We start from the raw sequence: 60,948 nt of genomic DNA, 5'->3' as shown, positions 1-60,948 counted from the left end.
GATTTTACTGTGTCGAAAAGGGACAACAATCCCATCTAGTCTATCCCCTCCCCTCAACAAGCCCTTGTTATTCTGGAGGTGCTTTCCTTGAGCATGATATGCCGGCGTAGGGGTGGAGGGGCAAGACCATGCAGGATCTTAAGACAAGGCTTGCATCTACATAATTCTAACAGCTATCCAGACTAAATAAATGATGTTTGTAAAGGATATGACAATGGTGGTTACTGTTTGGTTTGTTATCAAAAATCTTGTGTTTGTAGAGTGATTCAATTGGAATCAGAATAGTAGCTCCTGCTTGTGACCAGCATGTGAGGCAATATCTCAGATGTCAGAAGATCATAGCATGCCTATATAGTTTGGCGGCCTCCAGAGGAAGGAAAGGTCTTGTAAACCTAAAGTTGGATAATCCAAATTTAACCGTGTTAACCACCTTCGCATGTTTCTTAAATGTCAAGTTGGAGTCCAAAATGACATCAAGATATCTGAAGTTAGACACAACTTTTAGATTCTCCCCATTAACAAGAACAGCTCGTTGGGAAGAATCATTGGGTTTCTTAGAGAAGTACATAGTCTTATTTAAATGCAGGAAAGAATTAGTCATCCATTTAGAAACATGTACCATAGCTTCAGTTAACTTGTTTACAACTAGTTGTCTATTTTTTGAGTGTACATACAGTACTGTATCGTCTGCATACATCTGCATGTTAACTTGTGGGCAAGCAAGTAGGAGATCATTTATATAGATGGTAAACAGAAGGGGGACCCCAAAGTCCTTGTGGGACCCCAATGTTATAGTAAAGAGAGTCTGACTGAGTGTCCCCCAAACGAACCCTTTGACTTCTGTTTGTCAGATAGGAATACATCCAGCTCTTGACTTCAGTGGACACATTAAGGGAGGATAGTTTGGATAGGAGGACCCCATGATTCACAGTATCAAAGGCCTTTTTAAGATCCAAAAAGACTGACTTCACCGCCTATGTCCAGTTTAGATTTAATGCATTTTAATACATAGTTCTGAATCCAAATTGCATTTGATGTATGGAGTTGCCCTGAATGAGGTGATCAGCCAGATGATCAGCCACCCATCTTTCAGCTACTTTTGATAGCACTGGAAGAATGCTTATAGGTCGGACATTTTCCACTAGTGTTGGGTCACCAGATTTTAAAACAGGTATGACTGCAGCAGACTTTCAAGCATTGGGGAAGAGCCCATATTTGATGGACAGACTAACTAGATGTACAATAGGGGCAATCAGAGAATATTTGTGTCTCTTCAGGAATACAGTGTCTAGACCAAATATTTTGTTCTAGAGCTGTTGAAGAAGCTAGTAATACACAGCTGATGCTGAGATTTCAGGAATTCTGAATATTGGTTTATTATTATCTATGGGAGTGAGAACTGTTGACTTGGTTGAAAATATTTGAGCCAGTTCTTTGACAATCAGCAAAAAAATTGTTTAAGGTGGTGGATATGAAATCGGAGTCTTGAATTAGAATCCCATTAACCTTTAATTCAGGATGTTTTTTCTCTCCCTGTTGGTTTGTTGAGATTTTCCCAAACCACTTTGTCATTTCGTTTTGCTTCATTGATCACTCTAAGAAAGAATTATGCGTTTGCTTTTTAAAAATATTCCTTACCACTTTATTTCTCTTCAGTGCTTTTTTTCAAGGAAAGATCCCGTTCTCTCATCTGCCTCCAGAGGTCCTCGTTGAGCCATGGTAGAGAGGTTTTCTGTCTTGGCTAACGTTTAAATTTCCTAGTAAAAGAGGTATCCACTTTGTCAATAGCTTACAGAAATGTTCTGTATCCAGACTCTGGCTCATCATTGCTTAACAGATCAGAACAGTCAATTTGACTTATAGCTGCATCTTAGTTACTCTGCTCACTTTTCAGTTTTTTTTTTAATCGTACTTTTGCACATTAATATGTTTCCTAAATCTCTTTTTAGTGAGCTTTCTAACCACCAATGTAACATTGTGGTCAGATATACCAACCAGTTAGTCAGTTAGTGGACTTAATTATTTGATCAGGTCTGTTAGTAAACACCAGATCAATTTGAGTCTGGGATGACTGTTACTCTGGTTGGACCTTGTATTATTTGAGTCCGGTTGAAATAGTCTGTGATCTCAGAGTTTTTTCCTGCAAGTTTTGTTTCCCCAGTTTATATTGAAATCGCCTTATGATCACATTCTTTAAGCATGGCATTTAAATGGTCATAAAACAAGATATCAGATGTCGGTGGTCGATATTATCCAATAATAGTGAGAGACATGAGGGGAGAGGAATACATTCAGCTCCATACATTCAAGGTCATTGGCATGTTTCCATATGATACAATTGCATTTAAAGTTATCTTTCATGTGCATAAGCAATCCATACCCTCTGCCCTGTCCCCCGTCCCTTCTGAATATGGAATATCCAGGGAGGGACATTAAAGGCGTAAAAATATTTTTTTCAGACATTCTCAGAGAAACAGAAAAAAATTTGATTTGAGTCATTCGATAAATGTCCTACCTGTTCACGTTTAGAAATAATGCTCTGAATATTCAGATGACCTCCCAATATTCCTCTAGGCTTGGAACGAGTGTCCCAGAGCATGTTAGCCTGATTAACAGTTTGAAAAAGTTTCATGGTTTTCTAATACCTGGGTTAAGGGAACTGAGTTTCCGTCTCAAAGGGGGGTTTTGTTTGGGACATGTATCAAGAGTTGACATTACATTATCTGCAGATTGCTCATTCTCTTGAAAAGCCATGTTGGTGACAGAGGTTATGCTCACATACACAGATGTCCTTCTCTGAACCAGATAATAAAGGCTACTTAAATATAGATTATTTCAATCATTCATGTTCCACCATTCATCAATGATTTCTGTCTGGATGGCTAATTAGGGGGACTTTTCTCAAACTTCTCCCAGAATTACATCCTCCGTATCAGACTTTTTTTCTGCAGGTGACCCATCTCCAGACTCTGATGGGGATCTTGGTACCCTGAGCCCCTGGGTGTTGGTTGATTCCGGTCTGTTTGAATGAAGGCTAGCATTGATGTTTGGCTGCCTTTGGTATTCCACAGAGAGTTGCACCACCTTTGGGGTCCCTTATTAACCTCCGTTTTCTATTGGATTATGATTGTCACTACTCTCAGCCACTTTCCCAGCTTCATTATTCTTCTTGGAATGAGACGTCATTGTTGTAGACTCTGGCTCACCAGGTACCAACTCCAATGTTTCATTCACTCCGTCTTTGTCCGTGGGAGCCGAGGAATTATCCTTTTCAACCTCAGTCTCACGTTGTCATATGTGATACGTTCTGCCCTACTCATGGGGACAGGATTGTTGTCCTGCACAGTGTGAAAGTTTCCTCTATGCACCTTATGTTGTCCAGTGTGGTCGGGCTGTACTCAACCATCTCCTGACCCCTTCTGGCGTTAGATTGTGTCAGGCAGTCCTTTCTACGCACAGGACCTTGTCCATCATAAAATATTTTGATCCAGTAAGGGCCCATCTCTATAGGCCTACTGCTGGCCAATCACATAGCTCAGATCACTGTCTGCACAGTTTCGTCGCGCCATAGACTGTAAAAAGAAACCTCAAACTCACAGAAAAGTTGAGATTTCTAAACTTTAAAACCATGACTAGAGACTCAAGGAATACAGCAAAGAGCTGCTTACTTTTGATGAGTAAGTTTGTTATTCATTACTGTCAACACTTTTATGAGCCATAAAATGCACACTCCCAACTTCCACTCACGTTACAACCAGCACTGCAGCTGCAATGAATGAGTATAGCAACGTGTTCTGATAAGCTTGTTATTTGCAACTTGTCTTTTTAATATTAAGGAATATTTAACTCATAGGAGTAAGAACATGAATTGGTGCATGAGGCAGAAATAATGCAATGAGACTTGAGTTTCGCCATCAGCTGGAAGACTGTGTCCCCTTTTCTCAGTGGAGGGATGTTGAGTCGGATGAGGCAGCCTCACCGCTGCTCCCACCCTCCCTCCCCTCAGACTGACCATCAGATGCAGACCATTAGTCTAGTAATACTTTTTTTATTATACTCACTCAGCTGTGCCTCACAAGTAATACAACAAATGATCTCTTACCAGTGTGATCATATACCTACATATTTTCAAATATAATTGGCAGGGAAATTCAAGCCTAGCCCATAGAGTACCACAGAATGAGTCATAACTATAAGTCAAGGTGTCTGAATACTTTCCGAATGCACTGTGGGATTTCCTTTATTTAGTACTTTGTTGATGCACCTTTGTTAGAGATTACAGCCTCGAGTCTTCTTGGGTATGACGCTACAAGCTTGGCACAAGTGTATTTGGGGAGTTTCTCCCATTCTTCTCCGCAGATCCTCTCAAGCTCTGTCAGGTTGGATGGGGAGTGTCGCTGCACAGCTATTTTCAGGTCTCTCCAGAGAGGTTTGATCGGGTTCAAGCCTGGGCTCTGGCTGGGCCACACAAGGACATTCAGAGACTTGTCCCGAAGCCTCTCCTGCGTTGTCCTGTTGGAAGGTGAACATTCGCCCCTAGTCTGAGGTCCTGAGGTCTCTGGAGCAGGTTTTAATCAAGAATCTCTCTGTACTTTGCACCATTCATCTTTCCGTCGATCCTTACTAGTCTCCCCATTCCTGCCGCTGAAAAACATCCCCACAGCATGCTGCCACTATGCTTCAGGCCAAAGAGTTCAATCTTGGTTTCATCAGACCAGAGTATCTTGTTTCTCATGGTCTGAGAGTCCTTTAGGGGCCTTTTGGCAAACTCCAAGTGGACTGTCATGTGGCTTCCGTCTGGCCACTATACCATAAAGGCCTGATTGGTGGCATGCTGCAGAGATCGTTGTCCTTCTGGAAGGTTCTCCCATCTGCACAGAGGAGCTCCGTCAGAGCTTATAAATAAAACAGGTGTGTGCCTTTCCAAAGCATGCCCAATCAACTGAATTTACCACAGGTGGACTCCAATCAAGTTATAGAAAGATCTCAAAGATGATCAATGGAAACATGAAAGGGGGATGATGCATCAGAGCTCAATTTTGAGTCTCATAGCAAAGGGTCTGAATACTAAATAAGGTATGCTTTTATTCTTTCTAAAAACCTGTTCGCTTTGTCATTATGGGATATTGTGTGTAAATTGATGAGGGGGATTTTTTCTTTTAGCACTTAAGGCTGTAACGTAGCAAAATGAATAAGTCAATACTGTACCTTTTGAATGTACTGTAGTCTATAATACCTTAATAAGCAGTTGTCACTGACTAGTTGGATATTCATTTCCCAGAGAACAACTTCTGTAGTTACAGCATTCATATAACTCCACATGTCAATAAAACTCATGAATGTAACTTTGTCAAATTGTTGTGGTCTCCTTGTAGCCGCCCTGGTTGTGCTGAAATAAAATTGTATAACACTTAATTGTGAGGCTAAATACAAGGGCTTGACATGCAGACAAATGAAAAGCAGATTTTTGCTGGGGTCTTGGGACTGAGGGTTAAAATAGAGATCTCTAGCTAGTAGCAAATGTATCAAGTTGGGAAATAGAAGATGATCCTCAATGCTCAAATCAAAACCACTGGCAACCCACAGGATCTTTTCATGCATTTTATTGCCAAGTCTTATTCATCCCCTACTGTCTGTTGTGAATTCAAAAGGTCACCGAATGAAGAAAGAAACGAAAGAGCATGTAAAATGTGAACACACCATTTCAGGAGGCACTGACATGACAGACAATTCCATGCTAGTCTTCATATTAGCACCAATTGATACATTGCCTACTCATCTCACTTTGCCTTTTCAAGTGGACAATCCAGACCCTTTGTCGGAGGACTGCCATTTTGGTATTAAATGATAAAGTTGACAAAGGGGGAAATTTCCCTCAAATGTTTGAGATGATTAATATCAACTCCTAGGAAGTCATTTCTCACACAGCAAGGAATACATATTTATTTTGCTTTTATAAATCAGTTGTGCGTGTCTGTGCTCTTTCCCCAACACACCTGGACCCAAACAATACCCCTCGGCCCAATGAAAGGCAAGCCCACCAGCTCTACAGTATAGACCTTAAGTTGTGAACAACATTGACGTATGTCAATGACAACAAGAAGTGATAAATAATAGAAATGGGTGACAATTAAGGCTGGAGACCCTTAATATACATTTAGTCTCTATCCCTGAATATTCAGTAAAGAACAATATTCCATTTTGTGTTGTAACCTTTACACTTCCTTTCAGTTTAAAGACACCACGAGAAGGAAAGGTGGGTTATGACAGTTAACCTCAGAATGAATGCACTTTATTGACGTAAAATGCCTTTGCAGACAGAGTACAGCTGGAATATTATACAACAAACTGTTTTCAAAAATATCTGGAGGCAAACTATTTTTAGAGACCATTTTTCTCCCCCTTTGTAATCAACCCTGATTGTTTTCCTTAGATCATGTCCAGTTCATCATTGTAAAGAAAAGACACAGGGGAACTTCTCCAGAAATGTTTCCCTTCAAGAACTATCAGCATCATAAAAAGGAGGGATGAGCACTTGGCCAAAATGGCACTATTCCATTTATAGTGCACTGCTTTTGACCAGCCCTATTGCTCTGGTCAAAAGTAGTGCACTATATAGGGAATACTGTGCCATTTCAGACGCACATTAAAAATTGTTGAGAATAATGCACCAAGAGCGGCCGATAAGCATATGGGTTATACATCTGGGACCCATTGTAAAACACCCAATAATAATCATTCATAAATATATACATGATGGGGTCAAAATAAACTTTTTTTTACCAAACTGAAGATAAATGCATTCAAGTCATAGATACTCGTGCTGCTTGCCAATCTTCACTTTGTTTTTGATACAGGACTCTGTAGCACTACGTACAATGTAAACACAACCGGGCTCAGAACAAACTTACTCCAATCAAACCCGATACAGACAAAACCCTTTCCCTCTCTGACCCGGAGACTGATACAGTTGAGTTGGGATATAAACTCCACATCCCAAACGGCACCCTATGGGCCCTGGTCAAAAGTAGTGCACTACATAGGGAATAGGGTGCCATTTGGGACAGGATATGGATGGGGTCGATTCACATTTTGCATAAACCGGGGACCTGCAGCAATGTATGTATCCACTTAGATAACACCACATTAACACTTTGTAAATCACACTTGTGGGTGGGGTATACTGCATAACGTTGATAGGCTTACCTTGACTAAAATAGCTATCCCAACGTATTGGTTAATGCATAAGCAAGGAGACATGGCTGTGGGCAAGGAGACACATTAAGCATCAACACTGAAGAGAAATCTGAAACAAAGCTTCTCTCCTCAACACACTCTGGTCAGAAGCAGATGTTTTAACCCAACACGTTGAAGTAAATAGAATACCCTGTCAGAATCCTTTGAAGATAGAGAATTATGACCAGGGTTAAAGTGCTGACCATCTCAGAGGACGTGAGGAGGGGTTAGAGGTCAGTGGTTAGGGGTAAAGGAAGAGATCCAGTGATTCCTCATCAGTACCAGCAACCTGGTTGCGGTCAGACACTCCCCACAAATAAATGCACATGCGCATACGACAACACAGACACGCACACAAAGCCTTCATTGGCAAAATAAAGCACACAGAAGTCAAGTCACTTTCTCCAATTGTCTACTCCACTACTCCTCAGTGACCGCCCTGGGTTTCTTATAGATTGGCATGTTGATACTATGGAAGGCGGGCACCCAGCGGTTGTCATGGAGACCGACGTTGCAGCCAGGCGTGTCTTTGTGGGAGCCATGGCAACACATCCAGTACCCGGGGCCGTAGGGCAGCGCCTGGCAGTAGGGCTTGTGGTGCCAGCGGCAGAGGGACACATCCCCGCGCCCATACCGTCTTTTACACTGCTTGCAGGGATCGTCTTTGTAGCGGGGGTCGCACACCCAGCGGGAGTCTGCGGGTCGAACGCCGTAGCTCTCAATGAGGAACTTGAAGTAGTGGCAGGTGCACTTAAGCGCTGCCAAGTTCTCTGTGGGCAGCAGGCAGAAGATCTTGATGATGATGTGGTGGGGCAGGAAGGCCATGTACTGCTGAGGTTCCAGGAGCAGCTGGATCTTAAAGCGCATCTCCAGGAACTCGTGAGACACCAGGCGGCGCAGGGGGAAAGGCACGGTCTCGCACTGGCTAAAAGCACTCCCCTCTCCCTCACTCAACGCCTTCTCATCCTCCCTCTCATCCTCCTCCTCTTTGGCCCAGTTCTCACTGTGCGATATGGTTTCAGGGAGGAGGGAGGTGATAGCAGGGTCGCAGGGCTGAGTCTTGGAGGGTTCCGCTAAGTCTCTGGTGAGTTGAGGGCTGGACTCAGTGTCCTGGGTGCGAGTACTGTCTGGGTGTAGGAGTGTGTGTTGTTCTAGCGCCGGCTGTGAGGGCAGAGGGTGTGAGAAGAACAGCATGCCTGGGAGGGGCTCCTCACTCTGTAGACTGCTGCTGGCCCGCTCTGACTGGAGCTGGAAGTACAGATCCTGCTCAGCCTCAATGACCCTGCTCCCCTCCTGCTGTCCCTGGGACTCACACATCTCCTCTGGCTCTCTGACAGCGTGGACGGAGGCTCCACACCCAGAGTCCACACTGTGAGACGGAGAAGCTGGGTCAGAGGAACGGGAAGCTTCATGGCAGCTGCTGGGAACTAGTTTGTCCGTGTGGATGGTGCTAACAGAGGGACGGCCCTCAGAGGGACTAGCGTGGAGGTGCTGCACCCCCGTGGTCTCCTCTAGTCCGTGCTGGGGCCCGGTGGGAGACGGAGGTGGCTGGTCTGAGATGGAGCAGGCGTCTGCTCCTGCCAGTAACACCCGGCCCACCCTCCTCCGCAGGCTGTTGTTGCGGGACAGCTCTCCCCCAGTTCCGGACCCTTCCCTTGGAACACTCCGGCGCTTCAGGCACTCTGACTCCAGCTTGGCCACCATGTCCGACACCTTTACACACTCTGCCTCCTCATCGGTCCCCTGGGGGCTCTGGTCTGGGGCTTTGGGCTGCTGGGGCTCTTGGGTCAGCGACAGCCCCCTGGATAAGGTAATGCTAGTGGAGCTCCGCAGAGAGACAGGCTTAGAGTCCCCTTGCTTGTCGCTGGCTCTCTGCTCCAAGGCGGCTACCAACTCCACCACAGAGAGAGCCTTGCCCGTCCCAGTCTCACTCCCCTCCTCGCCCTCTACCCTACATACCTGCTCCCCACCCACCCCTACAACCCCACACTCAGGCACTCTAGGGCTCTCGCCAAGGGTCACCTCTTCAGGGCTGTTCTTGTTGAGACTCAGTGGGCTCTGTCTCTCTAGGGGTCTGGGTGACTGTCGGTCTCTGTCCTGGTGGTGGCCCCGATGCCCTGACCTCCTCCTGCGCTTGGCCACAGAGCCACCCTCGTCCTCCCAACAGCTTTTCATCTTCACAGACACCGGCCTCACTGAGATGCTGCTCACCAAGTCTCCCTCACGCGCCTCCCTGACCGGCTCTCCTCCACAGTCACCATTCACGAGGCCGCCGCGGCACTGGGGCGAGGCGAAGATGGCGATTTTCTCCTTGGTGTTGCCGGGCTTGATGACAGCCCAGATGTCCAGCGGTCCATCTCCGTCCTCCCCCTGGTAGGAGACGCCAAGGGAGGCCTCCTGGTTCTCAGATCCCCCCGAGCCTGTAGAGGTGGGGAGGAGCAGCAGGGACGAGGTGGTGGTGTAGGAGGTTTTCCTCCGAGCCCAGGTTGTACTACTGTGGAATACATTTCCCCCAGACACACTCAGCCTTGAGGTCTGCAGCCCACTATCACTGTTGCCGTGGGTACTATTACTGTTGTCACTGCAGCACAGGGTGTTGGTGGATATGACACTAAGGGGGGACCGGGCTGTGCCCGGGCCGAGCCCGCTGCTAGACGAGCCCACCAGGGCTGGACGGACCCCCCACTCTGTTCTCAGAGACAGGGCCCCCTGCTGGCTCATATGGTGAAGGCCTCTCTGGCTGTCCTGACTGGACTCCAGGTGGAACTCTTTCTTCTGCAGTTTGGGGTATGGCTTGAGGTGCATGGCTGCAGCCCTGGAACAGAAGAAAGGAGTCTAAGCGTTATTGTGGTGCATGTGATATGACAGCCTAAACAGGGGCCTGTTCAGGAGGATGCAAGGTTAGAGAACATTCATAGAAGGCAGAATAGCAAATTAAGTTAGAAATAGAATAACTAGAGCTATCTGACACGTCCTGAATATTTTGCCAACGCAGCAAATATATTATCAACAAACGCTGTTGGGAGTGCGACAGCCAGAACTATAACCCTCTATGCTCGGACTACTGGGCCTCAGGTCAGCTACAGAAGAAGAACAAGAGGTGCATTCCAAATGGCACAATATGTAGGGTATAGGGTACTTATTGCAACACAGAGCAGGGGTTCCCAAATTTTTTGGACCCGGGAGGGGACTAATGACGCGCTGGTCAGCTGTTTGTTCACCCGCACCCAGTTGCTAATAACCCATCCGCAACCACCCTTTTTTCTCCTCTTGAACATTTATTGAACAATGACGTTTTTCTTAAACATTTATTCATTGGGTATTTAGGCCTATTGAACATTATGTGACAGTGTGAGCTCTAGTCACGTTGAACCACTGTTCACCATTCCCCATGCACGCCAAGTACCCTTACAAACATTTCCACTTCATTAGGCCTACTGCCATTGCATTAAACTTATGAGACCACCATTCGTTTGTGCTAATAGTGGTAACACACATTTGGTATCAGAAAGAACATTTTGTAGTTTAAGCTAATTCCCACTCAAACAATTGTAATACAAGAGGTATTGTGTTGAAAATGTGATAATTGGTAGAGAACTGTGGATACCAATATCCCTGTGAGTCTCCCAGGCCCATGTTACAAATGGTTAAGAACATACGTTGTAGATTAATAATATTAAATGGTATTGTATTATCCCGCAACTTATTCTACAAATTCCTATGCCAAAATGCAAGTAATCTGTTCGCAATATTCATAAACTCAAATGTCTCAGGGAACCCTTGAAATAGAAACTGAAGAACAGGTTTCTGCACTTGGCATGGAGAGGCAGACGGCCAGAAGGGGAAGATTCGCCCTGCCTGTACCAGCCAACATACACCAAGTGTACAAAACATTAGAAACACCTTCCTAATATTGAGTTGCACCCCCTTTTGCCCTCAGAACAGCCTCAATTCGTTGGGGCATGGACTACAAGGTGTTGAAACGTTCCACAGGGATACTGGCCCGTGTTGACTCCAATGCTTCCCACAGTTGTGTCAAGTTGGCTGGATGTCCTTTGGGTGGTGGACCATTCATGATACACACGGGAAACTGTTGAGCGAGAAAAACCCAGCTGCGTTGCAGTTCTTGCCACTCAAACCGGTGCATCTGGCACCTACCACCATACCCTGTTCAAAAGGCACTGAAATATTTTGAATTGCCCATTCACCCTCTGCATGGCACACAATGTTTTGTACACTCAGTGTATATTCCTCTGGCAAAACCTTCCTTGCGAAAACACTAACAGTGGAAAAGCGCTGAGCTTGCCTTAAACTACATAGCTTACTTTACACTGGAGTAGGGTTTTGTGTCGATTGTGCACTGGGTACTTTTGGTGCTTATCTATGAGATCGCTTTCATCCTATTGATCAGGCAGGCAGGGAGAGGCAGCACTCGATCCTTGCCTTGGATGGAGTGGTTCAAACCCAAGTGATCCCATTTGTTCACACTGCATAAACAGTCTGCTTCCCAAATGGCACCATATTCCCTACATCAAATAAATAAATAATAAATATATTTGTCACATTCGCCAAATACAACAGGTGTAGACCTTAGTGAAATGCTTAACTAACAGTGCAGTTAAGAAAAATACCTTCAAGTAAGAAATAAAACAAATAATTAAAGAGCAGCAGTAAAATAACAATAGCGAGGATATATACAGGTGGTACCAGTAGAGTCAATGTGCAGTCGCAGCGGTTAGTCGAGGTAATATGTACATTTAGGTAGAGTTAGTGACTAGGCATAGATAATAACAGAGTAGCAGCTGCATAAAAGTGTGTGTGTGTGTGTGGGGGGGGGGGGGGGGGGGGGACAACGCAAATAGCCTGGGGTAGCCCCTTTGATTAAATCTTCAGGAGTCTTATGACTTGGGGGTAGATGTTTAGAAGCCTCCTGAACCTAGACTTGGTGCTCCTGTACCGCTTGCTGTGGTGCGGTAGCAGAGAGAACAGTCTGACAAGGTTGGCTGGAGTCTGACAATTATTTGGGCCTTCCTGACACTGCCTGGTATAGACATCCTGAATGGCAGGATGCTTGGCCCCAGTGATGTACTGGACCGCACGCAATACCCTTTGTAGCGTCTAGCGGTTGGAGCCCTAACAGTTGCCATACCAGGCAGTGATGCAACCCGTCAGGATGCTCTCGATGGTGCAGCTGTAGAACCTTTTGAGGATCTGAGGACCCATGCCAAATCTTTTCAGTCTCCTGAGGGGGGATGGGTTTTGCCGTGCCCTCTTCACGACTGTCTTGGGGTGCTTGGACCATGTTAGTTTGTTGGCGATGTGGACGCCAAGGAACTTGAAGCTCTCAACCTGCTCCACTACAGCCCCGTCAATGAGAATGGGGACGTGCTCAGTCCTCTTTTTCATGTAGTCCACAATCATCTCCTTTGTCTTGATCACGTTGAGGGAGAGGTTGTTGACTTTGCAGCACACGATCAGGTCTCTGACCTCCTCCCTATAGGCTGTCTCATCGTTGTCGGTGTTCAGGCCTACCACTGTTGTGTCATCGGCAAACTTAAATGATGGTGTTGGAGTCGTGCCTGGCTGTGCAGTCATGAGTGAACAGGGAGTACAGGAGGGGGACTGAGCACGCACCTCTGAGGGGCCCCCGTGTTGAGGATCTGCATGCATCATTTGTGGATCTGTTGGGGAGGTATGCAAATTGGAGTAGGTCTAGGGTTTTTGGGATAATGGTGTTGATGTGAGCCATGACAAGACTTTCAAAGCACTTCATAGCTAGACGTGAGTGCTACGTGTCAGTAGTCATTTAGGCAGGTTACCTTTGTGTTCTTGGGCACAGGGACTATGGTGGTCTGCTTGAAACATGTTGGTATTACAGACTCGGTCAGGGACAGGTTGTCAGTGAAAACACTTGCCAGTTGGTCAGCGCATGCTCGGAGTACACGTCCTGGTAATCCGTCTGGCCCTGCGGCCTTGTGAATATTGACCTGTTTAAAAGGTCTTACTCACATCGGCTGCAGAGAGCTTGATCACAGACGTCTGGGACACCTGCTGCTCTCATGCATGTTTCCGTGTTACTTGCCTCGAAGAGAGCATAGAAGCAATTTAGCTCGTCTGGTAGGCTCGTGTCACTGGTCAGCTCTTGGCTGTGCTTCCCGTTGTAGTCTAATAGTTTGCAAGCCCTGCCACATCCGACAAGCGTTGGAGCCGGTGTTGTACGATTTGACCTTAGTCCTGTACCAACGCTTGGCCTATTTGATGGTTCGTCAGAGGGCATAGCAGGATTTCTTATAAGCTTCCGGGTTAGAGTCCCGCTCCTTGAAAGTGGCAGCTCTACCCTTTAGCTCAGTGCGGATGTTGCCTGTAATCCATGGCATGTACGTACAGTCACTGTGGGGACAACGTCATCGATGCACTTATTGGATGAAGCCAGCGACTGATGTGGTGTACTCCTCAATGCCATCGGAAGAATCCCGGAACATATTCCAGTCTGTGCAAGCAAAAAACTGTCCTGTAGCTTTGCACATCATCTGACCACTTTTTTATTGACAGACTGGTGCTTCCTGCTTTAATTTTGGCATGTAAGCAGGAATCAGGTGGATAGAATTATGGTCAGATTCGCTAAATGGAGGGTGAGGGAGAGCTTTGTACGCATCTCTGTGTGTGGAGTAAAGGTGGTCTAGAGTTTTTTCCCCTCTGGTTGCACATTTAACATGTTGATAGAAAGTAGGTCAAACTGATTTAAGTTTCCCTGCATTAAAGTCCACGGCAACTAGGAGCGCCGCCTCTGGATGAGCGTTTTCCTGTTTGCTTATGGCGGAATATACCTCATTGAGTGCGGGCTTAGTGCCAGCATCGGTCTCTGGTGGTATGTAGACGGCTACAAAAAAATACAGATGATACAGCTTATCATGAGATACTCTACCTCAGGCGAGCAAAACCTCACGACTTCCTTAGACATCGTGCACTACCAGATCCCTAGACCTTGGTCAAAACTGCATGGAATTGGGTGCAATTTGGGACACATGTGGTGTCTTGGAGATGGAAAGCTGTGCCACATTGAATCTGATTATGGCAAAAACAAGGGTTGCTGTTGTCCCAGCCCAGCCACCCTCCCGCCATTGTTCCCCCAGCCCAGCCTCCCTCCCGCTGCGATTCCCCCAGTCTCCCTCCCTCTGCTCTGACATAATGGGAACAGAGCCTAAGTCCAGACACAGCTGGGCCCTTACACAAGTCCTGTCAGCTGATCCAGCCCCTGACACACACACACACACACACACACACACACTCTCTCCATCAATGACACACAGGACTTCAAGTAGCCGCAGTGGGACAGGACAGACGGCAGTACATAAGTCATTCTTCAATGCAGGGCAAATAAGGCATTCTTCACTGCAGCTCTGGAGCTCTGATAAATGTGGGACAGTAGGGTGGAGGCGGGGGGGGCACCTGAGGTGACCAAATCAGGGATGGCATGCAGAGGAGGGCGGGGGTGGATGGGTTCGAGAGCGACAAGGGCACTGGCTGCATCTCAAATAGCTTTTCTATATAATACACACAACCAGTCAAAAGTCTGGACACCCACTTATTCAAGTGTTTTTCTTTATTTTTTGTAGAATAATAGTGAAGACATAACTATGAAATAACACATGGAATCATGTAGTAACCAAAAAGTGTTAAATAAAATCTAAATATACTTTATATTTGAGATTCTTCAAAGTAGCCACCCTTTGCCTTGACAGCTTGGCTTTCTCTCAACCAGTTTCACCTGGAATGCTTTTCCAACAGTCTTGGAGTCCCTACACATGCTGAGCACTTGTTGGCTGCTTTTCCTTCACTCTGCGGGTACCACTCACCCCAAACCATCTCAAATTGGGCTGAGGTCGGGTGAAAAACAAATGATAATCCCACTAAGCGCAAACCAGGTGGGATGGCATATCGCTGCAGAATGCTGTGGTAGCCATGCTAGTTAAGTGTGCCTTGAATTCTAAATAAATCACAGACAGTGTCACCAGCAAAGCACCCCCATACCATCGTGGTTTCTTTGCAGCAATTTGACCATGAAGGCCTGATTCACACAGTTTCGTCTGAACAGTTGATGTTGAGATGTGTCTTCTGAGGCTGGTAACTAATGAACTTATACTCTGCAGCAGAGGAGACCGAATCAGGTCTTCATGGTCGACATGCTGCAAAGAAACCACTACTAAAAAAGGCACACACCTGTCTATATAAAAAAAGGTCCCACAGTTGACAGTGCATGTCAGAGAAAAAAACAAGCCATGAGGTCGATGGAATTGTCCGTAGAGCTTCGAGACAGGATTGTGTCGAGGCACAGATCTGGAAAGGTGTACCAAAAATGTTCTGCAGCATTGAAGGTCCCCAAGAACACAATGGCATCCATCATTCTTAAAATGGAGGAAGTTATGAACCACCAAGACTTCCTAGAGCTGGCCGCCGGACAAACTGAGCAATCGGGGAAGAAGGGCCTTGGTCAGGGAGGTGACCAAGAACCCGATGGTCATGCTGACAGAGCTCCAGAGTTCCTCTGTGGAGATGGGAGAACATTCCAGAAGGTCAACTATCTCTGCAGAACTCTACCAATCAGGCCTTTATGGTAGAGTGGCCAGACGGAAGCCACTTCTAAGTAAAAAAGGCACATGACAGCCCGCTTGAAGTTTGCCAAAAGGCACCTAAAGACTCGCAGACCATGATAAACATTCTCTGGTCTAATGAAACCAAGATTGAACTCTTTGGCCTGAATGCCAAATGTCACTGAGGAAACCTGGCACTATCCCTACGGTGAAGCATGGTGGTGGCATCATGCTGTGGGGATGCATTTCAGCGGCAGGGACTGGGAGACTAGTCAGGATCAAGGGAAAAATGAACGGAGCAAAGTAGAGAGAGATCCTTGATGAAAACCTGCTCCAGAGCGCTCAGGACCTCAGATTGGGGCAAAGGTTCACCTTCCAACAGAACAACGACCCTAAGCATACAGCCAAGACAATGCAGGAGTGGCATCGGGACAAGTCTCTGAATGTCCTTGAGTGGCCCAGCCAGAGCCCGGACTTGACCCCGATCGAACATCTCTGGAGAGACCTGAAAATAGCTGTGCAACAACACTCCCCATCCAACCTGACAGAGCTTGAGAGGATCTGCAGAGAAGAATGGGGAACTCCTCCCAAAATACAGGTGTGCCAAGCTTGCAGCGTCATACCCAAGACAAAAGGCTGTAAACTGAGTAAAGGGTCTGAATACTTATGTAAATGTGATTTTATTTTTATTTTTAATTTTTTTTACTGTTTTTGCTTTGTCATTATGGGGTATTTTGTGTAGATTGATGAAGAAAAAAAGTCTATAACCTAACAATGTGGAAAAAGTCAAGGGGTCTGAATATATACAGTGCCTTCGGGAAGTAAAGTGCACTTTTTTTGTTGTTGGCCAGGACCCATTTGGGGGACACATGCTGCTCTCTAGGGGTGGGGTGGCTTCATCTAGTAATTGGCTAGCTGGAGAGCATGTAAAGCGGTGTGCCAAGGGAGAGAGAATTACAGCGCGCTGTGTGTCCTTGAAAGGCCTGCAGTAGCCCCAGTCACTCTCCACCAGTCCCAGTCTATTCACTGCTCTAGTGTGTGTGTGCACGTGTTGACTGAAGAGGGGAAAGTGTGGCACCAACATCAACAACTGAGTGGGCTCACATTATATAGCCATGGCAACAACTACACCTGTAATAACAATTATAATTCATTACACTTTTATACCACTTTTTTTTTTACAATCTCAAAGCACTTTAAGCAACAACAAAGACATGCAATTTTGAAAAACAAATCATTCATGGACAATCATGGCAGGCATGGTTCTTGCACTAACTGATTCATATCAGTTAGCCATTAGCTGACGTTACCAAAAGGTCATTGAAGCTCAGACAGCGACTTGCTACACTTGTCACTAGCATCAGCCATTTTGTTCAGAGATCCACACAATGGGGTTGTCTTATAATCAGTGAGGTGAAACTTAAGAAATGTTGCAGAAAGAAAAGTAAATGAATATAGATGCTGCAACTACTCTAGTCCACATTTTTGTTCTATAAAATACAGTTATATGTGAATGTTCTGCAATATTGTGGTTGCACCCTCCTAAACAGCCCCTTGGTCTGGCTTGCCAAGTTTGACTGTTACTCATTATTACACAACCTGGCCAACAGACTATTTCCCCTTCCCAGCAGTGCTCAGACCCCACACTGAGACTGCGTCTCAAATGCCACCCTATAGACTATATAGGGTACTGGTCAAAAGAAGTGCACTATATAGGGAATAGAGTGACATTTGGGATGAGCCTATTACACAAACTCTACACTCCTGCAAGTCATACTTTCCTCAGTGCCAAAACACACATCAGTGCTAATGGCAATTTCAGGGAAAAGTACAACTTAGCATTATGTAAAAATAAAAAATTTGAAAAACTGTCTGAAGTGAAAGGCACAACAGAGCTGGCCCTAGGTGGACTGGAGGGGTAGTCATGGGCTCTGATGAGGTGAGCTCACGCCCGAACTCCGCTAGAGAGAGCAGCTTCAACGTAACGACCTCATTCTTTTCTCCTCTATTCCCCTCCCTCCAAGAGTCCATGACTTCTTCGCCATAGGAGGTTGCCAGGGAACTGATCCAACTTCAAAAGTCAAGGAATGAAGTCACACGAGGGCCGTGTTCTAAATGGCACCCTATTCCTTATGTAGTGCCAAAGCACTCTATAGGGAATAGGGTGTCATTTGGGAAACACACGAAGAATCAGTCTGAGGGTTCGCCTGCATGCTGCAATTATGTGCAACATCACATCATGTTCTTCCTGAGGCGAGGCAGGGAGCTACTGGAGCCCACACCTGGGTTCAAATGCTATTTGAAATCGATGAAATACTTGTTTGCTCTAGACGGCCCGGAGCACAAAAAGGGGCGGGGCTTGCAGTTTTGGGACTATCCCATTTGTCCATTAAGCCAGGCAAACTCAATCAAGCACAGATGATGAATTATGAAATTTCTGGAAGAAAGTATTTAAACGCAGGTCTGGTTAGTGGGGCTACACAGCATCTGGGGCAGCCTGAAGCACGGCACGGGCCTCCACACGTCTGTAGTTTGGCATAAACAAATGGGCCTTCATTTACAGACACGAGGTAAGCAGGGGGGGATAATATACTCATAAATGTGTTTTTTGCATCATCGTTATGGGAAAGTCATACTAAATAATCCCACTACTTAAACCATCATTCACCTGGCTGGCAGGCAGGCAGGCACTGTCCCACAGAGCAGTACAACAGGTGTTATTCAGTCAAGTAAAACATTCACAACTTTGGTTGCAAATAGAAACGTTATGAGTAGAGCTGACAATCCCATATTCTACATGTTTTTTTTTTTTTTACCTTTATTTAACTAGGCAAGTCAGTTAAGAACAAATTCTTATTTTCAATGAAGGCCTAGGAACAGTGGGTTAACTGCCTTGTTCAGGGGCAGAACGACAGATTTTTACCTTGTCAGCTCGGGGATTCGATCTTGCAACCTTTCGGTAACTAGTCCAACGCTCTAGCCACTAGGCTACCTGCCTCACCACACATAGGCCTATTGATTCTACATTATGTATTTCTATCCGAAACCCTAACCTTGCACCCTCCTGAACGAGCTCAATATGGGTGGCTCTAATAATAATGCCATGCTGAAAAGGTAAGCCTAGTTCAATGCTAATGTTAGCAGTAGTGACTAGGTAAACCAACCCAAACAAAGCATGGATTCTAGTCTTGTCCATAAGCTGCTTTTAACATAGGAACCAAGTCAGTCATTTTATAATTTGAGTGTGCTGTCCCATTAACTCACCTCTGAGGTATGCAAGTAGGTAGGTGGAGTGGTGATTTGTGAGTGAGGGGGGACTCGTCGAGATAGGAGAAGCTTACTTCCAGTGTGTGTTTATCTTGTCTCTTACCTCCAGGCTGACAGCAGCAGGTTGGGTGGTGGTGTCCTATGTTCGCTGTGAGAGGAGGCGGTAGCTTTGCAGTAACTTGTAGATTCACATCTCTCATGCATTCAGCTCCTCCCTCCAGTCCAGTGTGGTGACGGACGTGTCTCTCCCACAACCCCCTGCGGGCCACGATCTGATGACCTCACAACTCAGGGTCCCATCCACCACACTGCAGGGAAACAGACACATGTACAGTTGATTACACAGCTCAGTTCCAGACCACCTCGCACATAGAAAGCACTTAAATGGAACATGGCTGTGTTTGTGTGTGTGTGGTGCAGGGTTCTCCCCAGGATTTTAAAAAACACTTCTAACTGCCATTTCCTTATATGATAACAAATAAAGTAAAACATTTCAATGAAAAAACATTCTTATGCCGATATAATGCCGATATAATGACAATTCAATTAGCCATGGGTTAATCACCCTGGCCTCCCAGGAACAATGATCTGCAGAACTGCATAAGTCAATAAGCCCAGGGCCGAATCAAAATCCAACACTTCCTGGCTGAGATTTAACTTGTTGCCATCTGTCATATACAAGAAACATATGGACAAATATTCACAAAAACATCTTTCCACAAAGTTGTTCCTCTGAATGTGAATGAATGGCTTATGTAAAGCAAGCCAAACCAGGCACGTCTTAACAAAAACAGACAAAAGGCAAAACAACCAAATGCCTATACAAGGTTTACAATGTTGTGTTTGTGGTTTAACCACCTTAGTTTCCATTATCTTATGCCTCATTTCCAACACTATTCAATAAATCTAAAAATACACCACTGATCTGCAACAAGTCAACCACAGACAGCCTAAACAAACATGTGCCATTACATCAAATCATTTTCCACCTTCAAGTCAGATATGAAACAAAATTTGTTTGCAACTATTCAGACAAACTGTACATAGCTTCAGTTCAAACTGAGCCAACACTGAAGTGGAAACACACTCCCTTCAAGGTGCATCCCAAATGGCACCCTATCCACTCCCCATTAGTGCACTACTTTTGACCGGGGTCCATATGGCACTGCTCTAAAAGTAGTGCACTATATAGGGAACAGCGTACCATTTGGGACAGAACCCTTGAATCCTTCCCCCATTCTCATTCGCTGGCTGGGGAAAAACAAGCGCCCAGTTTGTTTTCAAAGAGATATGTCAGCCATGAAGACCAGATAAGCCTGAACAAAAGCTGGGGAAGGGAAGCCTGCTCTGCTTATCATACACTTGGCTAGCTAAAACACAAGTCAGTCAATCACTGAGGGACAGGCTAGCACCGCATGGTACACAACGATGATTAGACTACCCAACTCATTCCTTTATAAATCAGCATGATTTATTAGCCCAGCACCAGAATTCTCAAATTGAGGATGTGCACAATCATATGAACCTCCTTTTCTTCATAGACTGTCCCTGCCAGGGTGGCTGGACAAAGAGGTTAAAATCCTAAATGTTTGGTTACACTCGATTCGGGTCATTCCTGGACATTGATAAATACACAGCGCGGTCTAAAAAAAGTACTCAGACCCCGTTACAGTCTAAATCTAAAATGGATTAAATTAATTTCCCCATCAATTTACACACAACACCCCATAATGACAAAGCGAAAATAGGTTTAGATTTGAAAATGAATAAAAACAGAAATAACTTATTTACATAACTACAGACCCTTCGCTATGAGACTTGAAATTGAGCTCAGGTGCATCCTGTTCCCATTGATCATCCTTGAGATGTTTCTACAACTTGGAGTCCACCTGCGGTAAATTCAATTGATTGGACATGATTTGGAAAGGCACACACCTGTTGAAATGAGGTCCCACAGTTGACAGTGCATGTCAGAGCAAAAACCAAGCCATGAGGTCGAAGGAATGGTCCTTAGAGCTCAGAGACAGGATGGTGTCGAGGCACAGATCTGGGGAAGGGTACCAAAACATTTCTGCAGCATTGAAGGTCCCCAAGAACACAGTGGCCTCCATCATTCTTAAAGGGAAAAGTTTGGAACCACAAACACTTCCTAGAGCTGGTTGCCCGGCCAAACTGAGCAATCGGGGGAGAAGGGCCTTGGTCAGGGAGGTGACCAAGAACCCAATGGTCATTCTGACAGAGCTCCAGAGTTCCTCTGTGGAGATGGGAAAACCTTCCAGAAGGACAACCATCTCTGCAGCACTCCACCAATCAGGCTTTTATGGTAGAGTGGCTAGACGGAAGCCACTCCTCAGTAAAAGGCACATGACAGCCCGCTTGGAGAATGCCAAAAGGCACCTACAGGACTCTGACCATGAGAAACAATATTCTCTGGTCTGATAAAACCAAGATTGAACTCTTTGGTCTGAATGCCAAGCGTCACAAATGGAGGAAACCTGGCAGCATCCCTAAGATGAAGCATGGTGGCAGCATCATGCTGTGGGGCATTTTCAGTGGCAAGGACTGGGAGACTAATCAGGATCGAGAGAAAGACAAATGGAGCAAAGTACAGAGAGATCCTTGATGAAAACCAGGACCTCAGACTGGTTGTCCTTCCAACAGGACAACCAACGACCCTAAGCACACAGCCAAGACAACACAGGAGATGCTTCGGGACAAGTCTCTGAATGTCCTTGAGCGGCCCAGACAGAGCGCGGACTTGAACCCAATCGAACATCTCTGGAGAGACCTGAAAATAGATATGCAACAACTCTCGCCATCCAATCTAAAAGAGCTCGAGAGGATTGGGAGAAACTAACCAAATACAGGTGTGCCAAGCTTGTAGCGCCATTCCCAAGAAGACTCGAGGCAGTAAACCCTGCCAAAAGGTGCTTCAACAAAGTACTAACCAATGGGTCTAAAAACGTTTGTAATTTTTTTGGGTACATTAGTAAAACATGTTTTTTGCTTTGTCATTATGGGGGAGCAAGTGTAGATCTTTGAGGGGGACAAACGGTTTCATCCATTTTAGAATAAGGCTGTAACAATGTGGAAAAAGTCAAGGGGTCTGAATAATTTCAAATGTACTGTATTATATGCATGCATGCATGCATGTACAATTGAAGTCGGAAGTCAACATACACATTTAAGTCATTTTACATTTAAGTCATTTAGCAGACGCTCTTATCCAGAGCGACTTACAAGTACATACATTCATACTTTTTTTTGTACTGGGTGGGACCTTAGTGGGACCTTAGCCAAATACATTTGAACTCAGTTTTACAAATCCTGACACTTAATCCTAGGTAAAAATTCCCTATTTTAGGTCCATTAGGATCACCACCAGTTAAAAAATGTGAAATGTCAGAAAAATAGTAGGGCGAATTATTAATTTCAGCTTTTACTTCTTTCATCACATTCCCAGTGGGTCAGAAGTTTACATACACTCAATTAGTATTTGGTAGCATTGCCTTAACATTGTTTAACTTGGGTCAAACATTTCGGGTAGCCTTCCACAAGCTTCCCACAATAAGTTGGGTGAATTTTGGCCCATTCCTCCTGACAGAGCTGGTGTAACTGAGTCAGGTTTGTAGGCCTCCTTGCTCGCACACGCTTTTTCAGTTCTGCCCACAAATTTTCTATGGGATTGAGGTCAGGGCTTTGTGATGGCCACTCCAATACCTTGACTTTGTTGTCCTTAAGCCATTTTGACAACTTTGGAAGTATGCCTGGGGTCAGTCCATTTGGAAGACCCATTTGCGACCAAGCTTTAACTTCCTGACTGAAGTCTTGAGATGTTAATTCAATATATCCACATCATTTTCTTTCCTCATGATGCCATCTATTTTGTGAAGTGGACCAGTCCCTCCTGCAGCAAAGCACCCCCACAACATGATGCTGCCACCCCCGTGCTTCACGGTTGGGATGGTGTTCTTCGGCTTGCAAGCCTACCCCTTTTCCTCCAAACATAAATGGTCATTATGGCCAAACAGTTCTATTTTTGTTTCATCAGACCAGAGGACATTTCTCCAAAAAGTACAATCTTTGTCCCCATGTGCAGTTGCAAACCGTAGTCTGGCTTTTTTAATGGTGGTTTTGGAGCAGTGGCTTCTTCCTTGCTGAGCGGCCTTTCAGGTTATGTCGAAATAGGACTCGTTTCACTGTGGATATAGATACTATTGTACTTGTTTCCTACGGCATCTTCACAAGGTCCTTCGCTGTTGTTCTGGGATTGATTTGCACATTTCGCACCAAAGTATATTGCTCTCTAGGAGATCCCATTCCCATTCGTTTCCATTGCAGCCTCGTTTGAATGCCGCGGTTACGCACATTTGTACGGAATGGGGTGAGTTTGTGTGCATGCATGCATACATAATGTAGTCAAAAGTTTTAGAACACCTACTCATTCATGGGTTTTTATTTTTAACTATTTTCTACATTGTAGAATTAGTGAAGACATCAAAACAATGAAATAACACATGGAATCACGTAACCCAAAAGTATTTAACAAATCAAAATGTATTTTGGATTTTAGATTCTTCAAGATAGCCAACCTTTGCCTTGACAACTTTGCACACTCTTGGCATTCTCTCAACCAGCTTCACCTGGAATGCTTTTCCAACAGTCTTGAAGGAGTTCCCACATACGCTGAGCACTTGTTGGCTGCTTTTCCTTCACTCTGCAGTCCAACTCATCCCAATCCATATCAATTGAGTTGAGGTCGGGTGATTGTGGAGGCCAGGTCATCTGCTGCAGCACTCCATCACTCTTCTTCTTGGTCGATTAGCCCTTACACAGCCTAGAGGTGAGTTGGGTGATTGTCGCTGGTTCAGTGTGCCTTGAATTCTAAATAAATCACTGACAGTGTCACCAGAGAAGCACCCCGACACCATCACACCTCCTCCATGCTTCACGGTGGGAAACACATGTGGAGAGTATCCGTTCAACTACTCTGCGTCTCACAAAGACACGGCGGTTGGAACCAAAAATCTCACATTTAGACTCAGACCAAAGGACAGATTTCCACCGGTCTAATGTCCATTGCTCATGTTTCTTGGCCCAAGCAAGTCTTCTTATTGGTGTCCTTTAGTAGTGGTTTCATTGCAGCAAATCGACCATGAAGGCCTGATTCACACAGTCTCCTCTGAACAGTTGATGTGGAGATGTATCTTTTACCTGAACTCTGAAGCATTTATTTGGGCTGAAATTTCTGAGGCTGGTAACTCTAATGAACTCATCCACTGCAGCAGAGGTAACTCTGGGTCTTCCATTCCTGTGGCGGTCCTCATAAGAGGTAGTTTCATCATAGCGCTTGACGGCTTACCGCCCCCAAAAGGTCCACAGACGACGCAAACGCCATCACACTGCCATATCCCATCTGGACAAGAGGAATACCCATGTAAGAATGCTGTTCATTGACTACAGCTCAGCATTTAACCTTTCAAGGACACACGTTCCGCTAGCGGAACCCCTCGACAACATTCCGCTGAAAAGGCAGCGCGGGAAATTCTAAAATATTTTTTTGAAATATGTAACTTTCACACATTAACAAGTCCAATACAGCAAATGAAAGAAACATCTTGTTAATCTACCCATTGTGTCCGATTTTAAAAACGCTTTACAGCGAAAACACAACATATGATTATGTCAGATCACTGCCAAGTCCAAAAGACACAGCCATTTTTCCAGCCAAAGAGAGGAGTCACAAATAGCACAAATAGAGATAAAATTAATCACTAACCTTTGATGATCATCAGATGACACTCATAGGACATCATGTTACACAATACATGTATGATTTGTTCGATAATGTGCATATTTATATCCAAAAATCTCAGTTTACATTGGCGCCATGTTCAGAAATGCCTCCAAAATATCCCGAGAAATTGCAGAGAGCCACATCAAATAACAGAAATACTCATCATAAATTTTGATTTAAGATACATGTTTTACATAGAATTAAAGATACACTTGTTCTTAATGCAACCGCTGTGTCAGATTTCAAAAAAACTTTACGGAAAAAGCAAACCATGCAATAATCTGAGACGGCGCTCAGAAAGACGGCGCTCCATGTTGGAGTCAACAGAAATCAGAAATTACAATATAAATATTCCCTTTGATGATCATCAGAATGCACTCCCAGGAATCCTAGTTCCACAATAAATTGTTGTTTTGTTCGATAATGTCCATTATCTATGTCCAAGTAGCTACTTTTGTTAGCACGTTTAGTACACATATCCAAACGCTCGTGCAGGTCCAGGCGAACGTCGGACGAAAACTTCAAAAAGTTATATTACAGGTCGAATAAACTTGTCAAACTAAGTATAGAATAAATCTTTAGGATGTTGTTATCATAAATATTCAATAACGTTCCAACCGGAGAATTCCTTTGTGTCTATAGAAGTAATGGAACGCAAGTCGATATCATATGGAACGCAAGTCGATATCATGTGGAATGCGCATGACCAGGACCTGGCTCTCTGCCAGACCACTGACTCAAACAGCTCCCATCCGGCTCAACATCACAGTATAAGGTTCATTCAACGTTCTACAGACTGTTGACATCTAGTGGAAGCCGTAGGAAGTGCAAACAGATCCATATCCCAATGGGATTTCAATAGGCGATGAGTTGAAAATCGACCCACTTCCTGGTTGGATTTCTCTCAGGTTTTCGCCTGGCATATGAGTTCTGTTATACTCATAGACATCATTCAAACAGTTTTAGAAACTTCAGAGTGTTTTCTATCCAATAGTAATAATAATATGCATATATTAGCATCTGGGACAGAGTAGGAGGCAGTTCACTCTGGGCACGCTATTCATCCAAAGTGAAAATGCTGCCCCCTATCCCTAATTAACACCATAGCATCCTCCAAACTCGTCATTAAGCTTGAAACCCTGAGTCTCGACCCCACCCTGTGCAACTGGGACCTGGACTTTGACGGGCCACTCCCAGGTGATGAGGGTAGGAAACAACATCTCCACTCCGCTGATCCTCAACACTTGGGCCCCACAAGGGTGCGTTCTCAGCCCTCTCCTGTACTCCCTGTTCACCCATGACTGTGTGGCCATGCACGCCTCCAACTCAATCATCAAGTTTGCAGACAACACTAGTGGTAGGCTTGATTACCAACAACGTCGAGACCGCCTACAGGGAGGTGGTGAGGGCCCTTGGAATGTGGCGTCAGGAATATAACCTCTCAACGTCAACAAAACAAAGGAGATGATCGTGGACTTCAGGAAACAGCAGAAGACAAACTGAAATGGTCCACCCACCCACACAGACCGAGTGGTGAAGGCGCAACAGATATTTAGCTTGTCACCGAAAACAAACTTTTACAGATGCACAATCGAGCGCATCCTGTCAGGCTGTATCACCGCCTGGTACAGCAACTGCTCCGCCCACAACCGCAAGGCTCTCCAGAGGGTGGTGCGGTCTGCACAACGCATCACCGGGGGAAAACTACCTGCCCTCCAGGACATCTACACCACCCGATGTCACAGGAAGGCCGATGTCACAAAAAGATCATCAAGGACAACAACCACCCGAGCCACTGCCTGTTCACCTCACTATCATCCAGAAGGCGAGTTCAGTACAGGTGCATCAAAGCTGGGGCCGAGAGACTGAAAAACAGCTTCCATCTCAAGGCCATCAGACTGTTAAACAGCCATCTCTAACAGAGTGGCTGCTGCCAACAGACTCAAATCTCTGGCCGCTAATACCTTTTATTAAATTAATTTGTTAAATGTATCACTAGTCACTTTAAATAACGCCACTTTAATAATGTCTACATATCCTACATTACTCATCTCATATGTTATTACTGTATTCTATACCATCTTGCCTATCGCTCATCCATATATTTATATGTACATATTCTTATTCATCCCTTTACATGTGTGTATAAGGTAGTCGTTGTGAATTTGTTAGATATTAGTGCACTGTCGGAACTAGAAGCACAAGCATTTCGCTACACTCGCATTAACATCTGCTAATAAAATGATTTGTTTGTGACTGCACTTTGAAATGTTCCGGATTGACTGACCTTCATGTCTTAAAGTAATGGACTGTCGTTTCTCTTTGCTTATTGGAGCTGTTCTTGCCATAATATGGACTTGGTTTTTAACCAAATAGGGCTATCTTCTGTATACCACCCCTACCTTGTCACAACACAACTGATTGGCTCAAACGCATTAAGGAAAGAAATTCCAGATCCACTTTTAACAAGGCACACCTGTTAACTGAAATGCATTTCAGGTGACTACCTCATGAAGCCGGTTGAGAGAATGCCAAGAGTTTGCAAAGCTATCAAGGCAAAAAGGTGGCTTTTTGAAGGATCTCAAATATATTTTGATTTGTTTAAGCATTTTTTGGTTACTACATGTATTTCAGTGTTGATGTCTTCACTATTATTCTACAATGTAGAAAACAGTAAAAAGAAAAGAAAAACCCTTGAATGAGTAGGTGTGGGGTCCGACCCGATACTAGGTGTACTTAAACTGGACACTGTGTATATTTGTAGCAAACAGAGCGAGCAGTGGCGCGAATGAGAGCCACGAGGGCACAGCCACTGCTTGCTCCTCATCTCCTTACAGTGGTGCGCATCAGCTATGCCCATTTCACATTAATATGACCTCATTTTCAGTGAGACACAGAATCCTCTGCTGTGCACAGACGATGAACAATTGAGGACAAAAGGGTGAGAACACACTAGGCCTACTTTTTGTCTTGCATATGTAAAGTGTCCCCATTTTACAAGCTAAAGATATTTTCCCAGCGGCTACTGAACATAAATTACAAGGCCTACTTATCCGCTTCTCAGATTAAGAGTGCTGAGCTAAGATCGGTTTTGCCTTTTAAATCATAATGAATAAGATAATGAAATCAGAATGATTAAGACGTGGGCCTGTATGAACAAAACAAATCTGAGTAGAAGTGCTGATAAAGGATCTGTCCGTATGATCTTATTCAGCATGATCTAAAAGGCTAAACTGATCCTAGAACAGCAACCTCACCCCGAGAAGCTTTGTGGATACAGGCCCTGATCTTGATAACAAAACCACACTATGCTGAAAATGCAATCAAAATATCATTGCATTAATATAGAATTACCAATCCAGAATATATTAAAACTGGAACTAGGCCTTCGGCCATTTCACAGAGCTTTTATTTTTTGAGAGGGACTGATTTATTTGGTTCCTCAACATTCTTCTCCAGAGGCGTTTTCTCTTTAGCGAGTTCTCACAACCCAGCACTTCTCTGTTGCCCATTGTGGCCTGCGGCACAGCACCAGTGTATGAGTGTGGGTGTATGTATGCAGGGGAGTAAAACTAAAGCAAGTAATATGCACACAAATTCTTCAAAGCCTTCCGTGTACAGCACAGCACAATTAAACTGGTCGAACACACACACACACACGAGAGAGAGAGAGACACACACACAGGCTCTTTTCACATAGATTTCGAGGTTAACTAATCAAAGCCGGGGGGGGGGGGGGGGCCAAGATAGAATTTTTTAAGATGGTCATACCATGGATCATTTAGCCATTTGATTATTTGCTTCTTTTTTTTTTTTTTTTTTTACTTGCTTAATTATTGAATGTGGCCTTTACTACTATAGCCCATAGAAACGCATTAATAAACGGCGAAAAAAATACAGTAAAAACAATGTATCATAAGGAATAAGGTTTTTATAGCGTTTCATATCTAGAAGATGTAAGAAGGATCAGGAAATATTTATCTTGTGTTTTGGACACATATTGAACCTGTTATTTTTGTGGGAACAAAACTACCTCCATACTTCCATTCAATTGTAAGGGTTACCTTAAGACGAGTCCTGTGACACTTCTGGGGGTCGTAGAGCAAGTACACAAGTGTGCGTCTAAAAAACGCAAAAAAGCCCAGAATGCTAACAATTTGCACAAGTAATAGTGAAATGAAAATAAACAAATTGCAGAGACAGGCAAATCCAGCTCATAAAGTTACACATAGAGCTACTGAATGTCATTTTTGGTGAGTTTGGACATTTACAAGCGAATGTGAACAAGAGATTGTGCAAATGAACAAAAGTTTACGCATGCAGTACTGGCTCTCCTGCAGCAGTACACGCTGTGTCTGTGTGGAATCTGGAGTCGCTAGGGCAATGGGCCTGCCTGTTCTGCTTGGAGAAGACGGGGGAGGAGCAGACAGGCTGAGATGGAGAGGAGAAAAAACAGAAGGAAATCAAGATAGCAGTGGCAGCTGTACAAATAACTCATCCAAAGCGTTGACTTCTCAAACCAGACAGGGGCCTCGCCTCCCGAGTGGTGCAGCAGTCTAAGGCACTGCATCTTAGTGCTAGAAGCATCACTACAGACAATGGTTCGATCCCAGGCTGCATCACAACCGGCCACGGCACATAATTGGCCCAGCGTCGTCCAGGTTAGGGGAGGGTTTGGCCGTCATTGTAAAATAAGAATTTACTCTTAACTGACTTGCCTAGTTAAATAAAGGTAAACAAATATGAGCCACTTTGATAGCAAGTTAAACTAGGGGTGGTGTTAACAGAGTCTAGATCCCACAAAACACCAGTCTCAACGCCAACGGTGAAGAGGCGACTCGGAGATTCTGGCCTTCTAGGCAGATTTCATCTGTCCAGTGTCTGTTCTTTTGCCCATCTCAATCTTTTATTTTTATTGGCCAGTCTGAGATATGGCTTTTTCTTTGCAACTCTGCCTAGAAGGCCAGCAACCCGGCGGCGCCTCTTCACTGTTGATGTTGAGACTGGTGTTTGCGGGAACTATTTAATGAAGCTGCCAGATGAGGACTTGTGAGGCATCCGTTTCTCAAACTAGACACTCATGTACTTGTCCGTTTGCGCTGTTCTGTGAAGGGAGTAGTACACCGCGTTGAACGAGATCTTCAGTTTCTTGGCAATTTCTCACATGGAATAGCCTTCATTTCTCGGGAACAAGAATAGACTGACAAGTTTCAGAAGAAAGTCCTTTGTTTCTGGCCATTTTGAGCCTGTAATCAAACCCACAAATTCTGATGCTCCAGATACTCAACTAGTCTAAAGGCCAGTTTTATTGCTTCTTTAAAATCAGCACAACAGTTTTCATAATTGCAAAAGGGTTTTCTAATGATCAATTAGCCTTTTAAAATGATACACTTGGATTAGTTAACACAACGTGCCATTGGAACACAGGAGTGATGGTTGCTGATAATAGGCCTCTGTACACCTATGTAGATATTCCATAAAAAATCTGCCGTTTCCAGCTACAAATAGTCATTTACAACATTAACAATGTCTACACTGTATTTCTGATCAATTTGATGTTATTTTAAAAATGAACAACAAAAGTGCTTTTCTTTCAAAAACAAGGACATTTATAAGTGACCCCAAACTTTTGAACGGTAGTGTAGCTGTCTATATTCTTTCTATGATAGGCCTAAACATTAGAAATATGAATGGCTATGCATAATTTTTGCAAAAAACACCTTGCCTTTTCATTCTAAGCTCATTTACTTGTGTGGCTGCAAGCCAAATTGTGTTACACTCCAGTGGTCATCTGACGAAAACGAAGGTATTTTATGTCGAATGTGTTGCACTAATGTATTTTCTGTGAAGGAAAACTATAGTTGCACATCACCTGATCCCTGTATTGAATCAATAAAAATAAAAACATGACTTTCAATATAAAAGGCGACCCCTGTCAATGCACAGCTGGATTCACCTGCTCCCACTTTCTCCTGCTACTATTTACAAACAAATAGTTGACAGGCCCAAATGTGCTGGGGAACTAAGTAAGCTTCATAACGTAAAATAAGAATGCAATCTGCTTTATTCCCTAACGCGTTGCACAAGTTGACTGCAGGTATTTACTTAAATTGCTTCAAAAAGAAAAATGTATTGATAAAGAAATAGTTAACGATATTGACGGTATTGAAATACCAAACCATGGCTATTTCCAAAATACCGCCTAGGCCTACCATAGTGTTCGTGAGAGACTCCCCTTTCTACAGTGGTGTCACTCATTTGTAGCCCAAAAGGTTCGGACGCTACAAACAAAAGCTGGCACATTAACTATACCGACTTCCGTGGAGGAAAACGGAGGACACCATCGTGTTCGTGAGGGTCTCATCAGTTTGTAGGCAAAAATGATTTTTCGGGATGTCTCATGGTCTGACAAACACCACCTTCAACCGCAAATGAGGAAGGCCGACATAGTCGGATTGAGATGTAGCAAATGCAACAAAGATCTTTATTATGTTAGATTGATGCACAGGTCAATCTAAGTATTAAGGATGTTCGAGGGGTATCGAATCATTCGAGAGACATTACTGTAATGTAAACTCAGCTCAAAAGCTACCTCAAGAGGCCACGCATGACATTCGCCCGATAGATGCCCATCTCCAAGTAGGGCAGTGTAAACAGAATTGTCTTGTTGAGCCCAACATTCCTACAGTAAAAAACTTATAGCAGAGCAATGTTTTTGAAATGGCAAAAAAATGTGTAGACATTTTCATTATATTTGAGACTTGTTTTATTGAGTTATCTGAAATTGCAGTAATAGCCTGTTACATTATGAAATTGTCATCGTAGCGACAGGGATAGTTCACCCAAATTACAAATTGTTATTGTTTTTCTTACCCTGTAAGCAGTCTTGACAAGGTATGACATAAATCCATGCTTTGGTTAAGTTTCCATGGCACCATTTCGAAATGCATGCAGCACAAATCCCATTCAAGTCATGGGACCGATATTAGCATTTTTTGCACATCATGAGTTTCACAATCAATTTGAGATACTTTCGGATTACTTGGACATGACGCATGAAAAATGCGAATAAATCAGTACCAAGACTTGAATGGGATCTCTGTCCAAAAATGCTAAAACGTTAGCATTTGGAAACAGTGTCGGGGAAATATAGCAAAGCATGGATTTCCTCAAACCCTTTAAGCAGTCCATAGACAAGGAAACCAATGTGTCATTTTGTATTTTGGGTGTCATTTTGTAATTTGGGTGAACTCTCCCTGTGGAATCTCAACTGTGGTTCTGTTCAGAATGAAACTAAAATAACTTCAGTATAACCCCTGATAACATCACTGTACTTTTATAGTCGTATGTGAGGTGGTAAACATTCATGTTTGATATGCTAACGTACTAGCTGTATCTAGATAGCTGTGCTATTGTCTTGCAAGTTAGATTTAACGTGTGCACGAACAAAATAAACCCTTTAGTTGTCTGCACATGCTTCGGAATTGTTGCATTATTCAAGAGTATAGTAAGCTACCTCATGATTATGTTTGTAGGTTTTAGATTCTCTCCTGCTTACTCCACTCAACTACAATTGCCCCGTCATACACAAACACAAACCTGTGCCAAGCCAATGCTCCAGTCCCATGACTAGGTCGAGAAGAGGCAACGAGGACACCCTGAATGACAAAGAAGCCCACAGAGCACAGCTGTAGAGGATCTCCAATTTCATCAGTAGCAGCTTCTAGACCAGACCAAATTCTGATGCTGCTGCACCATGTCCCTATCCATGATGCATAGCTGCACCATAGAAATATAATCAATATTAAAGACACTTAAAAAGCTCTGGGTCCATCCATTAGAGACCCATTGACTTGAAATCGGGACGCACATTCTAGTGATTATTTTTCTATGGACTACCCTCTCCTTTCATAAGGCGCTTCCTTTACCTGAACTTACTGGAGGAGTTTCCATCCTAATACAATAGCACTTTAAACACAGTCAGGAAAAGGAGGGGTGGGGCTGCCTGCTGCAATTCTTATACAAAGCTATTTCCATTCCCAAGCACTTGGTCGACAAGCGCTAAAAGTGCTATGGAGTCCAGCTGCTGAAATTTGAGGGGATTTTCTAATATAGGCTGGTACCGTAAAGTATATCCAGCAATAAATCAGAAAAGCAACTGGTCCAGAGAGGGAAAGAAGCTTAGTTTAATAGATTTTGGACCACGCTAACAAAACATGCTTTTCTGCCCCTTTGGTATAAATCCATCATTACCAAAAAAAGTCTTAAATGAGTTCAAACACTTTATGCACTTCACAGCTCATGACTCCAGTCAATAGCAGAGCTGGGAATTGCCAGGGACCTCACGATACGATATTGTCACAATACATATTGCATCGGCACCTAAGTATCGCAATTCTACACTGAACAAAAATGCCACAGATGTTCCTCTACCGTAAGCCGCCTCCAACATAATTTTAGAGAATTTGGCAGTACGTCCAACCGGCCTCACAAACGCAGACCATGTGTAACCACGCCAGGCCAGGACCTCGACACCCGGCTTCTTCACCTGTGGGATCGTCTGAGACCAGCCACCCAGTCAGCTGATGAGAGAATTTGTGCAGAAATTCTTTGGTTGTGCAAACTGTCAGAAACAGTCTCAGGGAAGCGCATCTGGGTGCTCGACATCCTCACTATGGTCTTGACCAGACTGCAGTTTGGCGCCGTTACCGACATCAGTGTGCAAATGCTCACCTTCGATGGCCACTGTCATGCTGGAGAAGTGTGCTCTTCATGGATGAATCCCGGTTTCAACTGTACCGGGCAGATGGCAGAGAGCGTGTAGGGGATAGCGGTTTGAGGTCAACGGTGTGAACAGAGTGCCCTATAGTGGCGGTGGAGTTATGGTACGGGCAGACATATGCTACGGAAAAACGAACACAGTGGTAGGCCACACAAGCTCACTGAATGGGACCGCTGAGTGCATAGAGCGTTAAAATCGTCTGTCCTAGGTTGCAACACTCACTACCAAGTTCCAAACTGCTTCTCGAAGCAAAGTCGGCATAACTGTTTGTCGGGAACTTCATGAAATGGGTTTCCATGGCCGAGCAGCCGCACACAAGCCTAAGATCACCATACGCAATGCCAAGCGTCGGCTGGTGTGGTGTAAAGCTCGCTACCATTGGAGTCAGGAGTGGTAGAAACGTATTCTCTGGAGTGATGAATCACGCTTCAACATCTGGCAGTCCGACGGACGAATCTGGGTTTGGTGGATGCCCAAAAAAAACACTAGCTGCCAAAATGCATAGTGCCAACTGTAAAGTTTGGTGGAGGGGGAATAATGGTCTGGGGCTGTTTATGCTTCGGGCTAGGCCCCTTAGTTTGTCTAGTTAAGTAAAGGTTAAATAAAAATAAACAATTCTAGTGTATGGAAATCTTAAAGCTACAGCATACAATAACATTTTCCATACAGAAATGGTTTGTCAAGATTGGTGTGGAAGAACTTGACTGTCCTGCACAGAGCCCTGACCTCAACCCCATTGAACACCTTTGGGATGAATTGGAACGGTGACTGCATGCCAGGCCTAGTAGCCCAACATCAGTGCCCGACCTCACTAATGCGCTTGCGGCTGAATGGAAGTCCCCGCAGCAATCTAGTGGAAATCCTTCCCAGAAGATTGGAGGCTATTATAGCATCAACATGGGGGGACCAACTCCATATTAATGCCCATGATTTTGACATGAGATGTTCGGACGAGCAGGAGTCCACATACTTTTGGTCATGTAGTGTATCTGTGATCAATCTGTATTCCCAGTCAGGTGAAATCCATAGATTAGGGCCTAATTAACTCATTTCAATTGACTGATTTCCTTATAGAACTTATTAAAATCTTTGAAATGATTGCATGTTGAGTTTACAATCTGTTCAGAGTATATGTATTGCGATTCAATGTTCCAAACATATTGCTCACCATATGTCTGCCCGCGCGGGGCAAGAGAGCCATGAGAAAACGAGCCAACTAGCACAAAAATATTATAGCGATAGTTAAAACAATACGATATCGTCAAAAGTAATATCCCGATAAGTAACTATATCAATAGGGCATTCTGACCACTGACTGACCAGTAAATGTTGTGCAAGTAGCCTGGGTAGAACACAAAACTCATAACAAATCAAGTAGAGAGACATCCATGATACTCTCAACAGTCCACACACCCATGCTGTGGAGCACTGACAAACTGTAACAAGTGCTGTCTTGTCTGAACAGTGACATAGCACACAAAACCATCGATTTGGGGGTGATCTCTCATAGCAACATGATTCTGTCATGGCCACTGAGACTCAGAGCCACAGTCTCAACAACACTTCCGTTGGCAACATTTCAGTTATCTGATCAGTAGCTACCAGCTAGCTGGGGCCTGGGCCAATAAAGCCATTAGCTCAGTAAGGTCAATCTAAAATAGTGAAATATTAGGCAAGCCAAAACACAATTTGACTTCTGGAATCAGATCCTTCAAAAGTTCAAACCAAAAATAAAAATATCCATATTTCTGAAGATAAGGCTAATCAACACTGAAATAGAAATCTATGTCAATGCTCCAGTTACACAGGTTACACGTGTAGTCCATCAACAACAGACCAGCGCAGTCCTACACAAACAGAGGACCTCTTAACAGGGCTGGTCTTGAATTCTACACCTCTACTCAGAAGTTCACACCTATTCAGTAATTAGCCTACTTTGGGGGGGGGCTGTGAATAGCTATGAGTACCTAGCGTGCACAGCCAGAAGTTTATTTTCCTCCTTTGCCAAGCAAAAGGCTTCAGCTCTGACACCACACCACCAGACCAGGAATAGCAACAACATACAGCAGCACACCCGGCAATCTCACCCTGCCTATTGGATAGACTCAAAGGGGAACGGAAACAACCACAACATGTTGCTGGAGTGCAGACAAAGGACACAGACAGGACCTAAGCTACAAGACAGAGCAAACCTGTTAAGTCAAGACTGGGCAACTTCATTTTTCCTCACTCAAGTGAGAAAATGGATATAGGCTTTCAACAAACCTTGTACAAAAACACCCATCCCAGTTATTTTTGGCTTAGCGAATTCCTTCCTATCTAGCCCTTTCATACAGTCGCACACCATTCAGTCACAGTTCTCCTATGCTACGGCATTTCATGCATTACAGTAATCTAAAAGTCCACCATACAGTTGGTCTGTCTGCATGTCACAAAACAAACTGCCATTGCTTTGTTGCAATTGTGTGTAGCCTAACGTCAAAGCATGCTTCCAACTTCAGCATTGACCAAAATGACTCAGTATGAGAAGACCAATAATGGAATGCACTGAGGGACAAAGAGCATGTAGGAGCATGCATTCACAACCCAATACAAAAAAACACTTGCTGTATGGGTATTGAACAGCCACATTGAAATGTAAAGGACAATCAGCAGGCAAGGCCACAACTCATACAGCACGGACACTAATTATTCAAACACAATCATTTGTATTACAAAAAGTACATTTCCTTTGGTGTCGACTTAGTAATAGGTCAATTGAATGTTTTTTTGCTTTATAATAAAAAATACAATTAAAAAATAAAAAGCAGCTTTTCGCAAGTTGTCAGGAGTGAATTATTGGGGCTCAGGTGGGAAAGGTGCCTGGAAGTAAAGACAACGACAGAGCAGCGAGAAGACAGTGAGAACAGAACAGCATTAAAAGCCACTTATCTAAAAGACAAAAGCTTGTCATAACCTGTTGCACTTGCAGGCCTGGCCCGCCTCACCCACTCCAATTGAATTCAAAGGCAATCAACAGCTTGTTTTTGCCATGTAGGAAACACCGGTGTTGAACACATCTTTCTCTCTGGTAGTGCTGTGTGAGTCCTAACAGAGTGGACAAACATGTTTGACACTGTGGGCTGTCCAGTTGTCAGGATGCCTTGGTGGGAGGAATAGGCCAATTCATCCCAACAGGCGGAACTTTCAGACAGCCGCACTTGACTACACACTAAAGAGGTTCTCATTAATTGTTCATAGAAAGGTTGCAATGCATGTGCTACATCTACTCCAGATGATTTGCACACTAAACCTATATGCATGTAGGATATATCTAGCCTAACCTACACCATGACAACTGCTGCGCAATGCCAATATTGGGAGATTCCATACCAGGAAGACCCAAAATATTTTTGGTATCTCCAATTGTTCTGGCAATTCCCACATAGAAAACTAATTAGGACGAAGGATGTTGGATTTGATTTTTACTAAGGATGTAACAATTCGCCGAAATGCATCGGCCCCCAATTCAAATGTTTAAGATGCATCGGTCCGTGGACACCAAACCGATCCAAATATAGCATGCAATGGTCAGAAAATAGATTCAAACACTAGGAATCGGCAGTTCTTTTTTTTTTCTCATAATACATTCCTTCCGAAAATACTGCACCAGTCGTGGCCTAAAGTTGAAAAGCTCCTTGTAAAGCTCTGGATCACCATATGACATTTTGGGCAAAAAAGGCAAACTCCGCTCCATCATTCATTGAATCAGATTGGTCATTCATCACAAAACCCATTGGCAAGATTAGCAAACTTAGCCATGACATGCCAGCAATAAACACTGACACTACACATCCAAGTATATCTGACCAAATTATGAAAAGACAAGAATTGTAATTTTGAATTCTGTGAAGTGAGTGAATGTATTGTTTTCTATCACCAATGACAAGCCACCGGGATCTGACAACTTGGATGGAAAATTACTGAGGATAATAGCAGATGATATTGCCACTCCTATTTGCCATATCTTCAATTTAAGCCTACTAGAAAGTGTGCGCCCTCAGGCCTGGAGGGAAACAAAAATTATTCCCCTACCTAAGGACAGTAAAGCCCCCTTCACTGGCTCAAATAGCCGACCAATTAGCTTAGTTACCAACGCTTTGTAAAATTTTGGAAGAAATTCTGTTTGACCAGATACAATGCTATTTTACAGTAAACAAATTGATAGACATTCAGCACGCTTATAGGGAAGGACATTCAACAAGCACAGCATTTACACAAATGACTGATTGGCTGAGAGAAATTGATGATAAAAAGATTGTGGGGGCGTTTTTAGACTTCAGCGTGGCTTTTGACATTATTGATCATTGTCTGTTGCTGCAAAAACTTGTGTCATGGCTTTACACCCTCTGCTATATTGTGGATAAAGAGTTACCGGTCTAACGGAACAGATGGTGTTCTTTAATGGAAGACTCTCCAACAAAATCCAGGTAGAATAAGGAATTCCCCAGGGCAGCTGTCTAGGCCCCCTGTTTCAATCTTTACTAACGACATAGACACAGAGTAAAGTCAATGTATGCGAATGACTCAACACTATACATGTCAGCTACCACAGCGACTGAAATGACTACAACACTTAAAGAGCTGCAGTTTGTTTCAGAATGGGAGGCAAGGCATAAGTCAGTCCTAAGTATTTCCAAAACTGAAAGCATTGTATTTGGGACAAATCATTCACTAAACATTGTAATGAGTAATGTGTTAATTGAGACTAAACTGCTTGGAGTAACACTGGATTGTAAACTGTCATGGTCAAAACATATTGATACAACAGTAGCTAGGATGGGGAAAAGTCTGTCCATAATAAAGTGCTGCTCTGCATTCTTAACAGCACAATCAAAAAGGCAGGTCCTACTGGCCCTAGTTTTGTAGCACCTGGACTACGTTCAGTTGTGTGGTCAAATGCCACAAAGAGGGACTTAGGAAATTTGCAATTGGCTCAGAACAGGGAAGCAATGCTGGCCCTTGGATGTACACAGAGAGCCAACAATAATATGTATATCAATCTCTCATGGCTCAAAGTGGAGGAGAAATTTACTTCACCACTACTTGTATTTGTGAGAAGTATTGACATGTTGAACGCACCGAACTGTCTGTTTGAACTACTGGCACTCATGCATACCCCACAAGACATCTCTTCACAGTCCCAAAGTCCAGAACAGACTATGGGAGGCATACAGTACTACATAAAGTCATGACTACATCAAGTAACTGATGCAAGCAGTAAAATTTGATTTAAAAAAAACGTAAAAATACACCTTATGAAAGTGGGACTGTGAAGCAACACAAACATGAATACAAACACACGATAACGTACACACTATTCACACACAGGTCAAATCTGTTGTAATGTTTAAAAAAAAAAGTATAACTGCTTTAATTTTGCTGGACCCCAGGAAGAGTAGATGCTGACTTCGCAGCAGTTAACGGGGATCCATAATAAATACAAATAACTGGTTGTGCCACCTTTAGCTGAAATTTCTGCAACCAAAACGATTCCTGTAGTTGTCGATCAGTCTTTCACATGGCTGTGGAAGAATTATGATCAGTGTTTGGTTTTTCGCCAGACATAACCCATGTCATCAAAATGTTCCACTTTTGACTCATCTGTCCATAGAACATTCTTCCCTGGAGTCTTGAAGATCATCCAGGTGCTTTTAGGCAAACATGGGTCCAGTTATGTCTGGCGAAAACCAAACTGCATTTCAGAGTAAGTACCTCACCAATGTTCAAGCACAGTGGTAGTGGTTTGGGGATGCTTTGCTGCCTCAGGATCTGGACACCTGGTCACCACTAAAGGCACCATGAATTCTGCTCTGTATCAAGAGAACTCTAAAAGGAGAGAATCAGGCCATCCGCCATTGAGCTGAAACGCATCTGGGTCATGTAGCAAGACAATGATCCAAAACACAAGCAAGTCTACATCAGAATGGCTGAAAAGCAAAATATTTAAAGTTTTGAAATGGCCTAGTCAAAGTCCAGACCTGAACCCCATTGAGATGTTGTAGCAGGACCTGAAACGAGCAGTTTACGCTTAAAAGCCCACAAATGTCAGAGTTAAAGTAGTTCTGCATGGAAAAGTAGGCCAAGATTCCTCCACAGCGATGTGAGAGGCTGAGCAACAACTACAGGAAGCGTTTGGTTGCAGTCATTGCAGCTAAAGGTGACAACCAGTTATTGAGTGTAAGGGGGCAATACATTTTTCACACAGAGGCATTGGGTGTTGCATACCTTTGTTAATTAACCCTTCACACTCGTGAGAATTGGCCTATATGAATAGGGATAAATATAAAATGTTTCTTCCAGAAGAAATATGAAATGCATATGCATAACCATGGTAGCAATTACAAGGTTACAGTTTGAAGATTGGACAATTATAAGACTAAAGGTGAGGACAAAACCATTAATCAGACAAGACAATGCAAACATTACACTGTTGATTTTATGTGCATTTTACATTTACGCCACATTTGATGATAAAGAAATCTTAAAATACTCTGGATACATTCAGCAACATATGAATATTCATGGGTATTTGGGGTAGGTGCAGCATAAGACAAGGGTTTGAGTGTCTCTAAGTGGCCCCACACCTCTCCAAAGTGTGCACAGTTCCTATGTAATTTCAATGCACTTTGACTCAAAGAGCCTTCAATTATAAGGTGCTATTTTCAGCTCTCCTAGCTGTGCTGTTGAAGAACTAGAGTAAGCAGACTTGTGTTTTTTGGGGGGGGCACAGCCCTGCATCGCAGCCTTTATGCATTCCAAAAATGGTCTATTATAAATCACAATCTGGTCAGGTGGGTATCATTTCAAAGCGTGTTCTATTGCCAACATGGCTAGCTAAGTCACAAAAAACGATCTTACAGTGTTTAGGCTTTCACAAGGCAATGCAGAGAAGCAGATGGTAATTTTGGTGCGCATAGAATTGAGTCACGAGGGCACGCAGAAGCGTGTTCCCCGCCAAATTTCTTCCCAATACGACAAGCATAGCCTCATTCTGCTCAGAACAACCCAGGATATGACAACACAGTGATCATAAAAGTAAGGGCGGACCCCATTTAGTCGACTGCTTCATTGTTTGGTCGATATGCTGTTGGTTGACCGAGATTTCTTTAGCCAGACGCATATTAGATTTTTTTTTTCTTCATGGTACACACAACAGTCTGATTTGTACTTGTCCGAGTGGACTAATCCATTGGGGAGGCCGTGTGGATGGCACAGTCCATCACTCCAAAACGTGCTACTGAAATTGTGTATGGTTATATTACGTAAGAACAATGGTGCAACACAAATACAAATATTATTTTATAACAAATTCGCTTCCTTTCGCGTTGGATAGCGGTTGCTGTCCGCGGTTCTGAAACAGTGCACTGTTGAATTGCTGCATTTTCCTAGACAATGTTGCTACAGTGTTTGTGCACAATAGCAAAGTTAACTAGCACATTGGTGTGGAGGACAATGCGGTGGAGGCAGGAGCGGTGTGAGGAGACGAGAAAACAGCCCTGGCCTTAACTGTCTAAGAAAAGTGGAGAGGAAAACAACTTAATTAGGTCTATAATCAATAGCCTAAGTGTTAAACGTACCTGACTAAGTCAACCACATACACCGAGTATACAAAACATTAAGAACACCTGCTCTTTCTATGTTAAACATAGTCAACCACAACATGTCGGATAAAGCAATTTCACAATTGACTGTTTTGTCATTCTGCCCCTGAGCAAGGCAGTTAACCCACTGTTCCACGGGCGCCGAAGATGTGGATGTCGATTAAGGCAGCCCCCCCGCACCTCTCTGATTCAGAGGGGTTGGGTTAAATGCGGAAGACACATATCAGTTGGACAACTTACTAGGTATCCCCCTTTCCCTTTTAATCTTTGTCATGCTGTTATAAAGGCTTTACACTTGTTTTCCATTAGAACAGCCTCTCTGGTATTACTTACAATTTATTTAGTGTTGTTTACACTGTTCCAAATGGAGAGAAAAATACTGTAATCTAGCAGCACCTGTTTATCACAATACGAACGTAGCTCTTGCTCCTACCCTCCTTGATCTCCATGTTATTACAATTATGATCATAATACATGTAATCAGTAGGCTTAGTATAGCAGCCTTGTATAACCATAATCCAACTGTAGGCCTAAAAGTGCATCATGTTAAGCGGTCTTAATACGCAACTTACTTAGACCTATATGTACCAATCGATCATTAATTTGTTCATGTCATCAGACAGTATACGAGTCATTCATGATTTCAAATACAATCAAGCATTTTAGTTTTAAAATAAAACAAGGGAGCCTTGAATAATTCGCCTAAACAAAAAAATAAACGTTCCATGTCAGCAATAGCATGCGACTGTTTTTAGTCTTTGCTGTAATAAAGGCTTCACAAAAAAAAAGGTACGCTTAGAAATTAGTGTTGTTTACACTGTTCCAAAATGGTCCGAAATAATATTGTAATCTAACAGCACCTATTTGGCACAATTATGAACGCAGCACCTGCTCCTTACCTACCTTATTTTTCTAGATCTCTAGTAGTTTTCACAACTATGTCAAATTTCAGACATCTGACTTCCCCTTTCCCTCCTGAGCAACTAGTAAACATTCCCCCGTTATGCTGTCACATGTGTTACAGTGTTGGAGTTTGTTATAACCAATTTATTGATGTGAATATCATTGGCTATATGTCAGGTGAGAGAATAGGGCATGTTTTTCCTAAACAAATAAAGGATTTGAGTAACAGAACTTAAGCCAGAAATGGCTGTAATTATGCTGCAGTTTCAGCAACATGGATTGCACAAAACAAAAACAAAAAACACTTGATGTTCTGTGGTGGTTGCTGCAGCAGGGAGGAGAGAGAACAGGTGCTAGTCACAGGCACTCGCTGTCTTTACTTTCTTTTTTTTTTTTTTTTTTAACAGCGCAGCAAGTCCGAGCCCGATCAAATACACTTTGGTCGTACTCCCTCTAGTCATTGTGTCTTAATTATTTCATAAAACGGTGCACCTAAAGCGTCAGACAAGCTCAGTGCATGTCAAAAACAGACTCAAGAACAGACTCTCGGTTGATTTTTTGTTGTTGTCAGGGACAGACCTAATAAACGTTGACACTGTATATTACAGGAGTTTTATGATATGGAAATGTGAAGTGCACATTTGGACTCACGGGTGTTTGGCTTGCTTATATGACAAAGCGGTATTTAATATAATCCTCAATGTCTCATCTTTCAAAATACATTGAGTCATCTTTATTTACAGCCTTCCCGTCACTCAGACTAAACATTTGCAAAGTTGCCCAATTAGCAGGAAGGATGGGGGCAACTTCTTGTCGCTTGCGGTGCTCAAGTTCAGAACAGTCAGTCAAAACCAATACTGCGCTGTGAACCAGAGAATTTGAGCTCTGACGTCATGTATAGCATGTTACTGTAGAGCCACTGCATTTCAATTTAGGCACTTGTTAGTGTCCAACTCTGCCATTTTCAACCTGTATAAGGGTATGAGTGTAAAGAGTTAACTGAAATAAGTATCCAAATGTGTTATTTGTGCACTCAGGTTCCTTTAATATTTGTTTTTGGCTGAAGATCTGATAACATTCAGTGTCAAAAAAATGCAAATAGAGAACATCTGAAAGGGGGCAATTACTTTTCACAGCAGTGTAAGTTCAGCAATTGGACTCTTCTCTCCTGGAGGAAGCTTTGAATTGGTCAGTATAGCCTACAGTATGAAAAGAGTGCAATCCTCTTGCATCTCACAACTGCCTGTAGTTATTGGACTGCCTGCTGGACTCATGAGTTGAAGCAAAATGCTGTCATATCCAGGATGGAGTGTTATGCACTCCACCCCTCCTGACTGCACCTGTCCATAACCTGTAATAGATGGAAGGGACTTCATGCACACCCACTGGAGAATTGAAGACAACTTTACCCAGAGAGCTGCAAATGTCATTGTGTGGTTACTGGTTTGACAGCCAAATCCTTAGACAGACCATAGATGTATAATGCCATAATAGTTCTGGTTAGACAGCTGAAGTTGTACTCTACACAACGTATTCTGATTCGCTAGGTAAAGTGTAGGCGTTTATAAACACATCAATGTGATAATTACAGCAGAAAGTGTTTTGTATGTAACAAACACACGCATTGATTGTTTGCCAATAAGCAGATCGACACTCAAGCTGGGTGATGTTTGTGCAATGTTCCACATGTAGCCTACACCTGTAGGGAGATTAGTAGTTCTGGGATTTGTCGCCTGGAAAATATCTAATAGCAGACATAAGGAGACAAAAACTAGCCAGTTAGCTATAGAATATTGCTTTGTAGGACTGCTGACTGAAGACAGGGCATTCAACTTGCAGTTGTTACTCTTTCCACTGTAAAATGTTAACATTTCAGACACTGGTTCTGCAATTTTGGCATAACTGGGATTTCAAAGAAATCCGCTAGTTAGGCTAGCCGGCTGCAGCTATGCCCAAGCTATACTAGCTAGCTGCTGTCAGCTTGGCTAAATACAGGTCAGCGCAGGCTTTAGCCAACGCATTGAACTGAATTAAATTTACCATCTTGATATGGTGAGTCAGGACAGAAGAAGTCCTAAACTTCTCTACAATAGCAAAGCTAGCTTTGCTTACCTCGCTGTCACTACTCACAACTGTACTGCCCTTGGTTTGTTGTGATTGAATGGCAAAGACACACTCACATCAAACCACACTCCCAAGACAACTCACATTTGGCTTCAGTCATGGCCGCAAGCACTTAATGAGCAAGAAAAAAAACAAGGCCAAACCATTAAGGTCAGCGTCCCTTTAAAGCATAAATCATTGCGCATTTGCACACATTTGGGCCTATAGGCCCAACATGTGAGATGATTGATGTTGGACAGTTAGGCTAATGGGTTCTTCTGATGGGTTGACTGACTAAAAGGCCAAACAGACTGTCGATGAACGGTTAAAAGCAGCAGGTGGCTGTCCTATCGCCTCTGACCACAGAACAGCTGCCTTCATTTTCTGTTAATTTCCCAACTATTCTACATGTGGAATTGCCACCGTTGGTCGACACCCAGCAGGTGATCTACTGCGCACAGCTGAAGTTTGTTATTGTGTCTTTTCCTCAATGTTTTACAGTAGTTGAGGTTATGGAGTTGCTGTACAATATTGAAATCGATGGAGACAACATCCACCCTGAAACATCTGCTTCAGTTCCCTGGAAGTGCCAAAGCCTTCTCTGGCTGTACAATTAACCACTGAATGACTCGCTCAATAATCAGGCACTAAGCCTGCATCCTCATCCCAAACCACAACCGACAGAATGAAGAATTAAATCAGAAACAGTTACAAGTCACAGTAGACAGTAGCATGAGAATAGGTAGAAATAGGAAGATTTCAGCATTATTGTACAACAAAAATCTGTCAGAACTCACGGCGACTTTGTTCAAGAAAATGCTTTTTGCCAAATGGCTTATTGGGCTTTATCATCCAATCCATTTTGAGTACTGCACTGTAGGAAAATCTTGCAACTACACTCTGCACAAATTATCAAAACACTGCTGTGACACTGAACATCCCACATGGCAAAAACATACCCTTTAAAACCTCTCAGACAACTGACTTGTTAAATCACAGTCCAGGCCTAAGTACAAAGTTTGGGCTAAATGCGTATTTGCAAGACAAACAAGTGTATAGGACTAATCATGTGTGCCATAACCTTTAGCACTTCACAACAAGCAGCTGTTTACTTCTTCAAAAGATTGTCATTTTAAGACTCACAGTTTAAATGGGAAGTGATGCACTTTAAAGCACAACCGTTATCGAAAGTTTTTCACTCCTATTAAAGATGGACATTTCCACGTAAAAGGACACATATGAGCACCAACATTTGAAGTTCATAAGAACATGTCAAATTGGGTGTCAAATGAAAGCTAAGAGTATATTTGAGAAATTAAGGCATGCATTTTTCTACCATTTCCCATCCTAAAAATTTGAAATAAGCAAAGGTTTTGATTTCTGGTCAAACACATAGAAAAGGGGTCTTAGACATCTACCAGAAAAGTCTTAAATGTATTAGAAATTGATCAAACACACTAATGTTGAAGTAATAACTAATATCAACACATATTTGGTTTGGGATAAATGATTTGCCTTCTACGTTTAAGGGGGAAAAAAGAAACATTGCCTTCCATAAATTGCATGGACTGTGTGCAATAGTGTTTAACATGATTTTTTTAATGACTACCTCATCTCTGCACCCCACACAAACAATTCTGTAAGGTCCCTCAGTGAATTTCAAACTACAAAAATGTTGGTTAGACCTCACATTCGTGTCAAAACTCTGAGGAAGCATATACGACATGGGCAACATGTATTATTTAGAAGATTCGCAAGTTTAGTTATTAATGTGTTGCATAGACCTCTTTCTGTGTTTTTACAAACATTGCCGCAGGACTGCGATGCGCGGAAGTTGGTTGCAGAACAGGGGGAGTTATAGAACGCCAAAATGCTTGAGTGCATTTCACACTACTTTTTGATTATAATTGGATTTCAAGGCTTGTATGAATGTCATGCTTAATATGTTTGTTTCATCATCGCAAATCAGCTGCATTATACTTTAAAAAATTACCAGTAAAATGGCTCTTTGGCTAGCGTTTGCTACAGCCTATATCAATGCGCGTTAGCATTCTAGCTAACAACTGCTGCATCCAAAATAGTTATTTTGCAAAGATCACAACCAACTAAAATCTTAGCGACTGTTAAAAGCAAGATTCAAAACATAATTGTAAGCGTATGAGAACCCCAAAAAGTTATTTTGTTTAATAGTCATAACGTACATCTAGGCTGTGTTGAATGGGCGCAGATGGCTATCTTACTGCAGCCAAGCGTCGTCCGCATCTGTGCGTGACGTTAGTACTGGAAAAGGGTCTATTCATCCTCAAATCTAGTTGCATGTTTGCAAATCACATTGAATGTCTTCAAATGTTAAGTTACAACTTTGCTACCGTTCAATTTTTCCACACGATACAAGTTTGCGAAATGACACATTTGCAAATCATGATACAATACAAGCGTGGGTATCGACATACAAAACTTGCCTACTTTAGAATGGCATGTTACCCCATTGATTAGTATTATCCATGTTAATAAATGAATAACTTAGGAAATTAGCTATTTGACTATTTAGCAACACCGCCACACACAACCGTTCATACACAACAGCAAATTAAGATAACATTTTCACACATTGCCACATTCCTGTTTACAAAACGACCATCCGTGTTACCATCGTTCGAATTGGCTAACAAATGTGTGAGCTTGTTGTGCTGCCTGTGCCGAAACTTACTAACGTTACCTAGCTAGCTGTTAGCTTGCTAACGTATTGCCAAAACAAGGTGGAAGTTACCAAGGTTATTGATATATAGCTAACTAGTTGATAGCTATAAATTAGTTACATTTAAGCAAAACGAGATGTCAACGTTTATAACAAACGGTCTCTCCAATTGAAAAAGGCCTTTTCCACCAATGTACAGGAACACATCACAGTCAAGCCTTGAATCAAGGGTGTAGCAGTTAACTACCTATGCCATGGTGAGAAACCTATAATGGTAATGCTAATTCCGTACAAAGCAAGTCCAGAACGTTAGCTAGTTAACGTTGTGTGGACAAATATTTAGTTAACCAATTAACGTTACCTAAAGTGAAATGCAGAGCAGTCTTGCACGCCACCCACCTCGACTAGTAACTAACGTTAGCATTGTTAATAGCTAGCTAACGTTAGCTACACCAATTCTGTTCTGACTAATTTAGCGAGGCAACTTGACGAGATATGTTAGCTTGTGACGTGCACAGCAATGTGTCAACTCAGTTAAACAATATTAGCTAGATTTGTTTTTATTAATCCATGTAGTTAGCTACCTATTTTAGCCATAGTTAGAGTACCAAAGCAAAGGTTCAAGCTGACCTGCTGCTGCGAAAACTCGGAAATGAAAGGTCTCCAATCCCCTTGCTAGGAGCACTTGCGGGGCAAAGCAGCGCCGTCTTCACGGTTCAGCAGAATCCTTACAAGAAATAATAACCGTATCCATACGGTCTTAATAACTATGAAATAAATGAGTCAAATCGTTCTCCTTTCGGCCGTATTGGTGCGAACGTCGTTAATCACAGTTAACGTTCCTGGATAGCTAGCCAGTCACTAATACAAAACTACTGGTGGGACGTCCACGCAGCGTTCTGACGTGCTTGGCTTGCTTATTCAACGCGTCCGCAAAACTATCATGCACGCGCAAAAAGATCAAAGAACATACGGAACCTCATGCATAAGCAAATCAGACACACAATTTACTTATCCATTGAACCTACATGGTGAGTCAGCACTTTTTGGTTGCACCTCGACTCACGTTGAACCATTGAACATCCATTGAACATACAGTAACCTTTCATGAAAAGTTGAACAAATATTGTTCACTTTTATAGGTCATTTACATTTTGGGAATAGGCCTAGGCCCACTTGAAGAAACAAATTAGAAAATGAGACATTCTTTAAATAGATTAGTTGAGCCAAAATTATAGGACACACCACAAGTTCTGAAATCCATATTTAGCCATTCCATAAAGTAGGTGCAAAAACGATTTGAGAGCAATTTAAAGTTCCAACCTTTATGAAGTTCACAGCAGTTTATACATGGGCATAAGAGTCATTTAATAATTCATCTGTTTTCAGTTTCCATCAAGACTGTCCATAGTTTCCATCATGAAAAATGTATCAGTGACCTGACTTCAGGATACTAAGGTGTCTTTGAATGGCACCCTAGTCTCTTTATAGTGCACTACTTTTGACAAGGGCCAATAGGACTCTGAAGTCCAAAGGTAGTGCACTATATAGGGAACAGGGTGCCATTTGGAATGCATTACTTGTGCCAGCTTCTTCTGGTAGCCTGCTGTAGAGGAATGTGATCAGTAAATGTTTTTTCCCCTCCAGTAGCTTTGATCAATCTTTATACTCATTATTGAATCATATACCGGAGGCAAGGTGCCATCTTATCTCAGAAGACATACAAGCTTTGAACTTGAGACAAGCTTCCCGTGAGGGTAACCTATTTGCATTGTGTGTAGCCTAGCCATACAGATCAGTGTGCCTGCGAGCACCTTTGTCAAGGAAGCATTTTTAAAACACCTGTGTGTATCTCAAGTGTACATCAACTTAAGGTACTATGGAGCTGTGTATTATTGTACACTTCATACTGTAAACATTTGCTCCACATCAGACTGTCCACATCCTCTCCTGGAGATATGAGCCACTCAGTTGAAGTTAGTGCAGCTATGACTGCCTCCAGTCAACACACCCATTTGCCCGTCTACTTGACACTGTCAGTTGTTGGAGGGGGGGGGGGGGGGGGGGGGGGGGTAGTTAGATGTGGTCTGGATGGTAGATTATGCACAAGAGCCAGAGGCATGCCGGAAATAGTGGCGGGGCAAAGTCCCTATGATGTGTCATGTCTAAATGGATCTTGCCAATCTCGTCTTATGTGATCTTAACAGCACAAGGGGTTCATTGCCGTGGGGTGGAGGGCAGCAAGGGCTGTAATGTTTGAACACAAATTAAAAGCCATTGTGAGAGTTCTAGGAGTGTTTTACAAGTTATGCCACATTGTGATAACACATCACTAAACATGAGAAACGCTAATGATAGACACCAGCAGAAGCACGCCTTAGTCTGTAAATAGAGAACTGAAATTAATTAATCAAAGCAGAAATTTCAGTGGTGTAAATAGCATATTTTTTTTAGTGGCTAGTGAAAAGATGCAGTGTTGATTTAGTCAACGTGCTCCTTCTGTAAAGTCAGTGCTTTACTTGAGACGATCATCAACAATATTGCTCAAAGACCCTTTCCTCCAAGTAAACATTAAGTGCTGAAGATAAGTCACCACTCATGGAAAAACTATAGAAATCTCACATGACCAACAAGCAAAGTCTAGAAACTTGCTCATGTTTGCAGGGTTAAAAGGATTTGCCTGACAGTGCATCATTGACTAATGTAAAGTAATAGCCTAAGTGTGTAAGTTCCACTGTGTACAGGTAGGCTACAATTAGTTTCTCCCCAGCCTATCCAAATACTAGTTGGTTATCAAACATTTATGTATCAACTCTGCCACCTAGTGGGATGCATTATACAATCACTCAAGACAAATCCTGTATCGTCTTTACATGGAGAAAAATCTGTTACCACCACATTTATTGCATACAGTCTATACATTACCAGCTTACACAAATTACTTGAAGACCAAAGTATATGAATTGGCCATAAAGGAATTTCACTTTTCAAAATATGTTTTAACAGAGAACAGACCGGCCTAGTACAGAATGTGACAGTCCTAGTGGCTTAAAGCGTGTGATTCAAGCTACTGTACTTTCCTGTTTAAAGACAATTAAGGGAAGTCTTTGGAATCATATAAATAACTTGAGGCTAGGCCATGCTAGTCATTCTATTTCTATGGCTGGAACCAAACCTGCTAGATATTAAAGTTTTCGATCTCCACAGACGTGAGGGTGACGTCATTGTAGATACCCAGGTGTTTGATTGAGTCGAGGTCACGGATGCGGTGTTTGAACTCCAGGAGGTGCGAGCTATTCACTGCCACCCTGAACTCGTTGTTAGTGCACATGATTTTCATCTGGAAAAACACAGGACCACAAACTCATTATGCAAAATCAAAGACTGTTGATATGAAATTAATGTCACTCTACTGATCATACAACATTCATAAATAAACCTAAAATGACAACTGAAAAAAAAATCTAATATAGGGGTGTCCAAGTCTGTCCAAAATGGCACCCTATTCCCTATAGTGCACAACTCATTTTCAATGACCCTGGACATCAGTTTCAGAACTGATTGGTTGACATGAAGTGAACAGGAATGTAGATCCCTCACCTCAAAGGGCTGGCCCTGAGTGAAGGGGAAGTGGTTGTGTCCTCTCTCCTCTTTGCCCCATTTACTGCCAATCAGACTGTTCCTCACAATCGTTTTCTTGCCCTTGTCATCAAAGCGAGGGTTAATGTGCATGGCAATGTCATTCCCTTTGGTCAGGTTCAATGTGAACCTAAAAGGAGATAGTAACATTAGTCAAGATTACCCAGACATTTACATTAAAGAGCATGGTAGCTTATGTGCCAGTCTGTGCTATAATGACAACTGTCTCATTTTCATGTCAAACAATTTAGTTTGGCTTGACAATGACCAATGGAGTTTAGCGCACAATCAGATCTGTGACCAGGCAAATAACACGGTGAAGCGAGGATTTTGTGATAGACAAATGCGTTTAACTAGTGTCTATAAGTCAGACAACAGCATTATGTTTTATGAGGAATGCGTGCTGTGCAAGCCATCTCATCAGCATTGATGTTTCCATGGTGATGTATGGGCTCCGAGACTGTGGCCATGGTTAGTGCTCTTGACTTTAGTGATTTGTGGTAAGTATTATCTGGCATTGAATTCATATCATTTGTTCATACCTCACCCATTGTCATTACATGACTGACAATGTAATCAGTTGAGAATTATAAATAATGTGTCAAGATGCTGTTGGGATTAGGCTACCGTCTGCCAACCTTGTTCAAAGAGACACCATTGATTTAAATTTCACAACTATTTTTTTTTTTTAACTAGCCACTGCTTGATTATCTATGCAAATCCTCCCATTTGTCTTTTTTACATCACAAGGTAGATACTTATTAGTCACATTCTGACAAACAAAAGACACCATATTTGATCCTTTGCTTGAGGGTAGCCTGGTTCCAAATTGGTTTGTGCCATCATTTTAACCTTTTGTCATGCCAGACATGTTTGATATGACAAGATTACACCAGACTGGTACCCAGGCTACAGTAGAAGAGGTTTGCAGGCAACATGTCAAGGGGGTATGCCAATCAAGTACCTATAATTGGCTACAAGACTGAAATAGTAACATTCAGAATAATAATGTGGAAATGACTGCAATGGAGATATTCACAAGTCACCTAAATTATAACTATATTTTGATGTGAATACTGACATTTTTGCATTGTGGTTAATTGTCCCGTTAATGGTGATGACCATGTCGTCATAGCATCCATTTGGCAGGTTCTGATTATATGGCACTTTCTGTTGGGGAAATAAAATGGGTCCATTGAGAAGAGAAAACAATTTTAAAAAACTGCCGTTTCATTCAGACAGGCTTACAAATATCAGAGTAGAGGTCTTGATCGCTGTCAGCCACAACAATAATGAAGCATAAGAACGTTGCTCTTGGTTTTTCAAAATCATCATAACCAATATCTTCAGGATTGAACGTCTTCCCTTACCAGTGATTGATGTTGAGGAGCAGTAGGTTGGCTAGGCTGCCCTGGCCATGTTGGCTGGCTGGGCGGTCCTCCCCCTGGTTGCCCGGGCCAGGTTGGCTGGCTGGGCTGTACTCCACCTCCATATTGTTGCCCCGGCCATGAGGGTTGGGAAGGGTTTGGTTGTTGTCCAGGCCACATGGGGGTGGGCTGGCCTGGTTGCTGCTGACCAGGCCAAGCCGGTTGAACACCAGGCTGTCCTGGCCATGTTGGTTGGTTGGGTTGTCCACCAGGCCACACGCCCCCACCACCCTGCTGGTTGTTCTGGCCTGGAAAGCCCGGTCCACCACCCAGAGCATCTGACAGCTACAGGGGAGCAAGGGGAAGAAGGGGGATGAGAGGATTGGTGATGTGCACTGGTTTAATGTTTCAAGATGCCTCCCTGATTTATTTAAAATGCATGGATATTCCTTCACTAAACAAATGACAGATTTAAGAAAACTACTTACATCCATTTTATCTGAAAAAGAGGGTGAGAAATGTGAATTGTATGTTTCAAATACTGGAACCACAGGTCTTGAGAAAGTACACTTAAATGTTAGTTTACATTACAAACTTTAGCCATAGCCTTAATCTTTGTAACCATACCAGTCTCACATAGCTATGACAGATACACTGTGTACATAAGATTTGCATGATAAACTTACTAGGTGAAAGCTATGATCCTTATTGATGTCACCTGTTATAGTCACTTCAGTGTAGATGAAGGGGAGTTGACAGGCTAAAGGAGGATTTAAGTCATGAGACAAGGATTATACATTTAAAAAAATTATATGGGGGTTTGGAAATGCAGACAATTACATTGATAGAAGCCACAATATGCAATATTAAAGCTGCTCCACCCTAAAAAAGATTGCCCTCTGAATGGCACAAACAAAGGGGCAAGAAAATATTTGTGCTTTTGAATGGGGTACAGTAGGTGCCAGGCACACCAGTTTGAGTGTCAAGCACTACAATGCTGCTGGGTTTTGCCACACTCAGTTTCCCATGTAGCAATGTTCCACCATCCAAAGGACATTCAGCCAAATTGACAACTGTGGGAAGCATCCCTGTGGAACACTTGCAACACCTTGGAGTCCATACCCCCAACAAATTGAGGCTGTTCTAAGGGCATAAGGGGTGTAACTATTAGGAAGGCATTCATAATGTTTTGTGCACTGTGTATACATTACTGATAAGGAGTACTGCTTTCTGTACAGCATTGTAAGAATGCCTTCATGTCAGACCATAACAAACAGTGGGACACTAAGGGTGGAAAAATTCCAGTAACTTCCCCCAAATTCTCTTTTTTCCCCACCACTTGAGAAATCCTGGTTGGAAGACTCCTGGAATTACATCAATAAGCATGACATCTGGGAAGTCACCAACCAAGACTTCTCAAACCATGGATTTTTAGGAAGGTTACCAGCATTTTGCAACCCAAGACCCATCCTATCCTCACCCCACATGTCAGACCAGACCTAGTTTGAGTCTGGAAATCTGGTTACCTAGACTTGTCACATTGCCTCCCCTGACCCCCCCCCCCTTTTTTTAAACATCGCTGCTACTCTATTATCTATGCATAGTCACTTTAAATCTCCATTTTACCTCAGCTAACCAGTGCCCCCACACCAACTCTGCACCAGTACCCCCTGTATGTAGCCTAGCTATTGTTAATTTACTGCTGCTCTTTAATTACTTGTTACTACACTTATTTCTTAACAGCATTGTTGGTTAAGGGCTTGTAAGTAAACCTCACTAAGGTCTACACCAGTTGTGTTCAGCACATATGACAAATACAATTTTATTTGAAATGAGGTGCCATGTTTATTTCAGCAGAGAGCCATAACACCCCTGCACACATTAAATTCATTTCAAAAGTAAACCAGCCAAGGTATTCATGTCAATATGCATTTCAAGATTAGCCTACTTCCTGGATTCTGTGCGTAGTGTAGCCTAACAATTACATTGAGGATGAGAGAAGGGAAGTCTCAACTCCACTTAGATTCCTAACAGGCTGTCACCATTACATCAGATTAATGTGAACTGCAATTAAAGAAAAACATGAACCAGAGCAACAGGATGTTGACAGACTAACAATCATTCAGTCAGAACTGCTAAGAGTTTAGTGGAATGTTCAGTGCAACATGGAAAGTTAGGGCATCACAACACATGAATGGCATGTCTGTTAAAACCTCTCCAAGCACCATTTGTTAAATACCATTCTGCATTGCCACTGATTAAAAGGTACTCAGCATTATGACATATGTGCAAAGAAAATAGCATAGTGGGTCAATTTCCACATCAACATTGAACCATGAGGCTAAACTTCTCAGCCATTTTGGTCCCGTACCTACCACACTCTAAACAGTGTTTTCCAAACTCAGTCCTCAGGACAAATCAGTCTATCAATGCAGATTAATATCTCCATGCTAGAATACAAGGAACTGACACGTGAACACTGAATTCCTAGACATACCTGTTGTGCATTGATGTCACCGCGCTGCCCTCTTCATATGGCAGACATATACCAGAAATGGTGATGCTGCGTGTCAGGGCGTATTTATACAGGTTTTTCCCCAATGCCACTCCTTTATTTCCCTAATCCCTATATGGGAGACCACACCCTAATGCAGGGTTCCCCAACTGGCAGCCCGCACGCCGAATTTGGACCGCGGGTGAGGCCCCACAAGTTTTCTGTGCAAAAAAATGGAATAATGTTTTATTTCTTGATTTTTATTGTTGTATATACAAGACTGTAAAAACACCAGCAAATCAGCTCCAAGTGATTTTAATTTTCGAAATCTGTTCCAAAGTATTCCCACGCATAACATAGAGATATCTGTGGACGTATACAAATGTAAGCAAGGTTTGAAATGTTTATGTTTTAGTCAAATGTTATATCTGTTTGGGCTTCTTGTGGCCAATTTGCAGTCTACAAATCATTTGTAGTTAAGTTCTGACGCCCTGACCATCCTCTCAAGAAAATAATTGTCCCGCGGCTGAAACTAGTTGATGATCCCTGCCCTACGAAGCCACTTTCCCACCTGCATGAAAAGTACGTACAACAACATGACACAGGTTTGCATGTGTTGATTTGAGAATTATGTATTTATAGTACAAGTTGTACTGTACAACTATCAAATAACGGTAATGTAAGATTCTTAGTTATCTGTTCACTTTTTAGTTATGATGAGGGAAACGTTTCCATGGAAAGTTTCCATGTGTACACATGTTTGCACCTCTGGGAGGGTCTGTTTGCAGACAGCTCCAACCACAAAGGTCTAATGCATACAGTAGGTGGGGGAAAAGAACGTTCCGTTTCTATGGCTTGTGGGTGTGGGTGCAGGAATGTTGTCAAGCAGACTTCTCTAATGTGTCCCTTGTTTGTAGAAGTCAAACAACAACCCACTCCGAGTGACAGATTTGTTCTGTGTTTACCATGGATACAGGGTGAGGTTTGTTAGCATTGTGATCTATAGGATCTTTATGTTTGTTACTAGGTGTGACGTTTATACCCACCTACATTGCAACCTACAGCTAATCCCTTACCATTATCAAGGCATCACCAATGAACCACAGCAGGCCTGTCAGAATGGGCAGGTTTAATTCAAACCAATCCTCAACGTCATAACCTGAATTGATAGAACACAAGGGAACAAAGATGGAACAAGAAACAGGATTTGTCTGACATTCTGTTCCCCCTTCTCATATTACTTTTAAGAATGAGCCCGGTGATGAATCAAACACTGTATGATGCAGGACCCCCCCCCCCCCCCCCCCCCCCCCCCCCTGCAGCATTCATGCTATTCTTCCCAGTGCATGAGTGGCAGGCAAAACTAACGCATACTGTACCCACACATAAGCATATTCTTTGAAGCTTTAAATTAATACCCACTGATCTGATAGGAGTTTCAAAAAACACTTTCATACACAGACCAAAATCCCACTAATTTAACATGCCTGCATTTTTATACCAGCTTTTTTGTATATCTGAAAGGCATAGGGGGTAAAAAACATGGAAAAATAAAAGACCTAGTCTTTTCAGACCCTGTAACCAAAATACAGGTTTCAGGTCTGTGGGAATAGTTCTCAGCTTTTTTGCAGGTAAATTCATTAACACTTCCATTGTTTAACATCTCACCAATTTGAACTGCACACAGCCCCCATGGTTTAACAACACCACCCACCCCTCCCAATTTGCCAGTCACCCACTGATATGTATAAAAGGGGTCTACTTGCAATAAGTGGTAAATAAGAGGCTGTTTGAAAGGGGGTCATATAAACATGTATTTTTTTGCAGGTAACATACATATTCTGTCTGAAATGGGTAAAAGAGTCTCTTACACTGTATAATTCTTTCATACAGTTGTTTGCTATTTCGCAGCCTCTCCAGCACATAATGATGAGTCCAAGTCAAATCTAAAGCCCCTTTTAGCAAGGGCTTTCTGCCTGCTGTGGGTTAGGTCTATAAACCTTGTCAATTATTTGAAGAGACTCCCTTGTTCATTAGTCCATACTTGTATGAAAGAAAAAATATCAGGCACTATTTAAATCAAAATACATTTCCTGTAAAATTGTAGACAGTTTACATTAATACAACTAATTGTACCAGATATGAAAAAAATATTTTTTTGGCAGACATTGTCTATATTTCACTTCATTCTGTCACACAAACAGAAAATCTGTAGGTGATGGAAGATAAATGACAAGTATGAATGTTATAAGGGCACAAGGCAAGACCCAGGTGCAGACACAGGAGGCAGATGGTTGAGGTCTTAAATGTTAATTAATCCAAAAAGTGGTAGGCAAGAGAATGGTTGTGTACAGGCAAAAGGTCAAAACCAGTTCAGAGTCCAGTAGGTACCGAAGGGCAGTTAGGCTGAATGGTCAGACAGGTGGGAATGGAGTCCAGAAAACAGGCAAAGGTCAAAACCAGGAAGAATAAAGAAGAGAAAAAGGAGTACAGGAAACCCCACACTGGTTGACTTGACAAACATACAAGACAAACTGGTACAGAGAGACAGGAAACACAGGGATAAATACACTGGGGAAAATAAGCGACACCTGGAGGGGGTGGAGACAATCACAAGGACAGTTGAAACAGATCAGGGTGTGACAGAACGTCAACCAAAATGACTGACAACTGCTGTTCAATAACTGCACTAATAAAGTGTCCTATATATCAAATGTAATTACCTTTATCCCTAAAATATACTTACTGACCTGGACACTTAATAACAGAAATACAATTTCCTGTTACAAGTAGCAAATTACACCCCTTGCCCTAAGACATAGAATATTTCTGTTGCAGACAGGTTACATTTCAGAAAGATCAAGTTTGTCAGCGTTCTTTCACTGAGCCTGGCATTATGAGGGTGCATGATGAGGCCTCCATGACTAAACACTCTCTCCACTGGGGCACTGGTGGCAGGCACAGCCAAACCTGTCATTGCTACATGCTTGAGCCTTGGAAAGTCTTTTGCATGGATTCTCCAAAAATCCAAGCAATCAACTTAATTTTCATCAGAAGATACTTGATTGTAGTGAATAATCTCTGCTCTGACAGATTACTTTATGTCTGCTTTCTTCTTGCTGATCTTGTTGCGGTAGCCAGAGAACATTCTGGAGGTTTTGGCAGGTGGTTGTTCTTCTTCTTCACCACTACTGCTCTCCTTAACGGTGACTCTCCGTGCCTCAGCCAAAACAAGGTCTGACAAAAAAAATCATTAAATGATGTATATGATCAAGAATATAACAGTATACATTATACATAAAAAAAGTGACATAGAAAATGTTGCATGTTGCAATGCATTGTACCTACCAATCAGACTCTCCTTCAATTCAGCTTTATCTTCATGTGGTATGAGGACATAATGATCAAGCCAGAACAGGCAGAAAGATGGGTCCAGCAGTGCAGCCATTATGTATACATTGTCACCAAATGGAGGTTTTGTTGCCTGTCATCCGAGTGCTCAGTTCTGACATTCACAAACAGCCCCTGGAATCGGCGTTTGAGTGACCGCTGCAGTGCTTTTACTAGACTGACTAGGTGACGACTTGTGCTCAGTATACTTTGAAGACGATAGTTGAGTGACGGTACACAAGGAAGGGCAGCATTGAGTCACCACTTTCTCCCCCTGAGTAAGGTCGGAGGCCTGGACAAAAGGGTCCAAAATGTCCACTAGATCCAATAGCTGTCTCCATTCCCTTGGTGATAAGCAGAGCTCATTGTGTCCTTGGGCCTCAAGTAGAGTATTGAATCTTTGTTGATTCAGATTGGTGACTGCTTTAACAAGCCGGAGGATGGAATTCCATCTGGTAGACACAGCAGCAGGGATACTACGATTGGCTCCGAACTCAGCTTCAAATGCTTCTTGCAGACCACAGGTAGTATTTAGTAAGCTGAACAGTTTAGTTACCTTAGCCATCACACTGTTTATGTTATTTGTTTCCTTTTGTCCATCTCTAATCATCAGTTGTAATGAATGGGCAAAGCACTGTAAGCGCTGCTGCCTGCAGTTGGTTAGGATAGCTTCAACATCAGCAATGTACTCTTCACCAAATTCTTCCCATAGGCTGGGGTTATCCACATCATCATTCATTGCTTGCTTTGGGGGGAAAAAATGTGAAGGCCTTTTTCATATTTACAGCATTATCACATATGATATAATCTAATTGATGTTTTATGCCAAAATTAACACATATTACTTCAAATGTATCACTGATCCTTTCCCCAGTGTGTGACCCTGTGAATCTATCACAGCTCAACAGAACTGATCCCAGTCTGGGAGTTTTTTTCTCTTCCATGGCCATGTAATGGGCCGTTACTCCTATGAAGCCCCTCATGGTGCTGTCAGTCCATATATCTAGTGACAGACACTGATTCTGTCTTCCCTAGGGCACTTTTGATTGTAGCCTCTTTGTTCAGTGTTAAGTCATGCAGGCGCCTGGTCCTGTGGGCCTCTATATTTGTCATTTACCACTGACATGAAATGCCTAAAGTGAGGGTTGTCCACTAAGGACATAGGCAGGTTGCAGGAAATGATCAGGTATTGGAGTATAGCCTCTGTTATGGTCTTCTGCCTGGGGTGGCCCTGGCTGTACACATGGACACCTGTGGTGGTCAAGAATGAGTCAATGCTGCTCTGTCCTTCTGTCCCTGGGCTGGCCACCTTTGCTTAGCAGAATTCAGTGAACCTGCAGATGAACAACATGGTGGAAAGTTGTTGCTGACTTGACATGGAAGTACAAGGACACAAACGAATATATATGGTCTATGGGATTTTTCAGCAGAAAGAAGTTGCATGCTTCGAACTCTCATTTTATACTAAGTTACTTCCTAGGATCAGGCTACAACAGAAAGTATATTACATCTCAGAGTGATATGCATATCGCAGAGATGTCATTTAATAATCTCTGCTAATAAATAGGCCTAGCTCTCTGACAACCCACCTCTTAACCTTTCAAGAAATATTCCACAGTAATACATTTCCAGTTAGCTAAAATATGACACACAAGAAAGCTAGCTATATCAAACAGGCTACTATTAGTCTAACAACATTGTAACGTTGTTAGCTAGCTAGCCTAATTGACCTTTCGCGGTGAGTTTTCAAATGTTGGATGAAATTAGATGTAGTTGCGCCAGCATCTTTAACGTTAATTCCACAAGTTTTGCAAACAGCATTTCGTTTTTTGCCACTGGCATTATACTGCAGGTTCTTGTAAGCAGCTATCTAGTTGTTAGATGTTAGTCAACCACCCCTAGATGCCTAGGTAGTTGGATCTATTTAGCTAACGTTAGGTAATTTAGCAACAGTGCACATAGGCTAACGTTATCATGTGTTACTGTACCTAGCTCGCAGTTAACATTATTCATTAACAGTCAATTATAATCTAGTCTAGAAAACTGGGACAAAATGTGAAATTTCCCCGATGATGGGTTCCAAGATTGTCTAACTTTAGCTGGTGGCAAACGAGCTAAACTTTCTTAACTACCAAGAAGGTTAGGTAGGTAGCACTGTACTCACTCACAGGCAATTTCACAACATACAGTTGAAGTCGGTTGAAATACAGTTGAAATACACCTTAGCCAAATACATTTAAACTCAGTTTTTCACAATTCCTGACATTTAATCCTAGTAAAAATGTCCTGTCTTAGGTCAGTTATGATCACCATTTTATTTTAAGAATGTGAAATGTCAGAGTAATAGTAGAGAAAATGATTTATTTCAGCTTTTATTTCTTTCATCACATTCCCAGTGGGTCAGAAGTTTACATACACTCAATTAGTATTTGGTAGCATTGCCTTTAAATTGTTTAACTTGGGTCAAACATTTCGGGTAGACTTCCACAAGCTTCCCACAATAAATTGGGTGAATTTTGGCCCCTTCCTCCTGACAGAGCTGGTGTAACTGAGTCAGGTCTGTAGGCCTTGCTCGCATACGCTTTTTCATTTCTGACCACACATTTTCTATGGGACTGAGGTCAGGGCTTTGTGATGGCCACTCCAATACCTTGACCTTGTTGTCCTTAAGCCATTTCGCCACAACTTTGGAAGTATGCTTGGGGTCATTGTCCATTTGGAAGACCCATTTGCGACCAAGCTTTAACTTCCTGACTGATGTCTTGAGATGTTGCTTCAATATATCCACATAATTTTCCTGCCTCATGATGCCATCTATTTTGTGAAGTGCACCAGTCCCTCCTGCAGCAAAGCACCCCCACAACATGATGCTGCAACCCCCGTGCTTCACGGTTGGGATGGTGTTCTTCGGCTTGCAGGCATCACCCTTTTTCCTCCAAACATAACAATGGTCATTATGGCCAAACAGTTGTATTTTTGTTTCATCAGACCAGAGGACATTTCTCCAAAAATTGCAATCTTTGTCCCCATGCGTGGTT

General features: G+C 42.9%; 2 protein-coding genes across 2 annotated transcripts; both read right to left on the bottom strand.

The window, feature by feature from the left end:
* Nucleotides 1–5,587: 5,587 nt before the first annotated feature.
* Nucleotides 5,588–47,918, bottom strand: fbxo34 (F-box protein 34). The gene is made up of 3 exons (XM_039009797.1): nucleotides 47,651–47,918; nucleotides 19,198–19,402; nucleotides 5,588–10,051 (listed from the first exon to the last, which is right to left on the bottom strand). The coding sequence occupies exons 2-3, from the start codon at nucleotides 19,296–19,298 to the stop codon at nucleotides 7,657–7,659; spliced, it is 2,496 nt and encodes an 831-aa protein (XP_038865725.1). The 5' UTR covers nucleotides 19,299–19,402; nucleotides 47,651–47,918; the 3' UTR covers nucleotides 5,588–7,656.
* A 2,280-nt stretch (nucleotides 47,919–50,198) lies between these two features.
* Nucleotides 50,199–52,520, bottom strand: lgals3b (lectin, galactoside binding soluble 3b). Its single transcript, XM_039009111.1, has 5 exons — nucleotides 52,515–52,520; nucleotides 52,030–52,371; nucleotides 51,741–51,829; nucleotides 50,621–50,789; nucleotides 50,199–50,360 (listed from the first exon to the last, which is right to left on the bottom strand). The coding sequence occupies exons 1-5, from the start codon at nucleotides 52,518–52,520 to the stop codon at nucleotides 50,199–50,201; spliced, it is 768 nt and encodes a 255-aa protein (XP_038865039.1).
* Nucleotides 52,521–60,948: the final 8,428 nt, after the last annotated feature.

The sequence above is a fragment of the Salvelinus namaycush genome, chromosome 15 (genome assembly GCF_016432855.1).
Source record: "Salvelinus namaycush isolate Seneca chromosome 15, SaNama_1.0, whole genome shotgun sequence".
Lineage (NCBI taxonomy): Eukaryota > Metazoa > Chordata > Actinopteri > Salmoniformes > Salmonidae > Salvelinus > Salvelinus namaycush.
This window is presented reverse-complemented; position numbering and strand designations above follow the sequence as displayed.

Excerpts from the sequence above, each read along its gene's own strand:
- lgals3b (XM_039009111.1), bottom strand. Across the intron at positions 50,790-51,740 it reads ATTAACCACAATGCAAAAAT|GTTCACATTGAACCTGACCA; the intron begins GTCAGTATTCAC and ends ATCTCCTTTTAG. Across the intron at positions 50,361-50,620 it reads CTCAGGGCCAGCCCTTTGAG|ATGAAAATCATGTGCACTAA; the intron begins GTGAGGGATCTA and ends GTGTTTTTCCAG.
- fbxo34 (XM_039009797.1), bottom strand. The coding sequence starts at position 19,298 with ATGCATGAGAGATGTGAATCTACAAGTTACTGCAAAGCTACCGCCTCC. Across the intron at positions 10,052-19,197 it reads CTGCTGCTGTCAGCCTGGAG|GGCTGCAGCCATGCACCTCA; the intron begins GTAAGAGACAAG and ends CTTCTGTTCCAG.